The sequence below is a fragment of the Panthera pardus genome, unplaced genomic scaffold (genome assembly GCF_024362965.1).
Source record: "Panthera pardus isolate Hobbes unplaced genomic scaffold, ASM2436296v1 HiC_scaffold_13, whole genome shotgun sequence".
In the NCBI taxonomy this organism is placed as follows: Eukaryota; Metazoa; Chordata; class Mammalia; order Carnivora; family Felidae; genus Panthera; species Panthera pardus.
The window spans coordinates 111,048,955-111,121,043 of record NW_026526688.1 but is presented as its reverse complement, the minus strand read 5'-3'; the positions used below and the strand labels follow the sequence as shown (position 1 = coordinate 111,121,043).

Sequence of the window (72,089 nt, the reverse complement as noted above, 5' to 3'; positions counted from 1 at the left end):
ACAAGTAAAGGAAACTACGTGGTAGCTTAGGGCTGAGGGAGAGTAGCCAAGGAAGAACAAAGTTGAAAAGGATTCCTTTCCCTAAGACTGGGGTTCAGACCTCATTGGAGAAGGTACAGTTTAGCCCACTGGATAACAAAGGAGTTCCCTAGTGTGCCCTAACCAGAGTTAATTGGGGTCACTGGAAGAGCAGCAGACATCCCTCTAGATTACGGGCTGAGGATAGCTGATCAGCAGCCAGAGGTGTGGGTGTGTACAGGGCATGGGAACCAGGGGTGCAGGCAGGCCACAGGCACTGGAAAAGGGAGTGATGGCTCCTGGAGTGAAAACCCTCCAGACTCCTGGCGATCCACATTCAGGCCTGCACAAGGAATTAGAGCACTGATATGAGCAAGAAGCCTTCGGGACAGCAGTCTCTATGTCAAGGAGAAGGGTGCTATGGGAATCTTATTGACAGACTAGGCTGAAGCTGCAAGATCACCTACTGACCACAAAAAAAGGCAGGTGGCTGAAGCAGATCTCCACCAGGTGTCCTCACACGTTCCACCAGCTGGAAACAGCAGTAGACACCCTTCTAACAGTCTCTAAATGTTCAGAACAGAAAAACGTATAGAGAAAGAGAGTAGATTAGTCATTATCAGGGACTGGAGGGGAAAGGAGAATGGGGGATGACTGCAAATGAATATGGTAGGGAGAGATGAAAATGTTCTAGAATTAGATAGCAGTGATGTATGTACCACATAATGCCCATACTAGAAACCATTGGATTTCAGGCTTTAGGGTGAACTTTATGATATGCAAATTATATATCAATAAAACTATTATTTATTTTGAGAACTAAGATTTCAATATATACTTCCATTTTCTTCTTTCCTTTCCAAGTACAGTTAGATTCAAAGAACCTGTATTGAAAACATAAAATTTCTTTCTTTTCTTGGAACAATTACGATATATAGAAAATTGGAATGTAATAATCAGTGACTTCAAGTTTCATATATAGATATCAAGATATCTAATAATAGTTATTGGTTGTCATGAATTCTGAAAACAAGTGAGATAGTGGAGAGACTATGGGGCTCAGTAACTAAAGGAAGAGAAGACTTGAGCAAGCCACCTCTTGCTCTCTCCAGGTTTCCAATTACTCACTTGTGAAATAGGAAGTTGGGACAGATGACCTTCAACATCTACATGTTTCCATTATTTGCCCTAGAAAATTAGTTTTAGAGTCAAAATTTCAAAGACCTTTATTGTTTATGAATTAAATAAATGGTAATAAGAATTATTTGCTAACAAAAAAATACATATTAAATGTAGGTAGAATTATATACTGTGATTTTCTTTTTCTCTTGACAAAGCCTGTGTCTCTTTATCACTAGGCTAAAAAATGTAATTCTAACCCTGTATGTATATGTGTATTATATTATTACATTTGAATTTTTATGTTTTCTTTGAAGGAATCTTTATCCACTTGACTACTTGAGCCTTCTGATTCTATATATACTTATGCATACTTTGATTACATAGATTTCATTTTTCTCTGTGGAAAGTTAAAATACAAGCAGCTAAAAAAAGCATGAACTATTTCCGCCAGCCCTCTCCTGGGACTTTGTTCCCAAGTTAGGCAGTTATTTAAAATTGAGCAATTGTACTGTCTTTTTTTCTAATGGTTATCATTTCAAAAACTCATGGCACTTAAAAAAAAAAACAGAGAATAAAGCAAACCTACTTCAACTGGTCAGTGTGCTCCCTTGAAACACAGCAGATACTCTTCTATCTACCCATATTTGGATATAAGTATATATTTAGACTCTTTATCCTAGGGACCTGAGTGTTTTGTACTCTGAAAGCACGTGCTCTTCTATTAGTCATCTTAAGAATCCACTTTCCCCTTCCCCTTCAACAAAAAGCATAAGGGCTAAGAAAAAATAAATAATTTGATCAAGAGCAGAAAGGGAGGATAACCAATAAGAAAAAAAACACTGCAAATCAAGTTCCTTGAGTCCTTATGTTAATCTGCTCCCCACAAAAGATCACTGCCTACTCACAAAGCCCTCCTCCACTACAATCAAAACTAACCCAACCTTATGAGAAAGAATGAAATCCTGCCATTTGCAACAGTGTGGACGGAACTGGAGTGTATTATGCTAAGTGAAATAAGTCAGTCAGAGAAAGATAGATATCATACGTTTTCACTCATATCTGGAACTTGAGTAACTTCACAGAAGACCATGGGGGAAGGGAAGAGGAAAAAACAGTTTCAAACAGAGAGGGAGGCAAACCATAAGAGACTCTTAAATACAAGAGAACAAACTGAGGGTTGATGTTGGGGGGCGGGGGGGAGAAGGGGAAAATGAGTGATGGGCATTGAGGAAGGCACTTGTTGGGATGAGCACTGGGTGTGGTATATAAGTGATGAATCATGGAAATCTAACCCCAAAACCAAGAGCACACTATATATACACTGTATGATAGCTAATTTGACAATAAATTATACTTAAAAAAATAAATAAAAATAAAGTAATAGATCAGTGTCTAAAAAAAAAAAATATCTGCCTTTCCTCTGCGTACCCACAACATGTTACTTGAGACTCTTTTTAATGCTTATTTTATTCCGCTGTGCATTATATTACTTAAATGTCTGTCTCCCCCATTAGAATTGTATTTCCTTGAATAATGTGTCAGAATATCACTAAGTCACATTGAATAGAAACCTCATTTCTCAGTTTAAATCTCTCCAAGTTCTCCTAAAATGGGGAAAGATGTCTACTTGCTATTTATGTTCTTTGAACAGCTCCTTGTACAATGATTTCATTAAGGGGTTCTCAGTACAAGTGGTTGAACTAAATTCACCTGTGAGATCATCAGTTAAACCATATGAAATGGCCATTTCCTCAGGTCAAAATTTAGTAAGAATTCCACTACACTGGCCCAAATGCATTTCAGAAACCCACTGTTCAGTGTTAGCTTTTTTTTTCCCCCTACAGTGGGCTCTCCTATCAGGGACTTCACATTTAAGTAATTTTGTCAACATTTCATATGGCTCAATTTAATAATTTTCACCAAAGAGTTTTAAATGCATAGACATATATTCATTATAAAAGCACAATTTGAAATTAATTTCCTCCTGTCTCTTACAGATTTGATTATTTAAAAGTTAACAGGGTGAGTGGGCCAGTTACCTGTGAAGGGAAAAAAAAAGTGGGGAGCAATGGTTCTTAGTCTTTTGGGGTATTAGAGAATACCCCCTTTGAAAATATGGACATACTTCCCAGAAACACACACACACACACACACACACACACACACACACACACACACACTTAAGCCATTTTGCAAATAGTTCCAGCAGGTTAATAGATCTTTCCATCCTCACAAAGCCATCAGTTAATAACTCCTCTTCCAGAGAACTGCACTCAGAAGATTAAGATAAAGTGTTGAGTTTTTGTCCAGTAATTCCAGTCATTTCCCAATTTTAGAACCAGAGTAAAAAATTAATCTGTTTGGGGATCTCCCCCAGTCCACAAATTACTAGATGGTTGCTACTCTTCGCCTGTACAAATACAATTAAAGTGGAAGATCATATAATGTATTGTCCAAATTGTATTTGAGGGCAAAAGGAGCATTAATAATTACACTAAGACAACAGAACCATGATCTATTAAGAAAACATTACCATTAAATATTAAATATATCAGACTTCTATTGTCCAAATGACCACACCATTTTTTCATTTTCCACAAAGAACTGGGTGGTTCAGTTGGCTAAGTGTCGGACTCTTGATCGTGCCTCAGGTCATGATCTCAAGGTTCATGAGTTCCAGCCCTAAGCAGGGCTCTGTACTGACAGCATGATGCCTGCTTGAGATTCCCTTTCTCCCTCTCTCTGTCTCTCCCCAGCTTGTACACGCATGCTCTCTGTCTCTCAAAATAAATAAATAAATAAACTTAAAAAACAAAAACAACAAAAAAAAAATGACCAGATTTATGGATCTCTCTTCCTTTTATATTTCAATTGGAGTGAGTCAGTTAAATTCTATAGGACTCAGTCTTCTCACCAGGAGTAGGAGTATTTGGAAATGCTTTTTATCAGAAATGTTTCTAAGTAAAGTTTCCTAAGCTTCCTGTTTAGAAAAAAGAAAGAAAGAAAGAAAAAGACTTAAAATCACAGTATATTTGTAAAGGCCAAATAAACTGAATTGATGAAAAGTCACTAATGCTTACAGTCTACCAAAATCTAATTTTCAAGCATAAATTGTAAAAATGTATTATTATTGATAACCACACAACTAACATGTATAGAGTACTATATGCCAAGCACTATGCTAAGCACTTCATGTATTTTCTCATGTAATTATCACAAAGAGGTAGGTATCTTAGTCCCACTCACAGATGAAGAAAACAGAACTTAGACACTTGATTGAGGTTACACTGCTAGTGAGTGATAGAATCAAGGTCAAAACCCAGTCTGACTACAGAGCTTGAGATCTTCATTGCTAAATTAAAGCTAATGAGTTTACCAAGTAATGTCCCTGTTTTGAACTTAACTATCAACCAGTGGCCCTGACATTAAAATATATATATATACTGCATTTCCTAAGTGTCATAAAAGATACCTCTTTCACATCCCTTAATTGCTTATTATCACAGTAAATGATAAAAGTCACTCTCTTGGTTTAGATCAGGAGAATATAGTATATTCAATTATTGTTAGTCCATATTAAAAATGTCAAGTCTGTTAAGACCAATTATCTAAGGAATAATTCATAATGGACTACATCCTTGAATATGAAATAGCTACAAGTGTGAGGGATATGACTCCATCTGAAAGAATTTTTTAAATGACAACCTAAAAATTACATTCTATATTTTTACATGTGGTACTTAGAAACAAATTCTATTGAAGCATTTTTAAAAATCTTAAAAAATTATATTTTTGATGTTTATTTATTTATTTTTGAGAGAGAGAGAGAGAGAGAGAGAGAGAGAGAGTGAGCATGGGTGGGGGTGGGGCAGAGAGAGAAAGAAAATCCCAAGCAGGCTCTGTACTGCCAGCACAGAGCCTGACATGGGAATCAAGAGTCGGATGTTTAGCCAACTGAGCCACCTTGTGCCCCTAAAAATCTTAAAATATAATTTAAACGTGAAATTGTCAATTGCTTTCAGTATTGAGAAGCTACATTAGCACAACATATGGTTCCTACTAATGCCATTTTAAAGACCCCACTTTATATTACTTACTACCTTGGAGAAAGTCTTAGTCCTTAGTGGATTTTTAAACCTAATGATAGATTTAAATATCTTAACCTTGAAATCTAATATTGTAAGTTAACATGCAAGATTATAATGCAGATTTTCCTGAAGATATATGGAAAAGTCAAGCAAAATTTGGGAAACATTTCATTAAATAACCAAAGTGAATCACTTTACCAACACTTAAAATTGCTGAAGGCTGTGCCATTTTAATTTTTTTTTTTTACATTTATTTATTTTTTGAGAGACATAGAGAGACAGAGCACAAGTTTGGGAGGGGCAGAGAGAGAAGGAGACACAGAATCCCAAGCAGGCTCCAGGCTCCAAGTGGTCAGCACAGAGCCCGATGCAGGGCTCAAACTCACAAACTGTGAGATAATGACCTAAGCCGAAGTCAGACACTTAACCGACCGAGCCACCCAGGTGCCCCAGGACTGTGCCATTTTATATGCTCAGGACTATACAGTAACTACACAGTTAACAAACATTAACAATCATAGGGTATCTGCCTATAACTGCCCTCCTATCCTTACATGAGTCAGCCAATTTAGGTCTAGGACAAGGCAGAACAAAAAAAACAAAAAAAAATTTCAGAATAGAAAACTTTCAAGACCCTGGGGATGTTCCACTAATGTATCCTGATGTTTTATCACCTCGAAAACATTTATTATTAGTTGTATAAATGCTTTGTATTCCCTATGAGATTTTAAGCACTCAACAACATGGGAGATCTCTTAAGCAAATATGTGATGCTAGCAAAATAACAAAAATAACAATAATATCAGAAGATGTAAATATTAAATTAGTCTATAATATTAGTGACCTAAAAGCTATAAACTTTAGGAAACAGAAAGGACTTAAGTTTTTCATGCCTTTCACCTAGTACATAACTTAAGTTCCCATAAATCTTAATACTAACATAAATACATAAATTATAACCAATTTATTTTTTCCTACAGATATGCTGAAAGTAATATAAACTTCCATTTGGAGGTCACTGTATATATACCAAATTACATAATTAAAGCTAAAAATAATAAACATTTGTGTCTATCTTCTAGACAACAAAAGCTGGAGATAAATTGACTTATAAACTATCAAACTATCAAAAAATAGGTCCAAAATCAAGGGCATCTTTAAACACAGGTCAGAAATCCTATTAAATGAAAGGCAAAACTTGAAGGATGTTTTAGCACCACTATCCAGAAACTTAAAACCAGCCGGGTACAGGAAAAATAGAGGGAGGTTTCTTCAAAACAGTGGCTGTCCTCCTCCTCCCAGGTCTGCCCATGGAGACCAGCTTCCTGCTCAAGCATGAGGAGCACACAGTGCATATGGAAAACTGTGGAGTCAGCCAAATTCCCACCCACCTCAGTTCCTCTCCTCAGCAGCTCCCTGACAACACACAGAAACCAATCAGTTCGATGTGATGGCGAGATGAAAGCCAGGACCCACTTATCTTGCAAATGGAAATCTTTAGCAACATTGCAGGGACTCAACAAACCCACAGAGCACATGAATGAAACATCAAGAGTTTTAAGAAGCAAAAGTTGAAGAGGTGTATTTTATTAGAAAAGGAGATTTGAGGCAGGAAGGAATGGAGTTTTTATATGCAGATTGTTTACAGTATAGTACTAGAAGTGTAATTTCTCTTCCTTATAATTTTCTTAACAACATTTTTTCTCTACATTGCTTTATTGTAAGAATACAGTATATAAAACATATAACATCTAAAATATATACTGTCTATAACTAGAATATATACTAACTGTTTATATTATCAGTAAGTCCTCCAGTCAATAGTAGGTTATTAGTAGTTACATTTTTGGGGAGTCAAAAGTTATATATAGATTTTTGGCTCCACAAGAGGTTGGCACCCATAATCCCTGTGTTGTTCAAGGGTCACTGTAGGCACATGAAGGAAACTAGTATGAGAAATGAAATCCCTTTCAAAGGTGTTAGGAAAGTAAGAAAAAAATTGAGTAATGTAATTAAAAATTAAAAGCTTGTCTCTCCAGAATCATAAGTGAATGAATTATGGTATGCAGAGTTTTTTGGAGAGCTGGAAATACATCCTTTAATACATATTTAAAACATATTTAACCATCTTGAATCCAAATATTTCTAAAATTTATTGTACATTACTTTGACTTCCTAAATGTGCTTATTCTTATAGGCTTATGATAAGAAACACTGTGCAATGATTTACAAACTCCAATCTGAGATGAGGTGCAGGTTTGACTCATAAGAATCACTTGGGACACCTCATAGAAATATAGAGAAAAGATTCTGGTTTGGGGGGTAGAAGTAAAGCCCGGAAATCTGTGATTTTTAAAAACTTTCCCAGGTGATTCTGATTCACAGCTAGTCTCATGAACCAAGAGTATAAGAGGAAGAACATTTGCCTGACCATTAGTATTTAGGTAGCTTTATTTCTAATAGTTGTGCATGTATTCAATGCACAATGATCGGGCATCTAATATATCCTATTGTTGAACAGCTAAAATGGGCTTTGATATATCAAGATGAATAAAACATGGTCAGAGAGTTCATATTCAAATAGGGGAGCCAAATACATAAATATGGTACAATGAGTCAATCCAATAACAGGATGCCATGAAAATTATTCACTGGACAGTGAAAGACCTCCTGTTTTAGCCAGGGCTTCCTGGAGGAGATGGCATCTGAGGTGAGTCATAAATGTTGAGATATTTGCCAAGTGAATTTGGAATGAGAATAAGAAGGGATAAGGGGGTGATGTGCCAAGTCTCCCCCTAATTATACGTAAAATATCAGGAGTTGATGGTAGAAAGTAGGGAAGGAATGGTTGAGTTTGAAGTTCATCTTGCAGGCAGTGGAAAGCTGTTGCAGTACAAAGTCACTGTCACCATCAGACTTAAACTTCAGTCAGATGTCTCCGGCTGGATAAGCGGTATATAAATTTAAGAAAGATAAGAAATGAAAGGAGAAAGAGGACTTAGGAAATTGGTGGGAAAATTCCAGGCACATGATATCAAAGGTCTCATATAAGGCAGTGAAAATTGATATGGAAAACAGAATAAACATTGGAGGAAAATGGAGGCAAGGATGACTGCCCACCAGCAAGACTATATAAGACAAGTAACTTTTCCTTTCTAAATGTCATCAATAAAATGTGGAGCCTAGATGGCCTTTAGGAGAACTTCGAACTCTAAAAGACTATGAATCATTACAAAACAGATTATTTTATTATTCAATGATGTCCTCAAAGTATCTTAAAGTTGACCTTACACTAAGTGACTCCTGGACATTTTAAAATATTTTTTTATTGTTTTCTAAAATATTGCTAAGTTCTCTCTTGGTGTTAATTTATCCATTGCAATAGTAGCTGCTGACAGCATGCCTGTATATAGCACTTCTTCCCTCTTCTAAGTTTTCTATTTCATATGTATACTGTAGGTACAAAAGTTAGGTAACTTAAGTAATGTCCCGCTCTTCTGAACTCACACCACTTCATTTGTAATTCCCTACAACATTTCTTCCTTCTATACTGCTTTGCTCTTAGTTGTGTAAATGCTTTCTTTTTTGTATTAACTTGTTTTATTTTTTTATTTTTTTAAATTTACATCCAAATTAGTTACCATATCGTGCAACAATGATTTCAGAAGTAGATTCCTTAGTGCCCCTTACCCATTAGGCTCATTCCCCCCTCCTATAACCCCTCCCGTAACCATCAGTTTGTTCTCCATATTTGAATCTCTTGTTTTGTCCCCCTCTCTGTTTTTATATTATTTTTGTTCCCCTTCCCTTATGTTCATCTGTTTTGTCTTTTAAGTCCTCATATGAGAAGTCATATGATTTTTATCTTTCTCTAATTTCACTTAGCATAATACCCTCCAGTACCATCCACATAGTTGCAAATGGCAAGATTTCATTCTTTTTGATTGCCGAGTAATACTCCATTGTATACATATATACCACATCTTCTTTATCCATTCATCCATCGATGGACATTTGGGCTCTTTCCATACTTTGGCTATTGCTGATAGTGCTGCTATAAACATGGGGGTGCATATGTCCCTTCGAAACAGCACACCTATATGCCTTGGATAAATGCCTAGTAATACAATTGCTGGGTCATAGGGTAGTTCTATTTTCAGTTTTTTGAGGAAACTCCGTACTGTTTTCCAGATTGGCTGCACCAGTTGCATTCCCACCAATGCAAAAGAGATCCACTTTCTCTGCATTCTCGCCAACATCTGTTGTTGCCTGAGTTGTTAATGTTAGCCATTCTGACAGGTGTGAGGTGGTATCTCATTGTGGTTTTGATTTGTATTTCCCTGATGAGTGATGTTGAGCATTTTTTCATGTGTTGGTTGGCCATCTGGATGTCTTCTTTGGAGAAGTGTCTATTCATGTCTTTCACCCATTTCTTCACTGGATTATTTGTTTTTTGGGTGTTGAGTTTGATTAAGTTCTATATAGATTTTGGATATTAACCCTTTATCTGATATGTCATTTGCAAATATCTTCTCCCATTCTGTCGGTTGCCTTTTAGTTTTGCTGATTGTTGCCTTCACTGTGCAGAAGCTTTTCATTTTGATGAGGTCCCAATAGTTCATTTTTGCTTTTGTTTCCCTTGCCTCTGGAGATGTGTTGAGTAAGAAGTTGCTGTGGCCAAGATCAAAGCAGTTTTTGCCTGCTTTCTCCTCAAGGATTTTGAAGGCTTCCTGTCTTACATTGAGGTCTTTCATCCATTTTGACTTTATTTTTGTGTCTGGTGTAACAAAGTGGTCCAGGTTCATTTTTCTGCATGTCGCTGTCCAGTTTTCCCAGCACCACTTGCTGAAGAGACTGTCTTTATTCCATCGGATATTCTTTCCTGCTTTGTCAAAAATTAGTTGGCCATATGTGTGTGAATCCATTTCTGGGTTCTCTATTCTGTTCCATTGATCTGAGAGTCTGTTTTTGTGCCAGTACCATACTGTATTGATGATTACAGCTTTATTGTACAGCTTGAAGTCCGTGATTGTGATGTCTCCTGCTTTGGTTTTTTTTTTCAAGATCGCTTTGGCTATTTGGGGTCTTTTCTGGTTCCATACAAATTTTAGGATTATTTGTTCTAGCTCTGTGAAGAATGCTGGTGTTAGTTTGCTAGGTATTGCATTGAATATACATAATGTTTTGGGTAGTGTTGACATTTTAACGGTGTTTTTTCTTCCAATCCATTAGCATGGAATATTTTTCCATTTTTTTGTTTCTTCTTCAATTTCTTTCATAAACTTTCTATAATTTTCAGTGTATAGATTTTTACCTCTTTAGTTATGTTTATTCCTAGGTATTTAATGGGTTTTGGTGCAAATGTAAATGGGATCGATTCCTTGATTTCTCTTTCTGTTGCTTCATTATTGGTGTATAGGAATGCAACCGATTTCCGTGCATTGATTTTATATCCTACGACTGTGCTCTTTTCATGAATCCATTCTAGCAATTTTTGGTGGAATCTTTTGGGTTTTCCACACAGAGTATCATGTCATCTGCAAAGAGTGAAAGTTTGACCTCCTCCTGGCCAATTTGGATGTCTTTTATTTCTTTGTTTTGTCTGATTGCGGAGGCTAAGACTTCCAATGCTGTGTTGAATAACAATGGCGAGAGTGGACATCCCCTGTCTTGTTCCTGACCATAGGGGGAAGGCTCTCAGTTTTTCCCCATTGAAGATGATATTAGCATTGGGTATTTCATATATGGCTTTTATGATCTCGAGGTATGCTCCTTCTATCCCTACTTTCATGAGGGTTTTTATCAAGAAAGGATGCTGTATTTTGTCAAATGCTTTCTCTGCATCTGTTGAGAGGATCATATGGTTCTTTTGCTTTCTTTTATTGATGTGATGAGTCATGTTAATTGTTTTGCAGATATTGAACCAGCCCTGCATCCCAGGTATAAATCCTGCTTGGTCGTGGTGAATACTTTTTTTAATGTATTTTTGGATCCGGTTGGCTAATATCTTGTTGAGGATTTTTGCATCCGTGTTCATCAGGGAAATTGGTCTATAGTTCTCCTTTTTAGTGGGGTCTCTGTCTGGTTTTGGAATCAAGGTAATGCTGGCTTTATAGAAAGAGTTTGGAAGTTTTCCTTCCATTTCTATTTTTTGGAACAGCTTCAAGAGAATAGGTGTTAACTCTTCCTTAAATGTTTGGTAGAATTCCCCTGGAAAGCCATCTGGCCCTGGACTCGTTTTTCGGCAGATTTTTTATTAATAATTTGATTTCCTTACTGGTTATGGGTCTGTTCAAATTTTCTATTTCTTCCTTTTTCAGTTTTGGTAGTGTATATGTTTCTAGGAATTTGTCCATTTTTTCCAGATAGCCCATTTTATTGACATATAATTGCTCATAATATTCTCATTATTGTTTTTATTTCTGTTGTGTTGGTTGTGATGTCTCCTCTTCCATTCTTGATTTTATTTATTTGGGTCCTTTCCTTTTTCTTTTTGATCAAACTGGCTAGTGGCTTATAAATTTTGTTAACTCTTTCAAAGAACCAGCTTCTGGTTTCATTGTTCTGTTCTACTACTTTTTTGGTTTCACTAGCATTAATTTCTGCTCTAATCTTTATATTTCCTGTCTTCTGATGGTTTTGGGTTTTATTTGCTGTTCTTTTTCCAGCTCCTTAAGGAGTTAGGTTAGGTTGTGCACCTGAGATCTTTCTTCCTTCTTTAGGAAGGCCTGGATTGCTATATACCTTCCTCTTATGACTGCCTTTGCTGTGTCCCAGAGGTTTTGGGTTGTGGTGTTATCATTTTCATTGACTTCCATATACTTTTTAATTTCCTCTTTAACTTCTTGGTTAGCCCATTCATTCTTTAGTAGGATGTTCTTCAGTCTCCAAGTATTTGTTACCTTTCCAAGTTTTTTCTTGTGGTTGATTTCAAGTTTCATAGTGTTGTGGTCTGAAAATATGCACGGTATGATCTCAATATTTTGTACTTACTTAGGGTTGATTTGTGTCCCAGTGTATGGTCTATTCCGGAGAACGTTCCATGTGCACTGGAGAAGAATGTATATTCTGCTGCTTTAGGATGAAATGTTCTGCATATATCTGTTAAGTCCATCTGGTCCAATGTGTCATTCAAAGCCATTGTTTCCTTGTTGATTTTTTGATTAGATGATCTATCCATTGCTGTGAGTGGGGTGTTGAAGTCTCCTACTATTATGGTATTACTATCATGGTATCGATGAGTTTCTTTATGTTTGTGATTAATTGATTTATATATTTGAGTGCTGCCACATTTGGCACATAAATGTTTACAATTGTTAGGTCTTCTTGGTGGATAGACCCCTTGATTATGATATAATGTCCTTCTACATCTCTTGATACAGTCTTTATTATAAAGTCTAGATTGTCTGATATAAGTATGGCTACTCTGGCTTTCTTTTGTTGACCATTAGCATGATAGATGGTTCTCCATCCCCTTATTTTCAATCTGAAGTTGCCTTTAGGTCTAAGGTGGGTCTCTTGTAAACAGCATATAGAGGATCTTGTTTTCTTATCCATTCTGTTACCCTATGTCTTTTGATTGGAGCATTGAGTCCATTGACGTTTAGAGTGAGATATGAATTTATTGCCATTATGATGCTTGTAGAGTTGGAGTTTCTGGTGGTGTTGTCCGGTCCTTTCTAATCTTTGTTGCTTTTGGTATTTATTTCTATTTTTTTTTTTCATCTTTTCTCCCCTCAGAAAGTCCCTCTTAAAATTTCTTGCTGGACTGGTTTAGCGGTCACAAACTCCTTTAATTTTTGTTTGTCTGGGAAATTTTTTATCTCTCCTTCTATTTTGAATGACAGCCTTGCTGGATAAAGAATTCTTGGCTGCATATTTTTCTGATTCAGCACACTGAATATATCCCGACACTCCTGTCTGGACTGCCAAGTTTCTGTGGGTAGGTCTGCTGCAAACCTGATCTGTCTTCCCTTGTAGGTTAGGGACTTTTTTTCCCTTCCTGCTTTCATGATTCTCTTTTTGCCTAAGTATTTTGTGAATTTGACTATGATATGCTGTGTTGATGGTCAGTTTTTGTTGACTTTAATGGGGGGGGGGGTCCTCTGTGCTTCCTGGATTTTAATGACTATGTCTTTCCCCAGGTTAGGAAAGTTTTCTGCTATGATTTGCTCACATAACCCTTCTATCCCCATTTCTCTCTCTTCCTCTTCTGGGACCCCTATGATTCTGATGTTGCTCCTTTTTAATGAGTCACTGATTTCTCTGATTCTTAAATCATGCTCTTTTGCCTTCATCTCCCTATTTTTTTCTACTTCATTATTCTCTGTAAGTTTGTCCTCTATATCGCTGATTCTCTGTTCTGCCTCATCCATCCTTGCTGCCACTGCATCCATCTGTGATTGCAGCTTAATTATAGCATTTTTAAATTTCATTCTATTTTTTACTTCTTTTATCTCTGCAGAAAGGGATTCTAATCTGTTTTCAACTCCAGCTAGTATTCTTATTATCATGATTCTAAATTCTGGTTCAGACATCTTGCTTGTATCTGTGTTGTATCCCTGGCTGTCGTTTCTTCGTGCTCTTTCTTTTGGGGTGAATTCTTGCTGAATTCTGTGGTTCAGGTTGTGCAGATTGTTGTGTTAATCCTCCAATCAGTTTTCTAGGTGTGTCGGATGGTTTAGTGTTGGTCTGGCTGTATTTCATGGACACGAGACACACAAAAAACTTCCATGTTGTTCCACCATCTTGGCTCTTCCCCTGTATAAATGCTTTCTATGCTTTCTTAAGGTTTAAGCAAGTGAGAATAGGTCTCATAATATTCTTTGTGCCCTTCTCCCATAAATAATTTCATGCACAATCACACTGTACACAGAACTTAAATGATTCATAGGTGTCTTTTTACACCAAGATTGTTAAAATTGTGAATAGATTATGAATAAGCAGAATGAAGACGCAAGCAGCATTTTTTTTCCTGAGTAGGGTACTACAGTGTTCAAAAGATTTAAGCGTTTCTCAGAAGACCTTTTGCTTAGTTCCTCGTTCTTAATTGTGTTCTATACAGAAAATGTTATTAAGAAGCAGAGACACAAAACAGCAAAGCATCATTAACACAGAAAAACCTGAAGATAATCAAGTACAATTTGAGAAAAGAAGCAACTATCAAATGAACAGATAGATAGATAGATAAATAGAGGTGGCCCCTGATTTTGCACATAATGAATTTCTGAAAATCTATGTGAGAGTTAAATGTGTACATTTTAGTTACAAAAATCCTTTAGGCCCATACATCTCATAGGTGCAATTTGAAAATATATGTCTAACAACCTGTATCAACTCTTTACTCTTATCTTCCCTGATAATTGAACTTCACAGATGAGTTGAACAAGTTAAACCTAAATAGTGTATTGTATTTATAAGTGTCATCATGTGTACCATTGTGCTCAGCAGCTGGAGAATGATTCTTTTGAGCCATTATAGGAAAAGGGTCAATAGATCAGTGTGGCCCTATCACCTTCTATTCAATCAAATAGAATAATAGCTATTATACTCAACTGAATTTTGACATAACATTTTTATAGAGATAAGAGGCAGTATGCTAGAAAAGTAAAAGTTCTGTTGAAACATATATAAAAGTACATATAGACCTCATAAAATTAATTGTAGTTTTACAAAGTCAAAATCATAAGACATGTCTCCAATCTTTTTGGTTTTAGCTTACTTGATACAAGATGGGAATTTTCCAAAAATTTTTAATAGGAAACTAAGCAGACCAGCAGGTCTCAAAATGAGCACAGATATGGGATGAGTTTTACAGAGTAAGCCTTTTAATGCAAACCTAATCAAAATTTAGATATAGATGAATAAGCTCAAACACTGATTATGTACCTACTACATACGTGGCACTTGGTAAAGCACAAAGGATAACAATGGATCTTCTCTCTAGAAACATATAGAGACTTTTCTCAATTAGAGAAAGTAACACATAAACAAAGGAGTTACTATAATGTGGTAATTGCTAGGATAGAAATATACATGTATTATTGGTTTACTAACAGGCTTGATAGACTACTTCATTTAAATCTACTAATTTTTCCTCTCCCCTCAGTCTTAGTAGCATTTATTTGCCAGTTGTCAAAGTCACTCCCTATTCCTGAAACTTGCCTTGTCTTTCATACCTAAATCAAAGATGGCAAATAGATGGCACTTGTGCCATAGCTCACATTTCCCTTGCTATGGCAGTCATTCCTTCCCAAAAAAGTACTCAAATGCCATCTTATACCGTGTACCAGGGTGTCACCAAGAATAACTGGCACATGAGATGAAACCCATCTTCTTCCCTTATGTGTATTTACTTCCACTAGGACCATATTGGCAGATGCTGGTTCAGTATAGGGTCTGATTTCTTGCCCAGCCAAAAACACATACTTTTTAATTTCTGTTTCAGGTTTTTGTATTCCCTTTTGAGCTAACCAACTCAAGGTCCAAGCTCATCTGTATTCAAAGCAGAAATAACCATGGGTTTCCCATATGCAATGAAAAATCACATACACCTCATGTTATTAGTTCTACTCACATAACATTAATACTAATTAATGTTTTGATTTTGTACTTAAGTGCCAATAGTACCCACATATTGCAAATATGAAAACTGAGGATTAGAGGGAGTCAGGATTGGAATTCAGGCAGTCAAGACTCTCAATTGTTAGCTTGTAGCCTCTACCACCTCCACTTTTCCAGATCCTTCTAAATGTTTCCAGGCAAGGGCAGCACTCCTCTGAGAAGTCCTTAGTTGTTTGTTTGTTTGTTTGTTTGCTTTTGTTTTTTTTAAGTCCTTAGTTTTCTTTACATGCTATTTTAAACATACATTGAGAGTAACAGACTTACTCAGGAAAATACACACAGGAAAGCAAGTAGGACAAAATATTAACATCTGGCCAATATGGGAGAAAACTCTCTTGGTATTCATTGTACTATTCCTGCAACGTTTCTGAAGATTTGAAATCTTTCAAAATAACAAATTGGAGACAAAAGAGTAATAGACCTAATTTTCACTGGGTAATGGGTCTTAAAATTATAGATGCCTTAGAATACTAATAGAACAATTTATATGTCCATTAAACCATTTTTAAAATTTGAGGAGGGTGGAGAAAATAACCTTTGGTAATTTAAATGAAGTGATAAAGGAATTTGCAGATAAGAAAACTGCTTCTATCCTTTTGCTTTTGAGAATTAACCTCTCTAATAAGAACAACTTAACCAACTGCAATAAATGCAAAGGACAGCAGCCAAGACATACAGGCTAGATCTGGAGGCAGGCAAAGTCATATGGAAATAATACAATTTTAAAGCAGGAAGAGGTTTTTAAAATTTTCTACATCAACCTGCTCATTTTACTGATGATGGAATTCAATGCCAGACTTTAAATGAACTATCCAAATGTCTTCAGTCTAACAGCAGCAAAACTACTCATTTCTTCTGTATCTCAGTTACAGCCTGTATCATCCTAATTCTTTTAGTAAGTGATGAAGCCATCCCAAGATGGCTTATGAGAAAAGGGGTTGGCACGGGTGGCGGCTAGGGGTGGGGGAGAACATTATGGTGACAGATCCATTGGCCAACATAACTGAAAAAGGCACACACGGGTAACTTAAGTTTTAGAGGAACTGGCTAAAATTATTCCTCTGTCAGTCGTGTATTCCACTAGGTCCACTTCGTTACTTGGCTTTGTAAGGTGGTTCTCCTGTGGTTCCAAGTTCATATCATCATCACACACCAATCCTGTAGACACAATTTTGCTTTCCTTATAACACAAACAAAAGTCCCAGAATTGAATTTTGTTGACCCTGACCAGCCTGACTTGGTCATGTGTCCACCCTTGAACCAATCACTGTGGCCAAGGCAGGTAACGAGGGTGAAATGCATTTGATGCACTTACTAAAGGCCATATTCTCTGGTCCTGGACTCAGGAATGAAATCATATTCCCTGAAATCACAGACTGAGAGTGGGAGAGAGTTGGATCAATAAAAAAAGCTGGGATACAGTTAACACAAGAAGTAGGTACAGATAACAAATGGCAAAATCCAAAAATTCTATTACATCTGTCCATAAGTAAGTTGAAAAAAATAAAGGCTGAGAGAAGATAAAAACTGCCTTTTAAAAAACACCCAGGGTGCCTGGGTGACTCAGTCCAGTCAGTTAAGTGTCCAATTCTTGATTTCAGCTCAGGTCATGATCTCATGGTTCATGGAATCGAGCCCTGCGTTGGGCTCCACTCTGGCAGCATGGAACTTTCTTGGGATTCTCTCTCTCCCTTTAACTCTGCTCCTCCCTTCCTCTCTCTCTGTCTCTCAAAATCAATAAATAAACAAAGAAAAAATGTCAAAACACCCAAAAAACTTTCTTGAAGGGAAAAGAAAGACTAATCTGTTTTCTTGTACTTCATGAAAGAATAAGGACCAATACTCAGAGAAAAAAAGGATACAGTTTCAATTCAGTAGATGTAAAGAACTTTCTAACAATTAAAGATATCCAGTAACAGAACAGGTGGCATCATGAAGTAATGAGTTTCCCATAGTTAGAAGCCTTCAAGCAGAAGGAGGGTGACCATCTGTCAGGAATGCTATAGAAGGGATCCCTATCCTGGGTGGGAGGTTGCTCTAAACTGCCGGTTAGATTCCTTCCAACTCTAAGATTCTAAATTATTGAGAACAGCATGAATAAAAGATCCAAACTCATTCAAGAACTAAATTATTCAACAAAAGGTAATAAAACTTTCAGCTATGAAGTTGAATCAACCAGACTTTGGGTGCCAGCCATCCCTTTTACAAAGAAAACAGATACAAATCTTTGAAAATGATTATTTTTTTTTAAGTTTACTCATTTATTTTTGAGAGCAAGAGTGCATGCACGAGCAAGGGGGTGCTTACTGAGTGGCTCCGCTACTATTAAGCTGTACTTTTTCTCTTAGCATTATATTAAATATGTTTACTACGCTGATAAATAATCTTCATTGTTACCATTTTAACACCTTATACATACAATTGTGTTGGTGTATCATATTTACTCGGCCATTTTCCTACTGCAGGGCATTTAGGCTTCTTTGAACTCCTCACTATAGTTCTACTGTGAACCTGTTTACATACACAGCCTTTTCCCCTTTTGAACTATTTCCTAGATCTGGGGTTAGTGGGCCAAAGGGTATGGATATTTTTATGGTGCTGAATATGTACTGCCAAAAAAATGTTATCAGTCTGCAGTGCTACTGGCAATAGCTGAGTTTAATCGCTCCCCTAAGGCATTGTCCATATTAGGTTCAATTCAATATTTTAAAAATTGCTAACATATATTAAGTGGTACTGTATAATTATTTACATTTCCTTTTTCCCCCCTCTACTAGTGAATTAGGATAGCCTTCTCAATTTTTTTTTCTTTTAAACAAAACACAACTCTTAATCTCCATTCCTACTGTAGGGAAAGAACTCAGTCAGCAGTGCATATAAATGCAAAGTCACACCAGAAGAGAATAAAACAGTGTTAAGGTAACCAAATTAGACCCTAGTTGGAGTCCACTCATACTAAGGCCCACATTAGCAAACCAAACCTTAACTAAATTTCTATGCTTGCCTCTCCCAGGAAACGAAGGCCTAGATCAACCAGTCAGCACTTGTCTGCACAACACAAGTTACCTAGCCCAGCTCCAAACTTCCCTTTGCTCCAGTCAGCAAATGCCCAGTATAACTTTCTTGCTCCTGCTCACTTTGGTCTATAGAACTCTCTTGAATTGAATAATTCTTTGGAACTCTTTTCTAACTACTATGCTGGATGCTGCTCAATTCATAAATCACTGAAAAAAGCCAATAAGATCCTTAAAATCTACTTGGTTGAATTTTGTTCTTTAACAACAGAAAGCTTAAAAATTAATTCCAAGAAGAAGGACAAATTTCTCCTCCTCTGACTCACAGTGGACTCTGGGAATGCTAGAGAGCATTGAGCAAGTATTGCTTCAACATCTCTCCGATGTAGCTTCCTGAAATTGAAAGAATGCTAAAGACAGTGAGCATTCTCAAATAAGTTCCTTTTCCTTTAAATTCACATATATCAGGGCACCTGGGTGGCTCAGTCAGTTAAGCATCTGACTTCAGCTCAGGTCACGATCTCATGGTTCCTGGGTTCGAGCCCCGTGTCAGGCTCTGTGCTGACAGCTCGGAGCCTGGAGGCTGCTTCTTATTCTGTGTCTCCCTCTCTCTCTCCCCCTCCGCCCCCTCTCAAAAATAAACAAACATTAAATTTTTTTTAATGAATTCATATATATCAATCCAGAAACCATACTTTTGCCTGGGATTTTGGGTAAGATTCCAAACATCTCAAAAATAATTCCCCTTACTGAAGGCTCTGCTAAACAAAAAAGCACATAAAAAATCATATAATAAGCAAAAATTAGAACACAGGAAACATAAATTAACATCACAGTAATGTGAAAAACAAATTAAAAATGAAGTTTTCACAAATAACTGCACTTGTTTTTCTAAGATTATATTGCTGAATGAGTGCAGATCACTCTGATTTGTTCATTTTCCTTTCTGGAAAGACATCCAAAAAGAGTGGAAGAACATTAAAAATAAGACATTAAAGGTGTGAAAGTGACAGATTAAAAGTCCTTGTTCCCACAGCAACTGCACAAGACACATTTGTACTACATAGGCTACTCCTTAGACAGGCATCAATTTCTTGCCACTTATTATTTCCCAGGAAAACACAAGATAAATACAATAACAAAATCACAACTAAAGTACACACAATTTGAAACCAACATGTCATAGTTGTCTAGGTAATAGCAAATATATTTGCCATGGGAAACTGGCAATAATAGCTTTATATGTATATTATCCTTATTTTGCAGCCCAGCGAAAGTAGCCCTCCCCAATATGATCAAAGTATAGATCAAAGTGTGTTATATGTGATATAACCTAAATAATGTCTTTTTCACAAAATGCTACTATAAGACTTTTTTTTAAAGAGGTGATTCCCTAAATCTCCAGGAAAGACCGAAGTCTCTATGAACAGAAGATTCACAGGTCAAAGGGAAACTCATTCACTAAATGAAAGGTAGACAACACTAAGAAAATGTTGTAACATCAGTTATGGGCAAGAATGAGAAGATTCTGACCAGCCTCTGGTGGAAGTTCTTGGCTTTTGCCAGATAAGCAGACTAGAATTTGAAAGAGAATAAAATGGAAGCTTCTTAAGAGTAGGGATCTCAATCTAGGGCCAAATGCCTAGTGGTTTTCAATAAATACTTGTTAAATGACTGAATATAATTCTCCAAGAAGCCTGAATCTCTGAAAGGCCAGATAGTATATTCTAGACTAAAGGACTTGTGTAAGACTTGACCCTCAAGTTGAACAAAACTAAGCTCTATATTACTCTTTTTACTGCTCTGCTATACATATGCAGTGCCTTCTGAGTCCTCATGCATTTAAGGAATTTCTGTTCATTCTGTAGCCTGACTGAAAAGTGCATAGCTGCTTGACTTATCACATTATCAGACACAAACAGAAACAGGGAGAACCTCAACATGTGCTTTAAGCTCCAAAGAGTTGGCAGTAAAAGGTTGATGCTCTCTGTGCCCCTGTATATAATCATAAAGCTTTTCATAAAAAATACATAAGGCCACTTTCTTTAAGAAACACTACTAAAAGCCAAAGCAAAATTTCAAGAATGAAAATGTTGTCATTAGAGAAAAGCAATGAGGCCCATCAGGAATGTTTTTGGCTTCCCATGGTGACATTTGTTTCTGATTATATATATAATATTAAATACTTTCTTCTGGGTTTTTAAAGGCTTTTAAGAAAAGAAATAAACCAAATTCATTTTCTTTGTAATTTGTGATATCCAAAGGCCTATTTTCTAGTTTCTATAGTCCTGATCCCCAAAAACAGGAAGTAAGTTTTTAAGCCTTTTAAGTTTCTATTTTAATTCCCTCTCTGGGCCTGAAGACATTTTAATAGAAGATCCCAAATAACTCTTATTCTTCTCCATACATAGACATATTCATTTTCCATTGACAAATAGCCTGATATTTTATCTATACAATAGTCTATCATTTTCTCAAAGAACAGATAAAAGATATAAAGTTTGTTTTTAAATGCTCATCGATTTCCCTTCAACAAAATGGGTAAGGTAGTTTAATATGTGTTTTCTAACACCACCAAGCAATTAACTCAGTTCTGACACTATCTACCTGAAGATAAGATCACAGAGCTCACACCTTAAGAGCTCAGTGCCACTGACTGCCCTCCTTCTGATGCCAACTGCAAGTCCAGGTTGTTACCTGCGCTTCTGACCAGCTGGCTCCAAACTGGAGGTTTCCATGACCCCATCCTCGCTTCGGTTAATTTGCTGGAACAGTTCACAGAAGACAGACGAACTTTTACTAGCTTATTATAAAGGATAATGTAAAGGGTACTATAAAGGACACAGATGGACAGCCAGATGTAGAGGTAAATAGGGCAAGATGTATCAGAAAGGGCACTGAGCTTCCATGTTCTCTGTGCGAACCACTCACCTTGCAAATCGAAATCTGTACAAGCTCACAACCTCTTGGAACCTCTGTCCTTTTGGGCTTCCATGGAGGCTTCTATCTAGATGTGATAGATTAAATCATTGACCATCATTGATCGATTCAACTTCCAACACCTCTCTACCCTCCTCCAGTTCAGGGGGTGGGACTAAAAGTTCTAAGCCCCTAATTACCAGGTCTATTATCCTGGCAACTAGCCCCCCACCCACACTTAACTAGGGGCTTTCCAAAAGTTTTCTCATTAGCATAACAAAAGACACCCCCACTTAGGAAATTCCAAGGTTTTAGGAGCTTTGTGACCAGATTGGGATGAAAACCAAATACAGGGTTGACCCTTGAATGACACAGGTTTGAACTGTGCAGGTCTACTTATCTGTGGATTCTTTATGGTACTATCAGGTATTTGCTCTTCCCTATGATTTTCTTAGTAACATATTCTTTTCTCTAGTGTACTTTATTGTAAGGATACAGCATATAATATGTATAATGTACAAAATATGCTAATCAACTATTTGTGTTGGCTTCCAGTCAACACGAGGCTATTAGTAATTAAGTTTTGGAGGAGTCAAAAGTTATACATGAATTTTTGTGCAGGTCAGTGTCCCTAACCCCTGTGTCCTTCCAGGGTCAACTGTATATTTATTATAAATCACAATATCACAGGTAGTAAGGAAAAGATTTATAAATTAGTTGTATCCCCCTTACCATCCACTAAAAGAGACAGACATATTCTTGCCCATTTCTAGAAATATACACAAAGGCAGATACACTACCAAATGCTCCCAAGACTCCCAACAACCAACACACACCAGAGAAACGCTTAACAGAGACAAAGACGCCGACCTTCAGAGAGACACAAGACGCAAGCCAAAAGGAACAAAAGAGACAGAGAAGTGTGTATTACTTGCACAGGATGCACCGCTACTCGGGACAGGCATGCAGCAGCACAGCCAGGCACAGCCCCAGGGCCAGGCAAGAACAGAGGTACCCCACTGGAGCGTGACTGTGTGTTACACACACACCCCAACGCACACGTGCTCTCTCCTTCGCAGTCTCTTACATACACACACTTTCTCTCTCACACACTCCTTTCCTAACACTTTCACACACACATACACACCCTGTCACACACAATCTCTTCCAATTTCTCTGTTATGTAGTACATAATCACTCTCACACCCTCTAACAGTCTCACACACACAATCTCATACACACACAGACTCTCATCTTACACAATCTCACACACATACATAGTCTGCTAATGTACATAGTCTCACACACACACACACACACACACACACACACACACACACACACACACAGTCCTACAAACGCGCGCCAACACGCACACATCCCGTCTTAGGTCGCACACGCGCGCGCGCGCGCGCGCGCCCCCGTTGGCTCCGCCCCCCGTCGTGGCCCCTCCCCCGGGTGCGCTCCGCCCCCGGGGCCGGGGCCGGGGCGGGGCGAGCCGGTGACAGGAGAGGCCGGGCTGGGCTGGTACTTCTGGCACCCTGGCCGGCGGGGCGCGCTCGGGAGGCTCCTGTCTGTGGCCGCGCGGCCGATCTCAGGGCGGCCCTCGTCTGACGGCCGCTGCCTGGCGTTTCACGCTTGGCCCCTCCGGCGGCCGTCCCGGCGGCGGGAGTTGGCTACGGGATGTGCTCGGCCGGGGAGCTGCTTGGCAGCGGCAGCGGCGGGGAACGCGACGAGAACGGGGACGCACTGGCGGAGCTGCCGGCGGCGGGGACGGAGAGGGAGCCCGGGGCGAGCCCGCGGCGGCGCGGGCAGCGGCCGCTGGCGGAGCGTGAGCAGGTGAGTGGGGAGGGGCGGCGCGGCCCGGCCGGTTTCCCGAGCCCCACCCGGCGGCGGAGGGAAGTGGGCGGGCGGGCGGCGCCTGTGCTCTGCTCGGCGCGGGGCGCTGGTGGCCGCGGCGTTCGGGAGAGCTTCCCCGAGGAGAGGTTAGACGGCGCGCTCGCGGCCGGACAGCGGGGTCGTGCGCCAGCGGTGTGGCCGGTGCCCTGGGATCGCGTGCCTGCCGGGGTCAGCGCGGCCCTTCCCCAGCTGTCGGGCAGAGGAGGCTCAGGCTGGCGCCCAGGGCTCTGGGGAAGTACCCTCCATAACGGTCACTAATCCCAAAGCCCTACATGTAAACACTTTTTTTTTCAACTTCAAGTCCATACCCCCGTGCTGTGCTGTAGGGGACAGCTGGTCCCTTCCTGCCCTCCATCTTGGCATTTCTGAACACACACCTAGCGCCTCTGAAAGGTGTGGGTGTATTTCTCTAGATGTGCAATCAGTGTCTCACGGCATGTGTAGGAGCGAGTATTACAATAGCTATCTTGACGGGGACTCTCCAAGAGCAGGTTCTTCACATGAACACAGATGAGATCTAAACTTCATGCTAAAAGTGAAAAAGCAAGAAAACTGCTTTCAGTTCGTACCAAAGGGAAAGAAGTACTAAGAGGCCAGCTTTCATAAGGGAAAGGAGAAGTTGGGTAATTTTTGAAACTCTCTGAATTTGTTCTCATTAAATGAAGTATGATAATAGGCATTACAGCATATCAGATGTCTTCAAGATTAGGCAAGAAATTTAATCAAAGAAGCTGAATTATATGGAAGATAGCTTTTCACCAGCAAAGACAGTAATTAGACCTTCAAAAATAACTGAGATAAGCCAACCTGCGGAATCACGTTAAGGAGCAGGAATTCAGATGATTATTTGCCTTTACTACAGCCTATTTACTGTTGGGACAATCCGTTGATACCTGTCCCCTCTTGTTATTCTTCTCCATCTGTCCTTTTTGTCACATTTCACAAACTCCAGTGTCATCACCAAATGCCTTAATAGATAAAGTATAACTTCTAGTATTTCAACATTGCATTTAGAAAACAGAAATACCGGGGCGCCTGGGTGGCTCAGTCAGTTAAGCGTGGGACTTCGGCTCAGGTCACAATCTCACAGTCTGTGAGTTTGAGCCCCGCGTGGGCTCTGTGCTGACAGCTCAGAGCCTGGAGCCTGCTTCAGCTTCTGTGTCTCCCTCTCTCTCTGCCCCTGCCCCACTCACGCTCTGTCTCTCTCAAAAATAAATAAACACTGAAAACATTTAAAAATAAAGAAAACAGAAGTACCAATGTGTGGCACATACAAAATATGCCTTGGCGTTAGTCTTGCTCACCATGTGGAAGTGCAGTTTTCATCCTAATGGCAATATAAGAGATGGCATGGTGACTGAAGCAAATAATTGGTCGCTAGGAGATCTTCCTGATTCCCTTCCTAGTGCCCCCCTCTAACTGTACCATGACTCAGTAGCTAACGGGTTTGGTTTCCTCTTGCTTTAGTTCATCTGGAAAAGTGAAGAAAACAGCAACAGGAACTCCATTGGTGGTGGTGCTAAGGGAGGTACATTTGACTGAGGTTCTCGAAGTAAATTTTCAAATGATTATAAGGGAGCGTGTCAAACATTACTTCATTTACACTTCTGTGGATTTCACGTCATCAGTATCTCTGGTCTTACCAAAATTGCTTATGGTACAAAGAAAAAGGATGAAACAAACAAAAAAAAAATGAAACATGTAGCCTAGAAAACATGTATCTTACCACTTTGCATACCTGCTTCTGTCATTGCCTGTCATGGTAATTTGCTTTCCTGTACTCCTTTGAAATGTTTGAAAATATTACTATCATTTTTAATGTTTATTTATTTTTGAGAGAGTGAGAGAGACAGAGTGTGAGCAGGGAAGAGACAGAGCAGGAGACAAAGAATCCGAAGCAGACTCGAGGCTCTGAGCTGTCAGCACAAGAGCCCTACATGGGGTTTGAACCCACGAACCGTGAGATCATGACCTGAGCCGAAGTTGAATGCTTAACTGACTGAGCCACCCAGGTGCCCCTGGAAATATTATATTTTATTAGATGATATATTTATGTACTCTAAGCCTACATACCTAGTAATTGAAAATTACACTTGAGATATGCACTTACCCCTATTTCAGCACCAAAAAAAACAATTTCTTATCAAGACACCAAAAATGAATGAAAAATTGGGGCAACACAACCCATTGGTGTAAGAAGCAAGCTTTTGTGATAAATCATTTATTGATAATATGATTGCCAAGCTTGTTTTCTTTTCTTTTTTTTTCTCAAGTCCTGCCAATGAAATTTAAATTTTTATGCATTCCCTTTCAATGATGGTAACCACCAATATAAAAATACCTGAGGGATGGGGCACCTGGTGGCTCAATCTGTTAAGCATCTGACTCTTGATTTCGGCTCAGGTCATGATCTTGTGGTCCATGAGTTCGAGCCCCACATCGGGCTCTGTGCTGACAGCTCAGAGTCTGGAGCCTGATTCAGATTCTGTGTCTCCCTCTCTCTCTGCCCCTCCCCTGCTCACGTTTTGTCTCTCTTTCTCTCAAAAATAAATAAACTTAAAAAAAAAAACTTGAGGGAGAGATAAATGATTTCTGTGACTATAAAACATATCCTAAGAAGTTGTTTCATTTAGTTTTTCTTTAAGGGATGGTATGTGTTTGCTATTTTCAGGGCACATGGACTCCAAATTACAAACAGAATTTTTTGAAAATTTGGTTTGTGAACTAGTATTTTGGAATTGAAGATGAATTTTTCCACAAAAACAATGATATGAACAGAAACAAAACCAAAACTAATTAGCTGGAAATGAGGCAGAGGCCACCTTCCTGGTGTCTTTTCTGCTTAGCACACTCACTTGGTGTTCCACAGTCCTAGTCTTATGGCTGTTGAGGGACGGACAATTGGCAGCATCAGTGGCTGTGGCGGCAGCAGTTACCATGGAGGTGCCTTTCTATCTGGATCAAGGCCGTGGTGGTGTGTGTGCTCTTGAACACAATACCTCCAGAAGGCGCCTGACTTTTGCTCTTTCAGCTCTTTCAGTGAGTTTTTTCAGTCCCTAATTTTTTTGTATGAAATTCCTTCCTGTCTCTGTTTTCCTCACAGAGTTTCGCCCTTACTTGATAATTTGATGAAGCAGATTTCTTCCATTAGCTATTCCCCAGGCTAAAGGTTCCTCCACATGCATCCTTTCCTTCACTGATTTTTCTTTCCACTTCTGGCTGAAAGGCTCATGCCCTTCCCTCAGTTGGAAGGCTCTTGTAGCAGCTTTGACCATACAAATCCTATCTTTGGCTCATCCTGTGATACCAGCTCAGAATGTTATCTATATCTTGGCATTATTACATGTAATACTGAAATACTGGTATTAATATAGATATTTTCCTAATAACTAAGATATTGTCACAGCATTTTTTTTTTTTTTTACTATTTGTCCTTAAATGCCGCTTTACCTGAGAGGAAAGTAAGTTTCCTCTGTCCTTCTGGCCTGAGTCTCTCCAGGTAGGATGATTGACAAAGGAGGCCTCCACTGGAAAGAATAAAAGGAGTCCCTTAGATGAAGCAACTGTGTCAAGCTTGAAGTAGGAGTCAGGCATCTAAGAGATAAGCAAGGGAGAGAGGCAAATGCCCAAGGGGTTAAAGGGACATGGTGTAACTATCCCACGTGTGTTCATTTTGTGCATGAAAGATGATTCAAGTATGTTAATGACTGTGAACGTCAGGTGGCTTTTTATAAGAGAGTCTCTGATCTGCTGCATAGCTGAAAGGCTAAACATCTCCAGTCCTTTTATTAGATGCTTACAGCGTGAATAGCATCTGCTTTCAGATGTGGCAGTTCACAACCCGAATAACCTAAGATGGCCCTGCTTACCTCCTAGAGCACAGAGATCCCATTATCCTCCAACTGACTTTAGAAACATTATCTTTAGCTCTAAGATCTTTCTTTATGATTGTGAAAGTAATGTACTCTGGGAAATGTAGGAATATAAAAAAAATCTAAGGAAGAAGACAAAAACATTTAACATCCCAGTCCGAGTAACATTTTGTTAAAAAATATCAAACACTAAAAAAAATATATCTCAAACATTTGGTATTAGTACATTTATCTCTCTCTTTGTCTCTCACATATTACCATACTCGTATATATACACACATATATTTTTTAGCATGTTTTAGTGTAATTGAATTTGCTTTCTTGTTTCAACAATTTAGCACGCTGTGTAATTTTCCCATGTTATCAAAAATTATTTGTAAAAACTATTTTTAGGGCTGTCTAAGAGTCCACTTCTCTACTGCTGTGCTTTTAAGTTGTTTTAAACTTTCTTCTATAAAAATGCTGCAATGAAAATCTTTGCTTGTAAATCTTCAACATTCTAACGTGCAATAGATTCCTAGAAATGGAAGAAGTAGGTCAATGAGTCAAACTCTTTGAAGCTTCTTGTAACATTCTAAAAGGTTGCATTCAAGAAAGGTCACACCAATGTACACTTCCAGTATTGGTGTGTGAGAGCACTGATTGGAAACCATCCATGCCTGTAATGAATGGTATAATTTATGGATTAATCTTTGCCAAGTCAGTAGGCCAAAATTATCTTATGTTGTAAGATCTTGCTAGAGAGGTTTACTAAACCTTTCATATATTTATTGAGCAGTTTTATTTCTTTTTAATCATGTTCTTTGAACTTTTTTGACACTATTATAAGGTATTAATCTCTTATTTCACATTGATGAAAAATATTTTCTCTGTTTACAATTTACTTTATAATTTTGTTTATGATTTTTTTGATTTCGAAATGCTTTAAATTTTTATTAGCTAAAGGAATTTATTTTGGTAATTTCATTCACACCAATCACACATACACACACACACACATAATATATACACGTCTATATCTGTTTAGAACATTCTTTCTAATCCTACAATCAGTTAAATATCCACCAATATTTTCATGTGTGTATGTGTGTATCAATGATTTTATTTTTCTATTTCTATGTGCTTATTCTGTTTAGAATAACTTTATGTGTTCTGTGAGGTATGGAGCTAATCTGTTTTTTCTCCCAGTCATTGAATATTCCAATTTCTCCCGGGCTTTATAATCCTATATAGTAGTTATAAATACTAAAATCTATATTAAACTTATATTTTTGTTGGTATTGTGAATGGGATTTTTTTCCCACAAATCATTCTTTTGCTGCTGGTTTCTAGCTACTGGTTATATATATTTAGTTTTTAATTAGCTACTTCCCTAAATTATTTTATTAATTCTAATGCTAATAAATACTAGTATCTCTTAGACTTCATTCTTTTGCATCTTCTAGGTATATAATCATCCAGTCTATAGATAAGGTTGATTTTGCTTCCTTTCAAATAGTAATGTTTCATTTCGATTTCTTGCCTTTGTGATGCCTAGAACTTTCAGATCAATACTGGTTCATAGATATGTAGGTGAATAAATGAAGAAATCTTTATAAAAGCACTTAAGTACTTGCCAGAGTTTGTGCTACAGGACTATCTGTTAAAAAAAAAAAAAAACAAACAAACAAACTTCAGCAGAAAGAAGCCTTATGCTTTCTCTTTGATCTATTAAAACTATGGCCAACAGGACAGATTCTAGACCCAGAATACCTGGGTTTGAATCCTAACTTTGCCACTTACTAACTATAGCTTTGGGCAAGTTAATTATCCTCTCCAGGCTTCAGTTTCTTCATCTGTATAAAAGGAATAATAGTTGTATCAATCTTATAGGATTGTTGGGAGGATTACATGAGTTAATAATGTGTGGAAAGTGCTTAAAGCAGTCCTTAGCACATAATAACCATGTAAATGTTAGCTTTGGGACCTAATTTTCAACTGGAACCCACACTGAAAAGAAATCTAAGAAATGTTGTTTTCAATTTTTCTAGCCTCTGCATTTAGAAAGTCACCCTAGGAGGAAGTCGCCCCTCAGTTTTAATGTGTATTCAGATCATCTCTTGTTGAATGCAGATTGTGATTTCTTTGCTCTGGGTGAGGCCTAAGATTATCCATGTCTAACAAGCACCCAAGTGATGCTGATGATATGTCCACGTGCCACACTTTGAGTGGCAAGGGAATAGAGGATAAGCAAGTCGGTCTATAGTATTCACCATATTTGCCCTTCAACAGAGTAGCAGTAATAGATATATGTAAGAAAGTTATTTAACTATTCCCTAGAAGGGTATATTTGAACTCTTGGTGAGGTGTGAGAAGACAACGGTTGTCCCCCAAACCAGTCATTTGTAATAGGTCCCACAACTAACTAGTACTGGAGAAGACCAGTACCCAGGTCTCCAATTCTCAAGCCAGTGTTTTTTCTTATATGCAAAGAGGCTTCCCACACAGTGGGAGAACAGTCTCTGATAAATCTGCTCCTCTCCCTTACACTGTGGAGTTCAAACTAGATATTTGTTCATACCTACTTCTTTTCACACTTTAAATTATTTCTTTATATGTGTCTTATTTATTTAACAGAGGAATTTGGTCTTAAGCAATTGTGGGAACTGGTTAAGCAGTCTGTAAGTCTTTTGAATCATGTCTGAATATGAGCTTGAAGTCCACTGGGCAGGCAGTAAGGAAGAAAAGATGGATATAAATAATGGGGAGAAGCGGGAGCAGTCTGGACCCATAAGCGTGCACTGAAACTCCAGGAAAACTGGAACCTTGGCTTTCACTGTGTCCAACCTTGCCAATGTGGGTGACCTGCTAGAGCTAGGGCCTTTTCTCAAGTGACTAAACTCACACATCTGGACGAGGAGTTGGAGAAGCTGGAGGAGCATCTGGGGAAAAGGAAAGCAATTATGGACCCCAGTGCAGCTCTGGGGTGAGGCACTCGGTGAGGCAGCAGATCAGCTACAGAGTGGCTGCACCCCCGTGGCCCACCCTAACTTTGTGTTGTGCAAGAATCCCTCAGTCATGAATATTTAGAGCCAGAGTTCTCCACCACGTCTCACTGAATGGTGTGTCCTAGAAAGTGGTTCTGTCAACTGGGTGGGGGTGACGCTGGGGAGAAGGATTGAAGAAACTGAATGATGTTCTCCCAAGATTGACAGGGCCACGAGTCAGGAATCACCATCAAGAAAAGCCATGGACATAGCTATGCCTCTCATGAAAATACAGGTTCTGATAGAGTAAATCTGGGGTGAGGCCTGACGTGCTTCCTAATAAGCCCCCAGATGATGCTGACATCATTGGTGAAGGGATCATGCTTTGAGTAGCAAGAGCTGTTCCCTTTCACACTTTTAAAAGCAGTTTTCAAGCAAGAACTATAGTAAGTGTTTATGAGTTTAGTGAATTCAGCCATAAACTTATCTTGTTTCCAAGGACATCCAGTCACTAGAGTAACTCAGGGAATAATTTTGCATATGGTAGGCATCTTTTGTTCATTTTTTATCATTATTCAGAGTGAAACCTCTAAATCAGTAGGTTTTAACTGGAGCAGTTTTGCTTGTAGAGGACATTTGGCAATGTCTGTAGACATTTTTCATTGTTAAGACTAGAGGGCTACTACTATTTCTGATTGAAATAGTCCAGGGATGCTGCTAAACATCCTATAATGCACAGAACAGCCGCTTACAACAAAACATTATGTGACCCAAACGTCAACAGTGCCAAAGGTGAGAAACCCCTCTTAAACTGTATTAGGGTTATAGTAGTTTCAGTTGTCAAGAATAATTACTCTGCTAAGAGATATTCCAAATATTGAAGCCTGCATGCCAAACAGGTGGCCCCTGATTATTTCTCTTATCTCTTTTTCCAACAACTTCTCTTAAACAACTTTCTCCATTTTGCTCTCTCTTTTTCACATCCTTTCTCTGACCCTTTCCTACCACTCATCTCCTTTCTGTCTGTCCATATTGAGCGTCTCATTCTCCTATTGTCTCTTATACATCTCTAGCCATCTCAGCCACTTTCTCTTTTTCTCTGTACATCTCTCTACTACCTCCTCTCCTCTGTAGAAGCTCAGCGTTATGGAACAATGAAAAAGGTTGTGGAGTAGGACAGTTCTAACTGTGAATTCTGACTTTACTATTTTACTAGCCTTATCATCCCTTAGTCCCTCAGAGACAATTTCCTCATTGTAACAGATATAATGCCACCCACTTCTTGAAGTTCTTATGAGGATTTGGTAACATTTTGTTTACAAAATACCTAGCATGTAATAGACCCTCAGTGAATATTAGCTCTCTATTTTATCCCCACCTTTCCTCTCATTTTTCTCTGGTTCCCTTCTTATTCCTCTCACCAAACCACATCATAAAACTATATTTTTAGTATATATAATATTCAGGTTTACATAATAAATATTACTTAGATATTGAATAAAGTATTAAGAGTTACTAATCTAAAAATCGAATAAATTAACTGTTTAATTTCTTTAAAAATAAATAACCCACCAACCTAAATTACATTGCTTTTGGTATAGCTCTTCAGTTGACTTTTTTTTTTTCCTATTGTGACTCATTGGTCCTTCCTGGGAAAAAGAGTATCCACCTTCCTCTATTCAAGTTATTCTCAATTTCCTATTCAATAGAAGTGGTAAAGCAAGAATAAAGGGAAAAACTAGAAGTTCTATGACATTAACCTTGTCCTGAGAGGCCTAAGTAGAAACTCTTTATCTTTATTCCCACCTTCTTTAAGCCTTAGGACACTATCTTCCTTTTCTGCCTTCTCTGGAATTGCAATCTTATCTTGCTGTAGCAGCCTTCAAAAACCTTAGGAGTCCCTATTGGTCATATTTTAGTTCAGTAAGTATATTGTGTGTGTGATGGGGTGTGTGTGTTTGTGTGTTTAAGAGAAATGATAAATAAGACAAGCAAAGAGTAGTTTCATTCCAGCAGTGAAACTGACTTTCTAGTTAATGTGATACAAAAGACATTTTCCATCTTCTGATCTATTTTTTTTTCCCCATATCCAGCGTTTTTTCTCCATCTAACTTCATGGGCAGCTACACTTTATCTTGGCAAAGGAGGAGGAAATGATTGGCTTTATTTGTTCTTGCTGTTTTCTTACAGCATCAACTATAGCTTATCAGAGTTCTGAACAACAAGAAAACAGTGCAAATGCTTTGAACTTTATGGAAAGTGAAATTATTAAATAAAATTATATTAAAATTGATTAATAAAATTTATAATATATCATATTGTATAATATATGTAAAATAAATAATAAAATTATATACAGTAATAATAAAATTATTAATACTTAGTATCTAGACACAGTGTTAAGGAAATTAAATTTCTATGTGTGGATTTTACTATATTCTCTTTGATATAATATTTTCTAACATCTCTGAGATTTTTTTTAATTCTCTTTTTCAACTAATCTGAAAAAAATGATTTTTGTTGTTTTATCTTCTTGCTCAAAATTTTACTTGAACATATGCAGACCATCCAAAGAGGCAGGGAACTTACATCTGTTTCCCATGACCAGCAGATTTCATCAGTCTGACTGAGTTCAGAATTCCTGATTCCATGGTGCTCAGAAGTAATAACATGTAACAGAACCTATTGTCACTTCTGCAGTTGAGAATTAAAAAGGAAAATCATTTTTAAGGAAAGATGTTTGATTTTGGCTACTTTAAATAGACAAGCTATTCTATCTTGTGGTAACATCTAGCATACCGCCCTGCACATACAAGGTATTCATTGTCACTAGGTAGTTCATAACTTAAAAAATACGTAGATTTTAAGAAAAGCACAAAACATAGAAATTTTTACCCTGCAGCTTGAATTAATCATTTTCTTTACTTCATGGCCTAATACTATCTCATGTTCATGCACAGCCCTTTTCTTCTTAATTTTTTTCTTTATGTAACCATTCTCTTCCTCACAATAGGCAACTTTTTTTAAGTAATTTCTTCCCCCAAGGAGGGGCTCAAATTCACCATCCTGAGATCAAGAGTCACATGCTCTACTGACTTACTGACTGAGCCAGCCTTAAGCAACTTTTTAAATATGTTTGATAGCTTTGGCTGAAATTGTGTATTATCTTTTTGAATACTTGATGGTTTCATTTGGGTATGTTTGCAACTATGATTTAACATATTGGACCCTAACTCTTGACTATAGAGAACAAACTGATGGTTACCAGAGGTGGGTGGCAGATGGGTGACATAGGTGATCGGGATTAAAGAGTACACTTATCATGATAAGCACTGAGTAATGTACGGATGTGTTAAATCACTATATTGTACTCCGGAAATTAATATAACACTGAGTGTTAACTATACTGGAACTAAAATTTAAAAACTTAATAAAGTAAGTAATAAAATAAAATATTGGATTCCGTTTGTTAAAATGAAAATGAATACAAGTTTTAGTACTTTTCAGTTTATAATAATTTAATAGACTAATTCAAGAACTACCTGATAGTAAACCTGAAACTAATATGTGTGTCAATTATACTTCAATAATAATTTTAAAAAACAATTTATAGTACTGTACATTAAAAAGGGTGGATTGAACTGTATGTAAATTATACCTTAATAAATCAAACCAACTTAAAACAAAGAAGATCTAGCTGATATTCTCATTGATTTTTATCTCCTCAAAAAGTTTTTTTTTTCCTTTATTGGTTCTATGTAATTTAGTAGGAGATAAGTGTAAATAAATGCTATAACTTTGCAGTTAGTTAGAAATGGTAAATAAGTTATAAATCTAATCATAAACATGTTATAAATTATAATATATAATGCTGCAGTTAGGTGAAGTTTTATATGGTTAGTAAATGTTTGTATTTAATGTAATTTTGTGTACATTTTGTAGGAAATAAAAATTGCAATTATATGTAATGTCCAAGGAGCAGGAAAATGTATTGTCTCATTAGAAATAAAATAAATGCAATTTAAAACTATTAGGAATTATTTTTCACTAACCAAGTTGTTAAAGATTAAAAAGGTAAATGGTGTGGGTTTAAAGAAATGACATATGACCTAAGAATAAAAGTATAAATTGATTCAGTCTTTCTGGAGGGAAATCTTGTATCAAACCTCACTAGTACATACTATTATTGCCCCCACTTTAACTTAGCACAGGGAGGTTAAGTAACATATTCAAAATATCACAGCTAGTAAGTTGCAGACTTGTGATTCAAACCCATGTTTAAAGCCTGAGTTCTTAACCACCAAGCTAGTGTTGGGCCATGAAATCAATTCAGTGGATTGTGAACAGGATAAAATAGATTTTAAAAAGTGTTAGAATCTATCACACATGCTATGCATGTCCTTTTGTAGAACTTTATATGTACTGGGTCAAGGTATAAAATACATTTCTAACATGGATCACAAGTCAAGATCAAGATCATGGCCACCTTAATTCTGTCTCATGGCCTTTGCCTGGACTCTTTGCCCCAAATCTTCCTTTGACAGATCTTATGTCATCAACCTGTTACCTCTCCAAGATCCCAGCTCTGCTTGCCGTGTACAAAGAACCTCTGACCCAACCCAACTTCCTCTATTCCACTATTCTGTTGTATGTTCCTTATATATCTTCTCACTATTTGAAATTGTGTTAATAATTTGTCTGTTAAAGTGTTTATTCTCTGTTGCTTTCCACTCCCCGCCCCCATTGGCTCACAGAAAAACATGAGAGCAGAGATCACATTATATGGCAAATGCTTCAATTATTTTGGCATCCCTAAGTTATAGTATAGAGTCTATAAAAACTTCTACCGAAAACAACGCTGCTGGTAAAAACTCAATTGATGTCTTTGCTGAAGTAATGTGGCTTCCTAGGGGCAATTATGACAAGACTTCGTTTCGAAAGAGAAAGGACTTTATATATAACAGAAACATACTCTATTGTCAGAATCAACAGAAAAGAAACTAGTAGTGTTAATCGTGCATTGAACTAAGAATCCTGGTAAAATACTTGTAAGAATTTAGGCAAAGATCATGTTCCTTAATATGCTGTATTTTAAGACCTCCACACTATCAAGAAAGTGAAAGGCTAATGAACACAGGAAATTAGAATACTAACTGGTATTAACTTATGTAATTAGTCTAAATTTGGAAATTTATTTTTAATTTTTCTTGAGCTCAACATATAAAAGATAAAAGATAATACCCAGAACTAACAGAAATTAAAATTCAGATCAGTCATTTCAATAATGGCATTGTTAAAGGATAATTTTCAAAAAAAAAAAAAAAGGTAAAATATAGTGGTCATTAAATATAAAGTGATCACGTTAAGGACTTTACTTAACTCATCATTAATGAGTTAAGTAAGCAAATGTTTCCCCTGTTTGACCCAAGCAAATGTTTCCCCTGTTTGATTCACAGGTGAAATCAAAGAATTGAAAATGTTTACGGGGAAAAGATATGTTGAAATAAACTTACAAATGGACATGAAACTGCCTTTTTCCCGTAGGCAGGGGAGGGAAGACAATTAAAACTCCACAGGAACAGAATTAATTTGTGTATCTATAGATAAGAATTATTTTTAATTGCTTTTGATTATCAGTAATTTATAGATATAAAATAGCTCAAAAGCTATGAAGGTTAAACAATAGTCTAAACAATGCATAGTTTCTATAAATTTTTTTGTTTATTCTTAATTTCACTATAGTAATAAAGAAAGTAATTTCTAAAAGAGTAGATTAATTTTTGGATAGTGAGAGTATTTGGTCTCTCCTTTTATAATGTCTCGTGCTGCTGGAAAATATTAATTCTAATCTTTTTCCATGGTAATACTGTATATATACATTCAATATACATATGAAAATACCTGATTTATATGTATGTGAAAAGCAAAGATTGATTTATATTTGAAGTTCTTTCTGTTGGGTTATATAGCTAAAATTACCAGATTCTAAGATAACTACTGAAAAAAAATTTTAAGTTTATTTATTTATTCTGAGAGAGAGGGAGCACGAATGGGCAGGGGCAGAGAGAGAAGGAGAGAGAGAATCCCAAGCAGCCTCCGTGCACTGTCAGTGTAGAGCCTAATACAGGGCTTGATCTCTCAAACCCAGAGATCATTACCTGAGCTGAATCAAGAGTCTGCCATTTAACCAACTGAGCCGTTCAGGTCCCCCAAGATAACTACTGAAAAATTTTGATGAGAACAAGATTGCTGCTTTCACATTTATGCCTAGTTTTTACTTAGCACACAAATTCCAACTCTTGTTCCTATCATCCTAGCACTTATTGAATGGTTATTGGTTTCAAAGACAACTTTGTCAACTTAAGAGTTTCACAGGAGTGTAGAAGTACATTAATTTAAGTTTTAAATTTAAAGAAGGGAAACAACAAAGTAATTTCTTCATAGAGAGTTAACCATGTAGTGTGACCATCCTTGTATCAATAAAATTACCCAGTATAAAACACTGGAGAATAAATTAAAAAATTAAATACCAAACTTCTTCATTATTCTTCATTATTCTTCATTATTCAATATGTATACATAGTCTATTTAATAGTAATATAATTAAAAGGATAAATGATTCTGCCATTTCTGGATAATAATATTTTCCTTTTGGAGTTTAAATGATTCACTATTTGGAAATCTGTCTTCGGACACCCTATACTTGATACTGTTTTAAGACTTCAGTTGCTTTAACAACCTGGCCATATACCGAAGATATTTTCTTTCTTCATTTGTATCATATTAAAAGCAATTACTTTAACAACTGATTATAGTTATTGTATTATAGACAGTTTTCTGTAGTATTTGTTCCTTATTTTTCTGGCTAGCGTATACTTTCTCAATAGCTTTTTATTCATTCATTCAAAAAATTTATTGAGCTCCTACTATTTTCTAGGCAATGCTCTAGGCACCCAGGACACAAACAAACGAAACAGCCTCAAATTGCTCTCTTCATTAATCTTGCATTGTAGTAGGAGGCGAGACAATGAATAAATGAACAAGTACATCACTGGGTTATAAGTGCTATGGAAAAAATAAAAGGGAAGGTGTAGGGAGTGTGGTCATGGAGGAGGGTTATTGTTATAAATAAGGGGATCATGGAAAGGCTCACTGAGTTGACATTTGAGCAGAGACCTAAAGGAAGTGAGAATTACTTGACTGTGCCCCTTCTTTTGCTTTGACTTCCTTGGAGGTAGAGCCAAATTTGAGGTTCGGGTTTAGTAATTGTGGTAACATATATTTCCCCAGTCTAGTTTCTCAGTTCTTTCTCACCCACCCCACCTTCCAGTTCTCTATTTTTTATTACTATTTCATTTGTTCGTACTGTAAGTAAATTCAAATTCTTTGTGGAAAGAAGAGAGGAAAAAGTAAATTATGGACTTACAAATTTCATCTGTGGATGAAAGTAAATTCAAATTTCTTTGTGGAAAGAAGAGAGGAAAAAGTAAATTATGGACTTACAAATTTCATCTCTTAAAAAGTAAATTTCCTAAGGTGTATCATATAATCACACCTTATAATGAATTTATTTAACATATTTGCTTTCTTCTTAATGCCTGGTTCAGTTCTTTTGAACTAAGGTTTGCATCACAATTTATTGGAAAAAGCTCAGATTTATAGTCAGAAGTCTCCTGCCTTCAAATCCTGGCTGCTCGTCTGATTCTAGGAAAGTCACTTGACGTCTAGAGTCCAACAACACCCACCTAATGATGTTTTTGTGAGGCTCAAAGGCTTGGAATATGTGTGTTTAATAAGCTTATTGAACGAATGGCTAATAAGCAAATAAAGATGGGGCAGGGACTCCATTTAAAAATGGGCAGAAATCAAAACTACAGGGATTTTTTTTTTCTGAAGAGATTAAAAGTATTTTGCTAATAATTTTCTCTTGGCCAGGATGTGATTTAAAAAGTGAGAGCTGAATCATATAAAACCATATAAGCATTAATAAAATCGTTAGAGTACATGAAATCTTCAACAGGAGAGATGGTAGAATAAGATGAGAAGATGGCCTACACATAAGTCCCTGAGGAGTTCTAACATAAACTCAGAGGGAAATAAGCCAGCAAAAGTAGACCAAACGGGACAAAGGAGGTGAAGACATCTAGAATGACCAGCAGGCTTCTTGCTTGCACTTCTGTGTTGTGCCATTCTCTGAGGTAGGAGACCCTGGAGGAGGGCCAATTTTAGGACAGATGATTATGAGTTGGGTACAGAACATGTTGAGTTTGAGTTTCCTATAAGATATCTACATGGAAATGCTGAATATGCAGTTGAGCACACAAGTCTAGAAATCTGAAGAGTTGTCTGAGCTGAGAAGTAGTGCTCAGAAAAACAAAAAGAAACTATGAATCTGTTATAAAATTGCAAGTCATTTTAATTAGTAAGGGAGAGGGCAGCAGTTTTTTAATATGATTTGAGTACATATCCTTCCTTAAATATTAAATAGCTTAATGGCAGGGAGTACAGATGATTTATTTTGTGTACCCCACAGTACTTACTTTGCTCATGGTATGCATTCAATTCTTATTTATTGAATTAAACTAAATTGACTTAAGGGATTATTTTATAAAGCAGACTGTTCTGTGTGAGTCAAGGATTGTGAATTATTGGAGTTGGAGTTAAGTAATCAAAGATTAGTGGTACTCAGGGAGGATGTGACACACACCAAGAACCAGAGTGTGGTTTCCTGAAAGTAAGCAGCTGTCAGTCTGGCAAATCAGTCAGGTCTGTGCAGGTTTGCCACAAGTAGGGCACAGCACATCTTGCATAAAATGCAGGTGCAAAACGTGCTGAGAGGAGAGGATCATAACTTTACAACATAACTATGGACTTCACGTCAGTGGGCAGAAAACTTGTAGTCATTTTCACTATATCACCATTCAACTAAAATTAAAACAACTATTATACTTCATTATAAAATAAGGTGGCTTTATGTAGATATACTGTTTTTCAAAGTATTTCTTCCATGAGAAGTGTAATAAGCCCACATACTTGACCTTATTTACAAAACCAGATTCCTACAGATTCTTTAGTGCCATAAATAATGAAGAGCAGTCTTTTTCCTCCACTTCATCTAAATGGTTGATTGATAACTTAATGGGCATTTCATTTCAAAAGAATTGCACCACAGTGGTTAAATCAGAACTGCAAAGAGAAATATCATCCAAGTCACTGATTTGACAAAAAGCACAGTGTATAAAACAAGAAGCTATTATTGTACAAAACAATAAACAACTCCTAAGCATTGTTATATGAGTGGCATTTTCATAGCTTTTTTAAAAATTGTAATATTCATAAATACTGTTAACTTTGCTGTGAGACAAAATCTCATTATAGACCTTAGTAAGAAATTAATGATAAAGAGTTAACTTTATTTTTTTTTATTTTTTTAATATTTATTTATTTTTTTTGAGAGACAAGATCGAGAGTGTTCAGGGTGGTATGGCCATAGACTATTTTTTTTTTGAGAGAGACAGAGACAGAATGCAAGTGGGTTGGGGCAGAGAGAGAGGGAGACACGGAATCTGAAACAGGCTCCAAGCTCTGAGCTGTCAGCATAGAGCCCAACGCAGCGCTTGAACTCACAAGCTGTGAGATCATGACCTGAGCTGAAGTTGGACGCTCAACCGACTGAGCCACCCAAGCGCCCCATAAAGAGTTAACTTTAAAGGCAAATTAATTCTAACAAGGATGGTTTTTATATTTGCATAGTTCTATTAGACATAACTGCCATGTTTATCTCTTCAAATTTAATACGGAAAAGAAATATAACAGCATAAGAAAGTAGAATTTCCAAATTTTCATAAAGTTATACTTTTATAGCCTAGGTACAAACTTAAAACTTCTATCCTAAATCTGATTTGTTTGTTCTTCTAATGTTCAATACTCGTTAGTTAACATATAGTGTAATATTAGTTACAGGAGTAGAATTTAGTGATTTATCACTTACATATGACACCCAGTGCTCATCCCAACAAGTGCCCTCCTTAATGCCCATCACCCATTTAGCCCATCTCCCCACCCACCACCCCTCCATCAACACTCAGTTTTTTCTCTCTAGTTAAAGTCTCTTATGGTTTGCCTCCCTCTCTTTTTTTTTCTTTCCCCTATGTTCATCTGCTGTTTCTTAAATTCCACATATAAGTGAAATCGTATGGTATTTGTCCTTCTCTGACTTATTTCACTTAGCATAATACACTCTAATTCCACCCATGTCATTGCAAATGGCAAGATTTTATTCTTTTAAAATCTGATGTAAAAGAGGTATTCATGAAGTCATAAATATTGATGATTCTTTTAAGAATTGATGATTGCTTTCAAGCAACCAGAACATCAGCCTTCAGTGATAGAACTCGTCCTTTTAACAATCTGTCTTCATCTACTTGGTGCTTTAGATTCCGACTAGTGCCTCTAATTTTGTAACATCTTTGCCTTTCTTGGTTTTGTTTTTAAAGAAAGTGTGACTTGCTTAATACATAAGGGTTACAATTCCAATCAGGATCTCTATTTTATTTCTTTTGTTTTATGAATAAAAAGGTGTATTATAGTATAAACCCACTTTTGTACTTAGATGTATGGGTGAGAGCATTTGGAATTATGAAAACAGGTTAACCTTAAAAAGAAATAGCAATACTTCTAACCTCTAAGGAAGGAGAAGTTAGATGAGTGGGAAAGATCTGGAACAATAAATATGAAGAATTAGATTAACAGCAAGAGGAGGCTGAAAGGATTTGAGAGTATGGAAGGAGCACTGGGGGAACACTGAAACGATGTGGTTTTATAACAAGGCATACCACAATTTTTACCATAACACTTAGCCAAGAAGGAACAGGGAAATTGGAGGTTACTGAAAGTCAGGCAGTGGAAGAGAACATGGGATTATGAATTCATAGTTGAAATGGTAGGCTGTGGGTTCTAAACTGCAAGGAGAAAATAAAATCCAAAAGGACTAAATCTGTAACCCAGAAGCTTTTACAATTTATAATTGCTTCTTTCTTAATATTTGTTTTCACGTATTTGTTTATCACCGTATGATACCGTTGTTGGTGTTTTGCAACTGTGAGACTCCTGCCCTTAAAAGAAAGTAGCAACATCTTTAAAAAAAAAAAAAAAAAGTCTTTCTTCTGAGAGGCTGAGTGGGATAGTAGAGTGGATTGAGTGAAACAGAATTCCAGCATTTTGAGGTAAAGGGAGGCTTTTCAGTCTCAAATCCCTCTGAAACTGACTCCCACCTTATTTCTGTCATTGTTCTTCCTTCATTTTTGTCTCTTCATAATTATATTCATGCAAAAATTATGTTATTTATAAGTGATAATTAGAGTACATTCTACTACATTAGAAGTTCGTTGTTCATTCTACTAAGATAAGATGATTGCAGGGGGGAATAAAACGTGGTTATTTTCTGTCCCAAACTGAGTATAGTTAGAAAAATGAAACCCAAAAAATCTTCCTCTAAAGTATTCTATGTGTTTAGTCTTTATGCCAGTTTATGCTGCTTTTCTTTTATATAGGGTAGGGGCACTGATGGAATTAAGAATTAGAGATTGGTTTGGCATTTATTTTTTTTAAAAAAACACAAATTTTAAATCCTGGTCAAATAGTAAGTATCACACTTGAAACCAGGTGTTATACTGTAGAGTGAGCCAAAGGTAAACATCACAAAACCATTTTTAAATAATTTAACATTTTTGCTGAATGTAAATGAATCCAGACAAGTGTAACTGTTTGAATCGCTGTTAAAAATTGGTATATTAAGACAAATAGAGTGCGAATAATTACAAGATTGGTTTTGTATTTATTAAAAAAAGCATATAGTGCAGAGCTTTAGAACACGGGCTTCAGAGCAGAATGCGCAAATGTATGTCTTCACTCCACCAGTTACTAGGTAATATTGATGAAATCACATAATCTTTCTTCCTCAGTTTCCTCTGTTTTGAAGATCAAAGTACTTTAAAATACTGCACAGCACATAATATTCGGTAAATGTTAAGATTTTTTAAATTAATAAGTATGTTGTAAAATTCATTAAAAACTTCACTTGAACATTATTCAGTTGTTGTTTATAGGTCTTTTATTTGTCTACATAAGGCATCCCTACATAGGGCCACCCTTTGAGATGAAGAGGAATAAAAAGCAACAATGAGTCGTTGCAGGTGATTAAATGCTGAAGTAAAGATGTTTTTCATAACCACAGAATCAGTTTATACCACGTCAGTGCTATACACAACTATTGTATTATATAACAAGACAAAAGCAATTAAACACACCATGTCATTTTTTTTTCAAACTATATTTGAAAGCAATGTCTTTATAATTGTTTTTGTTGTTGGTTTTGGTTTTATGCCAACTCTGATTTAAATTTTTTTTTTACCAAATTAACCTTTTTTGAACTAAATGCCAAACATTTTGCCACTTTTTTTTTTTTAATTTACATCCACGTTATTTAGTATATAGTGCAACAATGACTTCAGGAGTAGATTTCTTAATGCCCCTTACCCATTTAGATCATCCCCCCTTCCACAATCCCTCCAGCAACCCTCTGTTTGTTCTCCATATTTAAGAGTCTCTTATGTTTTGTTTCCCCCACCCCATTTTTATATTATTTTTGCTTCCCTTCCCTTGTGTTCCTCTGTTCTGTGTCTTAAAGTCCTCATATGAGTGAAGCCATATGATATTTGTCTTTCTCTGACTAATTTTGCTTAGCATAATACCCTCCAGTTCCACCCATGTAGTTGCAAATGGCAAGATTTCATTCTTTTTGATTGCCAAGCAATACTCCATTGTATACATATATACCACATCTTCTTTATCCATTCATCCATCGATGGACATTTGGGCTCTTTCCATACTTTGGCTATTGCTGATAGTGCTGCTATAAACATTAGGGTGCATGTGCCCCTTCAAAACAGCATACCTGTATCCCTTGGATAAATACCTAGTAGTGCAATTACTAGGTCATAGGGTAGTTCTATTTTTAATTTTTTGAGGAACCTCCACACTGTCTTCCAGAGTGGCTGCACCAGCTTGCATTCCCACCAGTAGTGCAAAAAAGATCCTCTTTCTCTGCATCCTCGCCAACATCTGTTGTTGCCTGAGTTGTTAATGTTAGCCGTTCTGACAGGTGTGAGGTGGTATCTCATTGTGGTTTTGATTTGTATTTCCCTGATGAGTGATGTTGAGCATTTTTTCATGTGTTGGTTGGCCATCTGGATGTCTTCTTTGGAGAAGTGTCTATTCATGTCTTTTGCCCATTTCTTCACTGGATTATTTGTGGTTTTGGGTGTCGAGTTTGATAAGTCCTTTATAGAGTTTGGATACTAACCCTTTTTCTGATCTGTCCTTTGCAAATATCTTCTCCCATTCCGTCAGTTGCCTTTTAGTTTTGCTGAATGTTTCCTTCACTGTGCAGAAAGAAGCTTTTTTATTTTGATGTTTCCCTTGCCTCTGGAGACATGTTGAATAAGAAGTTGCTGTGGGCAAGATCAAAGAGGTTTTTGCCTGCTTTCTCCTCAAGGATTTTGAAGGCTTCCTGTCTTACATTGAGGTCTTTCATCCATTTTGACTTTATTTTTGTGTCTGGTGTAACAAAGTGGTCCAGGTTCATTTTTCTGCATGTTGCTGTCCAGTTTTCCCAGCACCACTTGCTGAAGAGACTGTCTTTATTCCATTGGATATTCTTTCCTGCTTTGTCAAAGATTAGTTGGCCATATGTTTGTGGGCCATTTGTGGGTTCTCTATTCTGTTCCACTGATCTGAGAGTCTGTTTTTGTGCCAGTACCATACTGTATTGATGATCACAGCTTTATTGTACAGCTTGAAGTCCGTGATTGTGATGCCTCCTGCTTTGGTTTTCATTTTCAAGATCGCTTTGGCTATTTGGGGTCTTTTCTGGTTCCATACAAATTTTAGGATTGTTTGTTCTAGCTCTGTGAAGAACGCTGTTGTTATTTTGATAGGGATTGCATTGAATATGTAGATTGCTTCGGGTAGTACTGACATTTTGACAATCTTTGTTCTTCCTACTCAGGAGCATGGAATATTTTTCCATTTTTTTTTTGTGTCTTCTTCAATTTCAACATTTTGCCACTCTTAAACATATCATATTTTGCCTTAAATATACTTGTTTTTATATAAATGTCTACCTCCTTACTAAACTTTTAGCTTCTTAAAGATATAGTCTTATTTATCTAATACATTACAGGCATCAGAAACATGTTTGTTGAATTGGATCGGTTCCATAAATAAAAGTGTTTTTACAAAAAAAATAATTATAAATGTTATATTGAATATATATGATAACTTAAGTTTTACTCTTATATGTATTTGGTATGTTTTCTTCTTTGCTTATGATTTTCTTTCTGGGCTGCCAGGAATTTAATATGGGGAGTAGGAAGAAGGTGATTATCTTAATGCTCAGAGTATTCTTGATTTACTTTTCACATTTCTACATCTTTTACAAACTTTTCCAGGAGCTTATAAATACTAATAAAAAAAGTATTTTAATTATGCTAAAATTACTTTTAAAAACAGATTTGGGTATGACATTTAATATATTGATAACAACTAAGGGAAAAACAGAACTATTCTGAGATTTGAAAATCTGGTTAATTTTCCTAAGGCTTAATTTAAAAAATGAGTTAAGTCAACTAAAGTACTTGCTAGACTCTCCTGAACAACAACAAAAAAAAAAAAAAAAGAAATGAAAGTTGCCTCTTTAATGTTGGGTGTGAAAGGAACTGAGAAAGGGGGGAAAAAGAAACTCATTGTTTTTTTTATTTAAACTTTAAATATAACTAAAAAAAAAACTTTTCTTAGTGTTAGTAGAAGAACTATTTGATGAAATAGATCCTCAAAAGTTGAGCTTTTATACTCAGAATTTGACATGACAGGACATATGAAAAATAATAAACACTCTTCAAAGGCTTAAGGTCCCAGGACTGATTCAAAAAAAATAGCTATCCACCATTCAGGATCATCCAATTCACTGTTACAGGAATTGTACCTCATTTCATCATCAAAAATAATTAATGTCCAGAAACAACCAAGGCAGAACTTCCAAAACAATGAAGTAAGGAACTCAGGAGGCTTTTCTACCAGCAAAACAACAATTTAACTGATGAAAATTACTTAAAAACTGCAATCATTCAGTCTTTGGGAGTTATTCTAAGTGTATACAGCAAACCAAGAAACATTCATTAGGGAAAATCTACTAAATATCAGAACAGTGAGTTTTTGTGGCATTTGAGCCACAACCCAATCCATTACCTCTCTCTCGTTGTCTCCCCCTCACAGTGTTGTGTTATAGAAGCTACAACCCAAGCATGTGTAGCCAAAAAGCCAACAAGAAGATGAAGTTTCCTCTCTCCCTAACTCCTAGCCTAGAGCTGCAGTTTGATCATGAAGGAGTAGGCCTCTGGTGTTTCTCATCCCCATCCACCCACCCCCACCACCTCCATGTTTTAGGAATTCTGTTCCACATGGGCATGGCTGAGAAGACCACTCCCCTTTTCCCCAACCAGCCCCTACTCTAGCAGAGCAAGCTGAGAATACTGCAGCCCAATTGCCCTGCCCTAACTCACCATGGGGTAGAGGTTCCACACAAAGTAGGGCAAGCCAAGACCAGAGCTGCTCCCCACTTCCATGCCAACTTATAGAGCAGGGTTGTAATTGGGAAAAGAGGGTCTGTGTCCCCAGTTCTAGTGCATTGGTGCAGGTGTTCTACCCGGGGGTAAAGGCAGATCATAAGAGTAAAGAGCTCCATAGATCTGAGTAAGAGGACTCTTTGTAAGAAGAAGTGTAGAATTCATGCATGATGGTGTACAATACAGATCTTGATGAAGAGAAATTAAGAGGAGGCTGGTAACCCCATAATGCATCAAAACAACAGAGCAACCAAAAGTTTTAAAGAAAGAACCAGTGAAAGAGTCAGCCAAGAAGAGCCCTCCTGGCATCATAATCAACTGTGTGATCAGGAACGTAGTGTGCATGTGCAAGGCTACACCCACTTAGGAGCAATCAGAGCAGGATGTGGGGCAGACTTGAAAGCATTCCCCAAGTTGCACACAGACCCATCAACACAGGGCAAAAGCCTCAGAAGAACAAGGGGCTTCAACACAACCTGTGATCAAACACTTATTGAACAATAATAAGTTACTCTGACTCAGGGGTAACTCCTAGGAAGCAAGCCTCCTATGATATCGCAGATATTCCTGGCAGTCTGGAGAACTGTGCAGATGCCCAAGGCTGGGTCATCTTAGGAGCAGAGTGGGAACTTCCAAACTACTAGCCCTGCCTGAATGTGGGGCAAACAAGTAAAATCCCTGAACTAGAATAGCAATGTCCAAGCTACAGATACAGCCAGTAGTAGAGAGTAAAAATCAACTGGCAAAGGAGGCTTAAGTGCAACTTTAACCAATAATTCGCTTATGCTAACCCAAGAGCAACCCCTAAATAATGAGTGAGAAAATATTGTGGGAAAATATAAGTAGGAAAATCAGAGGCTGCACATTGCAGGGGAAAAGACGTTGCAAAATTAGTTCAGCCAAGTCACTAAGCAAATAAACAATCAAGCAAACAACAGCAGTGATACTGATAGTGATACTGATGCTACAACAAATAGTTGTAGTTGAGACATGGAAATAAATAGAAAAGTATGACCCATAAACAGGGGAAAAATAGGAAATAGAAAATGCCTTTTATGGGTCCCAGATGATGTATTTAGCAGACAAAGACTCCAAAGCAATATTATAAATACATTCAAAGAACCAAAGGAAACCATGCCTAAAGAATGAAAGTATAATGACAGTGTCTCATCATATAGAGAATATTAAGAGAATTTTTTTAATTAAATGGAAATTCTGGAGTTGAAAAGTATAATAAACCAAATGAAAATTATTTGAACTGGAAGAAGATAAAAATCAGTGAATTTGAAGATAGATCAATAGATATTATACAAGCTGAAGAACAGAAAGAAAAAGCAATTAAAAAAATGAGCACAGCTTAAGAGAATTGGAGGACATGATTAAGCACACCAGATAATATAGGTAATGGGAATAACAAGGAGAGGAGAGCAAAAGAGATAGCAAAAATATTCTAAGATACAATAGCCACAAATTTCTCAAATTAATGAAAAACATTAAGCTACACATCCAAGAAATTCAATAAAGTCCAAGTAGAATAAACACAAAGCAGCCCACATCCAGACATATCATGATCGAAATGTTGAAAGACAAAAAGAAAAAGAAGATCTTGAAAGAAATAAGGGAAAATAACTCATCACAATGGAACCCCAGTAAGATTAATAGTTGACTTCTCATCAGAAATATTGGAGAACAGAAGGCAATAGGGCAACACAAAGTGCAGAAAGTAAAAACCTGTCAATGAACAATCTTATATCCAGCAAAACTATCTTTCAGAAATGAAGGTGAAATACATTCCCAAATAAACAAAAACTGAGAATTTTTTGCCAGAAGATCTGTCTTAAAAGAACTATCAGAGGAAGTTATGAGGATGAAAGCATGTAAACCAGAGAATACTATGAATCCACACACACATAAAAACAAAGAGCACTCGTAAAGGTAATTATGTAGATAATCCCAAAAGATAGTATAATTGCATATATCTTCTCAACTGATTTAAAAAGAATTGCAAAGAACACTATGTACATAATTGTATTGTTGAGCCTAAAACATACTGAAATGTAGTACACTTGACAATATCAGTGTGAGAGGCAGTTGTATTGTTGTGAGGTCTTGTATTGGAGTGAGGAAATGACACTAAATAGGAATTCAAATCCACAGGAAGAAATGAAGAGAACCAGAAGGGAAAGAGGTTGAGAAGACAGATTATATACCAGCCAAAGAACAAGAGATATTAGAAAAAATATAAATGTTTGTTCTTTTATCTTCTTTTTAGACATGTCCTCACAATTGCTTATGACTAGCAACTGGTCCCTTTTCCATGCTTACAAAAGTTCACTTACAAAGACAAAGGGCAAGATTTATAATAAAAGTTAAGGCATGTTCGTGTGTGTGTGTGTGTGTGTGTGTGTGTGTGTGTGTTGTAGGGAGGGAGCATACAAGCTAAAATAAGCCTCTTGAACCATTGCAGTACATAATCTTGCCAGGTGCTATGGTTAATGCAATAAGGAAAACATTATTCTGGGATTTAATGTTTTAATTAATTAATAAGGTACTATTTATTAGTGTTCCTTGCATATTGATTTCCCTGGCATGCCGTAATTGGGATATTTACTATTATTTGTTTGGTTACATCTTCCCTACTTTCAATATTCATACATCAATGCTCATGGAGAGGAAGTCTCCTCCATTTAAGATGCTATCTTTGTTCTAGTCCCCAAATTTTCTGTCTTATTAAAAAAATTTGGGTTTTGGCTTTATAAATCTCAACTCATACCTTATGGCTAAGCTATAGAAAATCTTTTACATACTGAGTTTTAAAATGGGGATAGTGTTACCTAACTGGTATGGTGCCATAGTTCTGGAATCAGTCCAAAATTTAATCTTGGTTTTTCCATATACTATCTATGTATTATGTATCTCTAGTTGAGTGAGTGGTCTCAAACACATCATAATACACCTACTTCATAGGGTTGTTTTTCATTTTAAATGGAAATACATAGGAAACAAGCATAGCAGATGTTTAATACAATGTTTATTACCTTAAGGCTTAAATGTGAGTGGGGAGGATGCAGAGAACAGAGGTTTGTGACCACAATAGAATTTATTTTAGAGGACAGTTAGAAAGTAGGATGAATTAGTACAGTGGTTACATATTATACCTCGTAAAATCTTGTAATCTAGGTGGAAGTGCCTAAAATATGGCAGGCACTGAAAATATAAAAGTTAAGAGGGAAAAACATGATTTTTGCTGTTCTGCTACTTACACACCATTGAGGAAGATAAACATGAATTAGATTATCACACAAACAAAACACAAAATTCATCTGATGTAAGGATAGCTATGTGGTATGATAAGAACATTTAATAAGGAGATTTTTCTAGCAGAGAGGCCCAAACAGACTTTCTTGAGAGCTGAAGAATAAAATAGGAATTAATAGACGAAAAGAAGAAGATAGAACATACTGGGCAGAGGAAATAACTTTTAAAAGCTTTCAGTCAAGAAAAGCAAGGGAGTATGAGAGACTCAAATTAGGACAGGGAAAGGAAAGTAAAGAAAGTGAAAGAGGGAACAAAGTATAAGATGAGGCTAAGTGAGAAAAGCTAGTAGAATCATGTAGGAAGAATTAGGTAGATTAAGGAGATATTTAGGATTTAGACATAAAAATCAACAGGACATACTGATGAATTGGATGTAGGAAATGAGGAAAGAATTTTTGCAGATCATTCCTAGGTTTCTGGCTTGTAGAAATTAAGGATGGATATCATTCCTGACAGTCTATCTGTTCAATGAATGAAGACCACTTTTGAGGAGGAAAATCATGGGTTTGGCCTTGTATGTGTTGAGTGTTGAAATATATTCAAGGTATTCAAGTGTAAATGTCAAGAAGGTAGTTGAATATATGGCTGTAATGTGCTAAATAATTGACTTATTGGTAGTAAATGTAACTGTAAGATTTGGGTGAGCTTATTTAGGAAATAAAATGTGCAATGAAGAAAGATGAGGGCTTAGGACCAGAGGCTGAGGACGAAGCTGGGTTGAGGATGGTGAACTTACAAAGGAGACTGAGAAGGTATAGCCAGAGAGATTAAAGTAGAACCAGGAGAATGTGATGTCCTAAAATGGAAAAGAAGAGAAAAAAAGGTCATTGTGAAGTCTACTTAGGAGTGGAATAAATGAGAGCTGAAAAATGTCTAATTTATTGGTAAGAGTTTATTGGCAACCTTTTCAAGAGCTGTTTTGGTGGTGTAATGGGGACAGAAGCCAGATTGGAATAGGTTGAGATGTGAATGGATGGAGTAATTCTCCAGGGATCTCTTGTACTAAGAGCTTTTGTTTAGGATTGTTTTTTCAAGGATAGTTGTTGTTAAGTAAATAGACTTGGAAGATAGGGATACTGTCTCCTTCTGGAACAGAAAGCAAATTTGTTTGCTGTCCAGTATAATAAAGATAATATCTCCCTCTGGGACAAAGGTTAGACAGGTTTGCCTATAGCCCAAAATAAAAGATGAGAATTCTCAAAGTTCAGAGTTCCTCAGCTGTGATACAAACCCATTGCCTGCAGCATCTACCTGTGCCCCTCTGTATCACCCTATGGGACTTAGGAGGAAAGGGGAACCAGCATCAACATGAAACTCATGCTGCTTCCTGTGGCCTGAAAAATAAAGTCCTTGTCTCTAACCTAAGAGTCTTATGTCTTCTACCAGCATCCATGAAACTGTGATAGGCTAATGTGTTAACCTGTAGGCAGGATAAAATGTCAGTCTCTTATAGTTCTTGACAACCATGAAAAAATGGGAATAAGCCAAGTGAATTGTTTCAAATAGTTGGGCTATGAAAGAGACAAGGCAGAACTAATAGGGGGTGTGGCATGGAGGGAGTCTTTTATTAAGGGGTTAAGATCTAAGCATATACAAATAGTAATGAGGAGCCCTTGAAAGGGAGAGATTGAATATATATGAGACAAAGGATAATGGAAGAGGGATAATCTAGGCTAGGAAAAGATCCTACACATAGGTAAGAGGAATTAGACATAGAAAAAGGAACACTTCCTCATTTCTTTATGAGTAACAAAAGAGAATGGAGAAAGAGGGACATAAACTGAAGTGACTGTTACATTTAGTATCACAAAGTTAAGGAAGCTCTTTTCTGACTACTTCTCTTTTCCCTGAGAAGTAGGTAGTCAGATAAAATGCTAGAGGAGGGGAATAGAAAAAGAGAGGAGCAGGAGATTTGAAAGAAAGAGGAGGTTTGAAATAGTCTATGGGGAGAGCAGAAAAAAATGAGCTGAGCAGAGAAATGAAGTAGGAGTTCAGGGTATTTTAAGATCTTATTAAGGGCTAATGGTCATAAACTAGTGGTACCAGTATACCCAATAGTATGACTTTCTCTAGCATCCTCAGGTACAGGCAGAGAAAATTGTTAAGCTCCTCTAAAATTAAGATTTTGCCCAATGAGACAATGAAGTTTAAAATGTTATTGAAATTCTGGGCCATAGCACTCAAGCTGAATGAGGATAGAGAAGAAAGGAACAGGCTTAGCTAGTGGATTGAGAGAATTTGTACATCAGTGGACTACAAGCCCAGTGTAGTTGGAAAGAGTCACTGGGAGTAGTTGAATAAACAAGTTGAAAGGGGAAGAAGTTGCAGCAAGAAGATTTAGGAGTTGTATTCATTCATTCACTAGTTCTTTAATCCGTTCAATAAGCCTCAATTCACATAACAGTATGTGCTATCTAAAAATTATTTTCCTCTTGCTTGGTATGCCTCTTGAGATGTGTAAATTTACCTGCCTAGGTATGATTTCCTTGGGTTTACATTATTGAGACTGATCCTTCTTGACAGCTAGGGAAGGCCAACCAAAAGTAGCAAGGAGAAATCAGCATTTTAGTTTTTATACTATGTTCTCTGAATGCAGTAAATAACCATTTATCCACTTGTTCTTATGGCAGTTTTTAAAAACAACACTTGGAAAATTATATCTAAAAATTTCTACTTGGATAACCACCATTAATTGCTGTTTTTAACATTATTAATACATTTGTCATGTTAGTTATTGCTAGTAACAGTAAATCCAAGTTTAATGAGGAAATGCCTGAGTACTATAAAAAAGAATACAAGCTTTAGAAGTAACTATCAATACTTACTGTAAAAAAAATGGATATTAAATGCCATAATGAATGTAAAGTGCTTAACACAATATTTAGCATATAGTACACATTAATTAATAGTGTCTATTATTTTTATCATGGTCATCATCATTATCATCATCATCTATGTTCAAAATTCTTGATTCCAAGTGCAAAAATTTCAACTTCTACTGGATTTTGCAAAATAGGAATTTATTGGCTCATGTAATTAAAAAGACCAAAGGTAGATGCACTAGCTGTATTCAAGTATTGAAACTATATTGACAATATCATTTCCTGGCTTTACTTTATATTGGCTTCATTTATAGAAAGTTTTCCCCTCATGAGAATAAGATGCCCTATATCTTATCAGCTAACCAATAGCGGTGAAAGAAAAAGTGTCTCTTTTTTAATAGTTGCAGCAATGGGGTGCCTGGGTGGCTCAGTTGGTTGGTTATCCTGCTTCAGCTCAGGTCATGATCTCACAGCTCGTGAGTTCGAGCCCCACGTCAGGCTCTGTGCTGACAGCTCAGAGCCTGGAGCCTGCTTCGGATTCTGTGTCTCCCGCTCTCTCTCTCTCTCCCCTCCTCTGCTCATGCGCTCTCTGTGTGTGGGTCAAAAATAAATAAACATTAAAAAAATAGTTGCAGCAAAAGTCTTAGAGTTGTTCCATTGGCCTATCATTGATTACATGTTTATCCCTTAACTAATCATATGTCCAAGGAAATGGAATATTCTGATTGGTCTGCCTAGACCTGGGGAATGGGGACATCTTCAACCAAACACAGGGACTAAGAGTGGATTGGGGATGGTTTTTCCATAGTTAAGTCAAGGTACTGCTACCAGAAAAAAAGATGTAATAAATACCAAACAGGCAAAATAGCAGATTTCCAATCCTGCACATGTAATCCCGTGCAGTAATACAAATGTAATACTTCAAACAGGAAAAGAGTTGAAAGTGAATTTTAAATTGTCACCCACTCAGCAAAAGCCTGTTTATAGAATGTAGCCTGTGTGCTTCTTAAAGTGAATAAACCGAGGTCCTGCCATACTAATATGCACAGATTGTTCCATAGGTAAGGATGTCCATAGAAAACATCCCACCTCAACTTCTATATAATTAAGTTGTCAAAACATTTGAAGAAAAATACAACTGAATTTAATTATCATGAGAAAGATGATCACTAAGCTGTTAATTATCTCCAGCAACATGGTACAATAGAAAGAGAAGTAAACATCACAGAATATAAATCTACCAAAAATATAATAATAATAATAATAATAATAATAATAATTAATGCATATTGAATGATTAGTGTGTGTATTCTAAAAGCTTTTTATCCATTTCTTCATTTTATTACCGATTCTATAAGGTAAGTATTATGTTCCTTTTATACATGGGGAAACTGAGGGTCAGTGATTAAATAATTTGCCTTGAATGTGTGCAAAGCAACATATGAGTCTGTTCTATTTGCTTCCAAAGCCTGTATTATTGTTAGTAGCCTGATGACTTAACCTCATATTCCTTCTTTCTAAAGTAGGGGATTTCGATTTATTTATCTTTAAGGATACTTACCTCTTAAAACTCCCATGATTTGGGGCACCTAGGTGGCTCAATTGGTTGAGTGACTGACTCTTGCTTTCAGCTCAGCTCATGAACTTACAGTTCGTGGGTTCGAGCCCTGTGTGGGGCTCTGCACTGCCAGGGCAGGGCCTGCTTGGAATTCTTTCTCCCTCTCTCTCTGCCCCTCCCCAGCTCATGCTTCCTCTCTCCCTCTCAAAATAAATAAATTAACTTAAAAATATCCTATGATTATGTAAAGGTTCACCTTTAATTTCCCATCATTAATTTTGTGTATCTTTTAAGAAGGTCTTGAAACAATTTTATCACCTCATTATTTTTTTTAAGTTTATTTATTTTTGAGAGAGAGAGCACGCGCGCACTCAAAAAAGCGGGGAGGGATAGAGAGAAGGAGAGACAGAATCCCAAGCAGGCTGCACACTGTCAGCGCAGAGCCTGTTGTGGGGCTCAAAGCCACGAACCGTGAGATCATGACCTGAACCAAGATCAAGAATTGGACACTTAACCAGGTACGCCACTGGGGCGCCCCAACCTTTTTATTTTAATGTAAATCTTAAATCATAAAAAATAATGACTATTTTGGTAAAAAAAAAAAACAAAACACTTCAGTGTGCATGCATATCATAGTACTATTGTACAATCATGAAGGAAACTGCGCTTTTGCCAAATCTTTCATCAGGACCTCACATACAAAGAAAAAATATGCCAAATACACAAAGTGACTAATGTTAGAAGAGAGGGAAAAGCACCGCCTGAATTTCTGCACTGGTGTACCATTTTATGTATGGAGTGTTTTGTTTGGTTGATTTTTGTGTTTTGTTGTTGCTGTTGTTGCCTTATTGCAGTTCTGCCAAGTATATCTCTGCATTCTTGCTTGGACTCTTTTTCCACATTTGTTTTTTTGCTTGTTTTCTTTAGCCAAGACAGCAGAAGAGATGATTTATTGTACATGTGTTACATTCAGCCACAAATGAAAACAGAATTAGTCCCGAAAGTCACAGACAGGTCCAGGGCAAAGAACAAAAACGGACTGTTTTGATATGAGCGAGGCAGGTCTCTCTAAGGTGGCCATTACAATCAAGGGCATGCATGGTCTAGATCCATTGAATCAAGCTCTAGAAAGTAGGCATGTAGTCCAACAATTGGTTCCAAGGTCTCTGGCCTCTAGCTTTCCTTATTTCTGCTCCTGTGACTCCGTGGGACCACAGGATAGTGGTTTACTTGGACCTCTGCCTCATCTTTCTCCTTTTACGCTTCAGCCTGTGCATTCGCTTCTTCCTCCACTTGGCTCTCACAGCATGGAGGTTTCCGAGAAGATCGTGCTAAGGCCGAGAGATTTGTTTCCACATTTGAGTCTGAATTCTAGTCAATACTGAAAAAGCCATGAAAAATCCACTTAGCTGTTGCAAATAGCTTTGTCTTGTTTAAATTTTTATGTAAGATAAAAATAAAAATTTGAGTAGTTTTTTTGCTTGGTAAACTCACTGTAAACTGAGAAAAGATGTAAAGCAAAAAGAGATGCTGGTGTTCCTTTCAGTTTGTTAAATGTACTCATTCTGTGAAAAATGAAAACGTGTTACATGGTTTTTCTTTTTTCAGACTTCAAATATGTAAAATTTCTCTGCCAAATAAGCAGCATTAGACAGATGCTAGCTATCAATAATATAATAATAACTAGAAGGAGTGTAGTATAGGGATTCATGGTGAGGGAATATAGTATAGTTAATAATTAATTATTCTTAATGGAGTAAGAGTGTCTGGATTCATATCACAGCTCCTTCATTCACTAAGAATAAGTCAATGACCAGACATTTAATACCTGTGAAATTTAGTTTCCTTATCTGCAAATGAGGGAAAATAATAACGCCTCCACAGTTTGTAGAAAGATCAAACAAGATAATGCTTGTAAAGCACAGTGCCTGGCACACAGTAGGCACTTAGTGTGAGCTTTTCTATACCATTAATAATACTGCCACTACTACTATTACTCTGAAAATTATAAGCATGTGAGAGGGAATCAAGGACTCAAGAACTCATCTGTTTATATTACTCTCTACTATTAAAATACAATGGTTTGGCTAGCAGCTACTATATCTTGTAATCTAGTCTAGAATTTATTTATAAATATTTGAACAAATTCACAACTGTACTCATGGAGGAATAAAATATTTGATGTTACATGTAAGTTTTGTTTATTTTGTGTGGGTATTTTCTAATATTTTGTTTAAAATATTTCTATGGTTAATTCAACAAATATTTATTATTAATAGGCCAGTCACAATACAATATACTAAATACTATTGTAAAAATTTATAAGACATGGCCTTTCCCTTCCTATCAAAGCTAGTGACAGGAAATGGATATACAAAGAAATAATTTTATAATAAAATATTGTGGTAGGCAGAATAATGCCTCCCCAAAGATGTCCATATCTTAATCCTTAGAATTTGTGAATATGATAACTCACATGGCAAAAGAGATTCTGCAGGTGTGATTAAATTTAAGGACCTTGAGATGGGGAGATTATTCTGGATTGTCCCATTGGGCTCGACCTGATCACATGGGTCCTTAAAAGCAGAGAACCTTTCCCTACTGAGATCAGAGAGAAAAGTTAACTACAGAAGAATGGTCAGAAAAACTGCAACATTGCTAGTTTTGAAGATGCAGGAAGGGGGTCGAAGCCAAGGAATATGGATAGCCTTTAGGAGCTGGTAAAGGTAGGCAACTAGATTCTCTCCTAGAACCTCTAGAAAGAAATGCAGTCCTGCTGAGATTAAACTACAGAAGTATAAGTTGATAAGTTTTTGTTGTTTTAAGCCACTAAGTTTATAGCAATTTCTTTTATATATATATATATATATATATATATATATATATATATATACTTATTTATTATTTATTTATTTATTTCATATATATATTTCTTTTATATTTATTTTTTTATTTTTTATTTATTTTCTGTGAGACAGAGCACAAGCAGGGGAGGGGCAGATAGAGAAGGAGGCACAGAATCTGAAGCAGGGCAGGCTCCAAGCTCCAAGCAAGTGTTCAGCACAGAGCCCGATGTGGGGCTAGAATCCACGAACCATGAGATCATGACCTGAGCTGTCACTTAGCCGACTGAGCCAGCCAGGCGCCCCTACAGTAATTTCTTATAGCAGCAATAGAAAACTAATACAAACACAATAAATTGTTTTTATTTAAGGATTATATGTGAAAAAATAGAAAATAGAATCATTTTCCAAATTTGTGTCAGAAGAGCTAAGGAGATATTTCCAAGAATACCTACAAAAGTCATTGTTCCAAAGTGGATCACATGCGCTTTCCAAAGCCAGCTTATGGTAGAGGGAAGTTTATTACTCTTAGATTTATTATCACTGGAGCTGTAGGTGGGGTATGCCTCACCTGAGGAATACGGGCTGGAATAAGGTTCTAAGAAGAAAGAAGAAAGAGGATGCTTAATAATATTCAAAACAGAAATACTAACCTATTTAAATCTATACTATACTATAGTACTATAGTACTATATAGTACTATAGTACTATACTATACTAACCATTAAAATCTATACATTGCTTTGAAATTAATATAATAAAAATAATTTGGAAAATAAAGATCATCTTTTATTTGTCAAGAAGTGAGAAAGGTAGAAAATCTATCAAGATATTGCTCTAATGCTTGCCAGACACATGATCAATTTTCTCCATTTATTCAACAAATATGTATTGAGCTCCTTCTATGTGCTGCTATTCCCAAGACAGCCCCTGCTGTATACTAATATTAGAGGATATCTATCAATGGCCAGCAAAAAACAGATATTGTCCCTATCTTCATGCACAGTGATAGAGACATTCATCAAATAATCACACACACACATTTACACTGATTCAGAATACATTGAAGGAACATTATATAGTGCTATGAGACTGAGTTGAAGCTTAAGCTGAGACTAAATGAAGAGCAGGCATTAACTGAGCAAAGAAGGGAGGGAAGAGTGTGGTAGGCAGAGAAAACAGCAAGTACAAATACGTGGCAGGCAAAAGCACAGCCTGTTTAGGGGCGCCTAGGTAGCTCAGTTGATGAAGCGTCTGACTTCGGCTCAGGTCATGATCTCATAGTTCATGGGTTCAAGCCCCACATCGGGCTCTGTACTGACAGCTCAGAGCCTGGAGCCTGCTTCAGATTCTGTGTCTCCATCTCTCTCTGCCCCTCCCCTGCTCACACTCTATCTCTCTCTCAAAAAATAAACATTAAAAAAAAAAAAAAAAAAGCATAGCCTGTTCAAGAAGTTAAAGACCCATGTGGCTGAAACAGAGAAAGACAAAAGGAGGCTGATGACAGGACGAGGCCAGAGACCCAGAGAGAAGCCAGACTAAGCAGGGCCTCATAGATCATGTTAAAAAGTCTGGTCTTTATCCTAAAAGCGGGGAGGGGGGGTCGGTGATTGTATTTGCCATTTAAAAGGATCACTTTGGCTGTGGTGTGGTAAATAGCTTATAGGGGAGCTAAAGAATATGTGCAAGAGCAGTTAGGAAACTTGGAATAGTCAAGGCAAGAGATTTTAGTAGATTATTTTGGGATTACAGCAGCAGATGGAATAGCAATATATACAATAAGGAAGTATTTAGAAGGTAAAATAAAAAGGGTATATGTTGATGAGCTTGCTGTAGGGGGGAGGACGAGGGAGGAGTCATGAATGCCTCAGGTTTCTCACAAATCATCCAGACAGTGTAAGTTCTATTGTAAATAAGAATTTGTAAAAATTACTGAATTGAATTTACTTTTGATATCTGTATGAAACAGACCAGAAAAAGCAAAATTCTGTTCCTTGTTGTGGTGGTTTTGTAACCTTACATGTATTTCATTTTATCTACCATATCCACTACTCAAATCATAATATATTTCTTTCTTCATACAATTTTCCTAATTTTAATGTATCGTAGTAATTCTATGTAACTAACCCAACTTACCAGTTTTGTAAGCTTAAAAAAAAATCATTAAATCTGCTTATTGATGGAAAGAAGGGAGAGATCAAACTAATCAATTATAACCATGCAGGTCTTTATCTCAACTACTGAATCTACAGTGGAGTACTGATGGCAACTCCTACTTGACCTCAGGAACCAACTGTTAAATTCTCAGGAACGTTGTAAGCTAGCTGTTAAGGAGCTTGAAAGTGAGCGCAGCAGGAGCACTAGCTACAGAAACTGGAAAACACTACACAACTGGCAAACAATTCAAATTAGAAATCCACCTACCCCAACTCCCACCCCCCCACAAGGCCTTATGAAACATTTACCAGCACACCAATGTTTGTACCTCTTAGAATTGTGGTATTTGAGATGGGTATTCTGGATATAGAAAATACTGTGATGAGATTGACTATAATCTCACTGATTTAAAAATGGTGCAGGAGGGGGGCGCCTGGGTGGCTTAGTCGGTTGAGCATCCGACGTTGGCTCAGGTCATTGAGCCTGGAGCCTGCTTCAGATTCTTTGTCTCCCTCTCTCTCTGCCCCTCCCCGGCTCACACTCACTCTCTCAAAAAATAAATAAACATTTAAAAAAAAAAAAAAAGCATAGCCTATTTGAACTCACAGCTGGTGAGTTCAAGCCCCACGTCGGGCTCTGTGCTGACAGCTCAGCCTGGAACCTGCTTCTGATTCTGTGTCTCCCTCTCTCTCTGCCCCTGACCCACTCACATTCTGTCTCTGTCTCTCTCTCTGTCTCTCTCTCTTTCAAAAATAAATAAGCATTGGGGCACCTGGGTGGCTCAGTCGGTTAAGCGTCCGACTTCAGCTCAGGTCACGATCTCGCGGTCCGTGAGTTCGAGCCCCGCGTCGGGCTCTGGGCTGATGGCTCAGAGCCTGGAGCCTGTTTCAGATTCTGTGTCTCCCTCTCCCTGCCCCTCCCCCGTTCATGCTCTGTCTCTCTCTGTCTCAAAAATAAATAAATGTTAAAAAAAATTTTTTTTAAATAAATAAATAAGCATTTAAAAAATAAAAATAAAAATGCTGGGTGTCTGGGTGGCTAAGTCAGTTAAGCCTCTGACTCTTGATTTCAGCTCAGGATCTTGCAGTCGGTCGGTTGGTCATAAGATCGGGCCTGGGTCGGGCTCCACTGGGTGTCAGCCCACTTAAGATTCTCTCTCTCCCTCTCCTTCTGTCTTTCCCGTGAGACTGTATGTGTACTCTCTCAAAAAAACAAATAAATAAAATATGCTGCCTATTTTCCACATTCTTAAATGTTTTTCCTTTAGGATTGTTTGAAACCCATCTAATTCATTGCTGAATATCTTGGATGTTTCCACAGAACTTCATTTGTGAAGATATGCCACTTTAAGCATTCTTCTAATTTTTATTTTTTTCTCTCCTTTAGATTGCCCAGATTAAGAAGTGCTGCAGTAAAGTGGCAAAATTTTAGTAATTATTGAATCTGGCTCTAGATGTATAGGAGATCAGAGTACTATTTTTCTCTAATTTTGTGTGTGCTTGACGTTTTTCATATTAAAATCAGAAGCAGGCTGCAGCAGCCACATCTCACCCAACCCAGTCCTTACTGGATCTTTCACTTCCTGTCCCAATCCCAACAGGTATTCTCAGGATCTGAGCTGATGTGATCCATTGCTCCCTCCCCATCTGGCCTCTAGGAGTTAACTAATTCCTTATTTTGATTTAAATCTTGCAGCACCTACTTCTTCCCTGAAAAACCCACAAGCAGTCTGTAGAAAAATTTAAAGTAAATCTTCAGAAAGAACCATACCAGATTAGGGTAATTTCTTTGTACTACAACCGCAAAAATACTGAAAAAAAAAGTCTTAAAAATCTTCAGTAACCACAGAAAACCCCAAAGTACAACGAGTTCACAGATTAAAAGAAATTGGAAAAAGTAAAAAAGAAAACAAAAAACTTTAATAGAAAGTGAAAAAGAGGCCAGAAATGCTATCAACAATGCAAGACACTGGAGGAGTAGAGAGAAGTGGGGGACCAGAAAAATTATAAACTAAATCAAGTAGTCTTCAAGTTCTGTCCTAAAGAAAAGAAGGGCTTGATCTCAGGCAAGAGCGAGACTTTTTTTTTCTTTTATAATATAGTATATTATTTATGGAACACAAAACAATATGAGAAGCTGAGAAACATAAAATTCACCTAGTCACAGCACATCAGTGAAGAAAAAACTAATTTCGAAATCAAACACAAAGAATAAAGAAAGTTTAACAAATAAATTATAATTCAAGAGAAAATTACCAGTAACAAAGGGGATTATCCATTGTATGGATTAGAAAACTAAAGCTCCTGAAAGTGATTTGGTCAAGGTCATTCAGTTTAAGTGTTGGAGCCTGGATTTGAACTCCCTGGATGTCTCCACAGTATTTTGTTTTTCCCACTCTTTTTTTTGATAGAAATGAAAGTCCAAAACTGACTTTAGGGGAACCTGGGTGGCTCAGTTGGTTGAGCATCCAACTCTTGATTTCAACTCAGGTCATGGTCTCACGGTTTGTGAGTTCCAGCCTCCCATCGGGCTCTGAGCTGACAGTGCCAAGCCTGCTTAAGATCTTCTTTCTCCTTCTCTCTCCCCATCTCCCCCACTCGTGCTGTCTCTCATAAACATTTTTTTAAAAAGCTGATTTTTAAATTACATATAAATATAATTTAAAAATAACTCTGGCTTAAAATTAAAATATAGACTTAACAATGATGCCCCAATAAGTCTCATTTTTCTACTGCTTCATCAAGGACACTCTGTGTTCTACATAAATTACTGTTATGTAGGGAAAGATCACTTAAAGTCATATCAAGAATCATTTTATCTGCTATTGCAAATAAAAATTAGATTTTTTTCACTCCCTCTCTCCTTAAATATTTATTTATTTATTTATTTATTTATTTATTTATTTATTTATTTAATGTTCTAGAGATAGAGAGTGTGCAGGCGAGAGAGAGAGAGAGAGAGAGAGAGAGAATCTCAAGCAGGAGGCTCCACACTCCATGTGGAGTATGACATAAGGCTCAATCCCACAACCGTGGGATCATGACCTGAGCTAAAATCAAGAATCAGACACCCAACTGACTGAGCCACCCAGGTTTCCCTTAAGTATATACTTTAAATTGTATATATAGACTTGATAATAAGGCATTTTTAATGAAAAAATATTTTTATTTATATATTGACGACTGAAATGATCAAGCTTTGGTTTCTACTAAAGGAATCTAAGTTTGAGTCATATATTTGAAGAGTGCCTCAAAACTTACTCAAATTCACTGGCTTTGTTTGGCAGATGACTTTTGTCTTTTAAGTTTACTTTCCTCTGGCATAGACAGCATACTTAATGGTATTTAATATTTACTTTTTATTGTGTCAACCCCTATACCTAAAGACTTTTTGTTATATAAGTAATTCTCCATCTTGCACCTGCTATGAGCTAGTAGGTATTCAGTAAATAATTATTGATTTGAATCATGACTCCTAAGTGCAACTAGATTCAATAAATTATGATGACACCTATATCTCCTACATGACATAGTTTTTCTTTTGTGACTGTATTAGGGTCTAGTGAGGAGAAATTATATCAGTGATTTTAACAAAGATAATTTCATTTAAATAATTGTTAATCAGGCATTGAAGAAGAGAAAAGGCAAAAGAGAACAGTAAGGCGGTGATTTTCTCTGACGGTGGTCAACAGATCAGCATCATAAGCATCAACTGGAAACTTGTCAGAAATGCAGGTTCTCAGACTCCAAACCCTGGCCCCTGGTGATAGGCCCAACAATCTGTGCTTTCACAAGCCCTCCAGGGGATTATCAAACATGCTAAAATTTAAAAACCATGGAGGTAACAACAGCCAGCACTCCAAAGGCCTGGGCAGTAAAGAAAAGATGTGGAATTACTAAAACTGAGAAGATTGGGGAAAGGCTCAGTGGAGCTAAAACTCAGGCTTTCAAAAACCCATCACTACTTGCCTGGTACTGATGTCTGTACACTCAGAGGAGGGACCCTATCAACCTAAGAATGGGATATCTGAGGAGTAGGCACCCACAGATTTGATATAGTGTCTCAAGAAGGCACATGGAGATTAATTCTACAAGTGTTGGGAAATCCCCAAATTTTGAAATCAGTGGCTGCTACAGAAGAAATTACTACTACCAGAGTGAAAAACTGTTGCTAAAGCAAAACAGCACCAACAAACCCATTAGAAGAAAAAAGAACAAATCCCTTCTTCCTTCTTCAGCTGTGCAATGTCCCATTAGTCCCTCTCTTGGCAGAGACTAACAAGGAGGCAAAAATGTTTGTAGAATTCCAAGGATTGGTTTTAAACTGAGGACGGTAACTCAATAACAGGCATGAAGGCCTTAATTATAGTAAGACTGAGAGGTAATAGAAGTAGTAAACATTTTTTGAAAATATTAAACATTTTTTGGCATGTATATGGAGTACACATAGATATTTTCTTGGGAGTTGGCTTCCAGGTGGACTTTCAGACTTCTTGTACAAATGTATTCCAATTTGAAAACTTTGTCTCTTCTGATGGGATTAATAAGAGGCACTTAGGATGTTCGTAGAATTTGGACAAGAGAGTATGCAAGGCCCTACACTGAGGTCTCCTTAGCTAGGACTAAGAATGAAAGATCACAGCAGTAACGGCTGAGGATTGCTCAATGGTAGCAATAAGACTTGCTCAAGTCAGCTGAGTCTAGGTTCCTTAAAGTCTTAGTGTCAAGGGAATGGACTAAACAGCTTACTTACACAAGACAGAGCAATCTGAGGCCCTGCCTCAAAACAGGAGATTGGTAGAAAGGTTATTTTGAAATCATGGTAAATGATAAAGGCAGTACAAACATGATTCCTCATTTAGGGACCTGTCTTTTATAATCCCAGGAAACTAGAAAATGAAGGGAAATGAATCAGCTCCCTCCTTAATCTTATAAATCAGTGTTCTGGTAGTTGAGGGTCCAATGTTAATTCTACAGAAATCAATAAATTAGTGCTTTCCATATTCTTGAGAGTGGGCACACTCACAGTTGTTTTATATGTCAATGAAAAGGAAGACTCCCAAATATTTGTGAGTGATTATCAGAAGTATGCCCAGTACTTTGGGAGAATGATTATTATTGGGAGTCACTATTCTTAAGGACCTTCATTATTCTTAAGGACCTTCCCATGGGGGAGCCTGGGTGTCTCAGTCAATTGAGCATCTGATTCTTGATTTTGGCTCAGGTCATGGATCCCAGGGTCATGGGATCAAGCCCCACATCAGCATCTGTGCTGAGCATGGAACCTGCTTAAGATTCTCTCTCTTTCTCTGCCCCTCTCCCCCACTCACTTACACTCTATCTCTAAAAAAAAAATTTTTTTAAAGGAACCTCATCTATTTCTCATTTTATGTTTTGTGGTTTTTTGTTTTTGTTTTAAAGGATATTGAAGAATCACAAAACCACACTGGCGAGCCTGTTGGAGATGACTACAAAAAGATGGGAACACTTTTTGGTGAACTGAACAAAAACCTCATCAACATGGGCTTCACAAGGATGTATTTTGGAGAACGAATTGTGGAACCAGTAATAGTTATTTTCTTTTGGGTTATGCTGTGGTTCCTTGGTCTACAGGCCCTTGGACTAGTTGCTGTTCTTTGCCTTGTCATTATTTATGTGCAACAGTAAAATATGGCTAAATAAGCCATTGTTTGACATTTGGTAGCCAGATATGTAATTGGTGAAGTTCTATATTTCACTACATGAAAGCCGAAAAATTTGCCTTGTTTCAAATTATGTGCTGTTTTGTAATTAAATTTGTAAGTGGATGTTGTTTAAAATTAAACTCAACTCTTAATTATAACAGGGTTGAACATACATTTTGTAGCTTATTCAAAAGTCTTGTTTTACTACTGTGTTCTGTGCCCACTTTTAAATACCCCTCCCTATTCCCATGCCAAGTCTTAACACCACCAAAAAGTGGGCAGGAAAAATAACTGGATATGGGATTCAAATAGGGCAATAGAGGTGTTGTAAAGAATTCCAACAAAACATTTTAGAATAAAAAGGATGAAACAAGGATATTTAAAATGTTTTAACGGTAGATTTTCCCCACCCATACCCACCAAATAACCCCATGTTATTTGGGAAATAATTTGGATATCTGTGGTTCCTGCTCAGATCAAATCAATATAAATGGTAATTACTATACACTACCTTAAAATTGTGATAAAAATCAGTAAAGCTAGCACATTTTCTAAAGATTGAAAAGAATATATTTATTATGGCTGGTGAAACTTCCCAAGTTCAATGTAACTTTTTTATAATGTAACACTTGGGCCTGGAATCACTTCAGTATATCATTTGAAGTTTTAGACACTTTTGGTGCTAATTACCTTTTGTGAATTTTTTAACTCTCATAAGACATGTCTATTGCTGGCTGTACCCCGTGGCAATGCTGTATTTTCTTGTATCTAACAAGTTGCATATTTTTTTCCTAGAGAGACATTTTCCATGTATTTTTTTCCAGAAATTTACATTTTGTAGTTCTTTTATAACAATTATTCTAAGATTTAAAAAATCTATTTCCTATTTTGGCATGGATTTTTCCCCCAAAATTGATTTATATTATGGCTGAAATTTTTTACTATGCCTTTAAGAAAACAAAAAAAAATCAGTTCATTTTCTTTGATATTTGTATTGGAAAGGTTCAGTATTACAGTATAAAACCAAATGCTTAAATTTGGAATTTAATAGCCAATTGTAATAATATTCCTCTAAGGCTAAAGCCAAGTCAGTAATTGGCCAGTCATGTTATTAGTGTGTCTTAATTCAGTGCTTTGGGATTTTATATTGAAATAAGCATTTCTTTAAATACACTTTAAAAATAGAAAGTGGCTTAGTGATATTTTGGATTTTGTTAAAGAACCTAAAACCTGTACACTTTTGTCTCAAAGACGTTCTATATACATGAAGGAGGGGTACTAAAGATAATTATCTAAAAACTCAAATTAAGTAAGGGGAAAATGGGACAATGGAATATTTTTGTCTTTGGCAAGGCAGTAACTAAAGAGTGTAAAGTGTTTAATATTCCACGTTGTAAAGTTTTTACCCAATCCTGTTTTTAAAATTTATTCTAGGGGCGCCTGGGTGGCTCAGTCGGTTAAGCGTCCGACTTCGGCTCAGGTCATGATCTCGCGGTCTGTGAGTTCAAGCCCCGCGTCAGGCTCTGTGCTGACAGCTCGGAGCCTGGAGCCTGTTTCAGATTCTGTGTCTCCCTCTCTCTCTGACCCTCCCCCATTCATGCTCTGTCTCTCCCTATCTCAAAAATAAATAAACGCTAAAAATAAATAAATAAATAAAATAAAAATTTATTCTATAAGTTCTCAGCATCTTCCACGTTGAAGCAGAAAACTGATTAAAAAAAAATGTTCAAGTTAGATTTCTAAAATCAGATAATCCTGAACACAAATATCAATCAGAGGGCACTAAAAAAATATTGTGTATTTGTATAAATACAGACCTTTTAAAGTTTGACAAAAAAGGAAGACTTTGTACTATATCATTGTGTTTTTATGGGGTTTGAAATATTTTTATAGTAACCTTTATGAATTTAGCCTAAGTGCAAGTTATTTGAAAAGGTGTCTTCATCTGTGTACAGTAGAATTGTGAGGTTATTAAGAGACATCATGAGATTTTGTCTATCTGAATTAAATATTAAAAAGTGCATTCTTTTCTAATGCTACCAAGAATTTTAATTTTCTTTTGGAATATAAAAAAAGATACAATATGCATAATAATAGCTCTGGTTCCACCAGTGCTAATATTGAAAATATTTTAAAAGTAAGTTTAAATAGTAATTATTTAGTGTACTGCCAATACTATGTATCTATACACTGCTGTTAATAGAGTACATGTTAAATTACATAAACAAATGAGATATTTTGCTACTCTTCCTGCATTTTTGTATTGGTTAGAGCAATATACCATCATATTGTTTGCTTTGTTAGGGAAAAAACAGACTGCTTATTTGATGGAAATAATATATTTTCTTTTATGAAATATAATAGAATGTAGTTAATACTTATACCCTGAAATGAAAAGAAACTGGTCACTTCTTTGGTTCATGGTATAAGGAATTAGATGAAAAATGACTCTCAATCATTTCAATCTCAGATACAAGCCAATTTTAGAAACTGTTACTCCTTATGAATAAAGACACGGAAGTTACAATGCTAAGGTTATTAGATTATTCATGTGTATGTAATTCACACCACAGTTCTCAATTCAAAGGGAAAGGTCAAGATCTACAAATAAACTGACTACACATGAATAGGTCAATTTTCCCTCAAGTAGAAACTCAGTATTTTGTAGAATTCAGTTCCCTCATATCTTAAGCTGTGATCCGCAAGGTAGTTTCCCGTTCCTGGCCACCAGCCAATCACACTTAGTCCAGTAGTGTGCTGGAGCCAGTTTGCACTGACTTGCAAGGGACAGTTGTGTACATCCCCCTAGTTTGCCTTCAGTAACATCAGTCGGTAGCTTGAAATTGTCCGTGAAGGGAGTATTCACGTTTACACTATAAAAACTGGCAAACACAACAAATCAGGGCTCTTTTTTTTTTTCCTGGCAAGCCAGTTATTAAACATATATCAGCATGCCACCTATTAGCCACTCTAGAGGTCACATCCCCGTTTTGACTTCTATGGATATAAAAGGAAGCATGTTGAGGCAAATCCCCATCAACCAATGTAAAACTGTATTTGCGTCTTTTCCATTCGGGAATTATGAATTACGGTTGTCTTCTGACCAGCACATCTCTATGTGTTTTGATCAGAGAAAATCTCTCTGGGCTGTCGCTGAGCTGCACGTAACGTTAAAGGCTATCCAAATGATCAAGAAATAAACAGTTATAGAACTGATGGAAGGAAAATTACAGCATGAGGAAAGATTCATTGCGAAGTAGAAAGTTCAAAATAGTCAAAGCTAGATATTGAGCAGTCCAAGGCTATTTGGTTTGTAGATTATATTTAACAGTTATTTTACAAATGTTTACTGATTTTAGGTCATGTTAAATGTTTTTATTGTCAACCCATGTCTTCACAAGGTAAAAGAAGACAAACAATAGAAGACTTTCATACCTATTAATACTTGTAGTACTAGACTTGGCCAAGGAGAATATAAGGAGAACACAGTCTGTTTTCTCATCACCTTACACATTGCCTTGAACAATGTCACCACTCCCATGGCATCAGTTACCATTTCATACTAACAGCTCTCCATTCCGTATCTCCAGTTCAGAACACTGTACGAATATAAAATCCATACATTCAATTGCTTGCCCAACATTTGTACTTTTTTATCCCTTAGTACCTCTGATTCACTGTATCCAAAAAAACAAAAAAATAAAATAAAATAAAAAGGAACTCAGGATCCTTTTCCCAAACCTTTTTATCTTTCTGTGTTTCCAATCTCAGCGAGTGATAGTTGTCTCAGAAACTGCCCACATATAACCAGTCACCAAGCCCTGTCTATTTTATTTCCTAAAACAACGTCTTTAATCTTTACGCTTCTCCTGATTCCCAGTATCACTAACTTGGTTCATACCCCCTTCATCTCCCTAGATTGCTATCTCAGAATCCTAGGTGGTCTCCCCTGCCTTCGTTTTCCACGCCACAGTCAGAATAATCTTTCTAAACCATAACTCTGATATCTTTGGCCTAAATCTTTTCAATGGCTTCCTGTCGCCATTATGATAAAGTGCTTACTCAATCTGTTTTATAAGGCTCCTCAAGAACTGGTTCTTGTATACTTCATCTCTCTATACTACTACCATCCCTTTCTAAGACTTAGCTTTAGGAATTAGTTTTTCTGTTCCTTGTGAGAGAAGTACTTACTCACTTCCAGAACTCTGTACATGCTTTAGCTTCTTTATTTAATCCCTCCCCACCAAACTGACCAACACATCCACAGCTTTAAGACCTTTAGACACAATGTCCCCCAGGAAAATCTCTCTGACTCTTAAATCCAGTTTTGATATTTCATGTGCTCTCTGAGAACCCTGTGCTTCCCTTATCAGCACTTGTCATGCTATATTATAACTATAGTATAGCTATTATAATAGCTTATTTGTCAGCTTCTTCCTTTAGACAACAGACTTCACAAGGGTAGAGAACATGTCTAACTGGTTCATAAATTGCATTGTCAAACACAATGCCTGGCACATAATACATACTCAAAATATTTAGCAGATTAATAAACCACTTTCATTTATTCGTGTACTTCCTATAATGCGTTAACAAAGATTTAGCATTGGTTGTACTTTAGAGTTCTTTAACTCCAAAAGTATGCTTATTGTGCATAAAGAAAGTGAATTGATGTATATGTTATCATTTACAAAGTTTGTTCACTTTTAATGGAAGAATATAGCTGTTATTTGCATATACAGTATTACTACTATTCACTTGCATATTTTTAGGAAACTGTGTGAATTTTCAGTGTTGTACTTGGTAAAATCACTATTTCTCCAGAAAGGATACTTTCGAATGCATATGGTCACTGATGCTACCTAAATTTCCTATGTTCCAGTATTTTTCAATAGACTTTTATCTACTAAATTTTAATTAAAAAAAAAAACAACACAGAAGTTGTGAGGAGGAATTCTCAAGTATCTAAGCTTGGGTATTTTAGGCTACAGAATAAATTCACTACTAGAATGTTCTAGTCACCCAGATCATAAATGTTAAATAACATGTATATAAAGTGGTTTGTTATTTTTTCCAATAAATAATACTCTTTCACAACCTTACATTCTGAGACTCTCTTCTGACTCCCTCTGTCATGTTCTCTTTACCAGTTAATTGCTGCCACATCAAGTTTGGAAATTGCCAAAGCAACAACATACCTATGAGTGAATCATCTCTTATGCTGCAGCAGAAAGCTAAGGCCTGAAACATGTATGGCTTCCCAGGCAACAGAGTAGTAGGAAAACCTAGATTAAGATCAACTTCAGCATCCAAGCTGTACTTCTCCTTTGTTGCCATGACTATTGTGTAAGTTAGAATTATTGAATGAGCTCTGCAAGGGCCTGCTAAGATCCAGAACTTAGTCATACACATGCTTATTAAATTTGAGTTATCTTTTCAGCAGTTAAAGTTGTATCGTTTAGCCTTTCAGCAACTTAATTAGTTGGAAATTTCCTTGATAGCTTTCCAATCACCACAGAATACAATGAATTTTATCATAAGACCGTGGTCCTTTTTTCTTATTGGTTTACTGCTTTATTATAAGAGGCTAATTGAGGTATATTTTTTCATGTTTTTTTAACAGAAGAATGAAAATTCTATATAAAATATACTTATTTATACCATAGTTTTTTAAGACAAAAATCTTGAGTTATTTTTCAAGGGTAGGGGATGGGATATGTAAAACTTCTATCAATATTTGAGTACATATGCCATCTACTGAATGCCCTTCTCTGCTATGACTGCTTCTGTTGCAGAGTTTCTTAGTTTTACATATGTAATATCAACAATATTTATGATTTCATTATTTAATGTATTTTCAGCTTTAACAGGCACATGGGTGTATATATAAATGCAACATACAAAGGCTAAGAAGAAATAATTACAAAAGGAAAATACACTGCTTAGATGTTGGTTTGGAAGGCTTAACTTAAATTGATCTTGCACAAAACTATGAAGGTGATTTTTCATATAAGGTGAAACATTTCTTCAAATATTAATTAGATCAGTGGCTTTCAAAGATTTTTAGTCTGGTTTGCCCTAAGTGAAATCTCACGTGAATAGCCAATATCTATAAATGATAAAAGCAGGGCTGCTATAATTGATTTTGCTGTAGGTCCAGTTCCCTGGGAAACAGACTCAGAAAAAATTAGCATGCAGGAAGTTGATTAGGGAGTGCTCTGGCATCAGCAACTGTGAAGGAAGGAAAGGCAGCAGGATTGGACAAAGGGAGGTATGCAATACAGTCACAGCAAGGCCTCAGCCACTCTATAGGATGCCCTCAAACAGAGAAGTCCCTAAAGCATTGACTTGTATTGGGAGCTCTTCAACCAAAAGCAATTCCCAGAGAGAGCTGACAGCTGGGGCTTGTCACCTGGCAGCTCTCCCAGCAGTTAACAGAGTAGGTCCTTGGCTCTGAAGAGAGGATCTGAGCTGCCCAACACAGCATCCACTATAGACTCTTATTTTCTCACCTTACTTGATACCTGAGTCACTTCCAAAACCCCACTCTTCAGGGTACAGTATGAAGATGACTAATTTAAATCAGAAAATCACTGGTCAAGATCGACTTTCAAAGGATACAGCCTTTAGTCTGTTGTGTTGCCTGCTTCCACTTTGAGATTCAGGTCTTCAATTATGATCAAGTTTTAGTTGACTAAACATTACGCCCAGGATTCAGCAAAGACTTGAAGCTACTAGGAACAGATGAACAAATGATTGACAGACAAGCCCATTAGTTAAAACTGGAAGTCGGAAATCCATGAGATTTAGTATGTGTAAACTGTTTAGACCAACTATTGGCTAAAAAGTCTCTCAGATAGGGCCTCACAAGACATCAGACATCAGGACAAACCATCATTAGGTTGTGTCTTGGGATCTGAGTATGTTCAAACCTAGATATAGGTCAGTCTTCTCTGTGCTTTCTGGTCCTTTTCCCAAGCTCCAAAGCAGTTTTAATTCTCAAATTTTGGGAACATGTTTAAAATAAGATTTTCAGTGGCGGAGCAGAACTCACTTGTAAAGAAACTGTATCTTCCCCCACCCCCAACACACTATTGCAACTGATTTATGACTTGGAGATTTGGCCCTAATCATGACTTTCTGGTTTAATTTTAGCACAAAAGTTCTCAGCAATAGGAATTGGTAATTGAGTAAGCACTTGAAAAAAGCTTTCTCTAGTCTTGGCCCAGAATATTTTGGGGGCCCCTAAACATAATTTTAGCTGCTATTTTTATCCCTGGAATCTTAGGAGGTGGCAAGATCAAGCAAGACAGTGGCTGCAAGCCAGTTACATACTGAAACTATAGTAGTGTTTAGGCATGAGTTCCCCCTTTGGTCGTATGAAAATATTAGAACAATACACGAACCAACTCTCAGATATAAAGATCCAAATTTAAGACCTTATTCTGATATTTACTAACTACACAATTTGTATAAGTCATACCCACATCTCTTTAAACTCCAA

The 72,089-nt window shown here is 36.8% G+C and overlaps 1 protein-coding gene across 1 annotated transcript; it reads left to right on the top strand.

The window, feature by feature from the left end:
- Positions 1 to 23,266: 23,266 nt before the first annotated feature.
- FAM241A (family with sequence similarity 241 member A) lies at positions 23,267 to 69,687 on the top strand. Its single transcript, XM_019417759.2, has 2 exons — positions 23,267 to 23,623; positions 64,323 to 69,687. The coding sequence occupies exons 1-2, from the start codon at positions 23,468 to 23,470 to the stop codon at positions 64,566 to 64,568; spliced, it is 402 nt and encodes a 133-aa protein (XP_019273304.1). The 5' UTR covers positions 23,267 to 23,467; the 3' UTR covers positions 64,569 to 69,687.
- The last annotated feature ends 2,402 nt before the right edge of the window (positions 69,688 to 72,089 follow it).

Bases quoted from the DNA above. Each gene is read 5' to 3' on its own strand.
- FAM241A (XM_019417759.2), top strand. From the start codon at position 23,468: ATGTGCTCGGCCGGGGAGCTGCTTGGCAGCGGCAGCGGCGGGGAACGC. The intron at 23,624-64,322 runs GTGAGTGGGGAG...TTTGTTTTAAAG, and splicing joins CGCTGGCGGAGCGTGAGCAG to GATATTGAAGAATCACAAAA.